At 36.4% G+C, this 72,089-nt stretch overlaps 1 protein-coding gene across 2 annotated transcripts; it reads right to left on the bottom strand.

Annotated features, from left to right (window-relative positions):
* Positions 1–16,121: 16,121 nt before the first annotated feature.
* On the bottom strand, positions 16,122–60,417 carry LOC131146082 (AP-1 complex subunit mu-2-like). 2 transcript variants are annotated; one of them, XM_058095376.1, is made up of 11 exons: positions 60,058–60,417; positions 59,649–59,795; positions 59,502–59,564; positions 59,158–59,334; positions 58,964–59,067; positions 53,301–53,408; positions 53,043–53,139; positions 52,740–52,837; positions 34,500–34,641; positions 34,249–34,371; positions 16,122–16,672 (listed from the first exon to the last, which is right to left on the bottom strand). In XM_058095376.1, the coding sequence occupies exons 1-11, from the start codon at positions 60,184–60,186 to the stop codon at positions 16,574–16,576; spliced, it is 1,287 nt and encodes a 428-aa protein (XP_057951359.1). In that variant the 5' UTR covers positions 60,187–60,417; the 3' UTR covers positions 16,122–16,573. The 2 variants fall into 2 exon arrangements, with proteins under 2 accessions (XP_057951359.1, XP_057951358.1); XM_058095375.1 differs by lacking the exon at positions 16,122–16,672 and having other exon boundaries at positions 34,107–34,371.
* Between the last annotated feature and the right edge of the window lie 11,672 nt (positions 60,418–72,089).

Genomic DNA, 72,089 nt, shown 5'->3' with positions numbered 1-72,089 from the left:
TCAACCCACTGAGCATTTAAAAAAATCACATGTGACCCAACAACATCGCATCCACTTGGAAAATCATATAATCTAAGCCATGTCAAATTATTTAATAAAGCACATACTTTTCTAACTAAGACATTTGTTGTAAAAATGACGCCTTTTCAAACAATGCACAGCGGAATAAAAATTGTAAAGGACCAAACAATATCATATGCAACAATATCAATGGTGAAATACAAAATTATTCCACAATCATAGCAATGTAAAGAGAGTAAAGATAAGAGTAACGACACCAAGAATTATGTGGTTCGGCAAAGCCTACATCCACAGGAGTAATCGGTAAGAGATTTCACTATGAAAATCAAAGATACACACTCAATGATCTTCTCTCCTTCTCTTACCCCTCTCTTACTCTCTTCCTTGTCAAAATATGCCCAGAAGAACATATATAACAAGCCCTCGGAGGCTTCCCTTCGAATCCCCAATCGTCACAATGTTTACATTCAAAATTCAAATATTTTCTCGCAACCCAGAAGCACTCATCAACAAGATAGAGAAGTCCACTCATCGACTAGTCTATACACTCGTCAATGAGTCTTTAAACTCTGAGATTTTCTGGCTGTTGGTATCTCCTTGTCAACTAGAACTTTGTGCTCGTCAACGAGTCTTAATTTCTTGTTGCCCTACACCAAGAACACGTCCATATGTTTTTCTCCTTTTGTTTATAAACTCCCAAAGTATAAGAGCCACACCATAAACAACAATTTCCACCTTGGCAATTATACGCCCCTTAGGAGAACCCAAAAAACATATATGCCTGCTCCACCTTGAACTTAAAATGTTCGGTTGGGACCGTCTCCTTTCAAGCACTTGGATACAAACACCAAGTCCAAGCAACGCTGCTTGAACTTGCCATTGGCAGTTTCAGCTTCTACCATCAACCCTGATATAGTTGTAGATCCAACACCCGAAGACTTCAGCCTAGGCTTCCAACAAGACCTTCGCACAATAGTAAACACAAAAAATGCTGCAAGTCTTCTATCGCCAAAGCCCCCTGTATAGTCTTCAACAAAATTATCAACTAACGGTTCACTCTGTTGCCTGCTGAAACACCCCATTTCACAATCATGGAGGACCTTTGACATATCCCGGATATCACAACCCGTCCTTAGGTACCGAGTGGTAGACATTCCATAATGATTCTCCATAGAACCCCCTAAGACGGCAAAACAAAGTCTCCCTACGGCTCCGTCCATAAAGCCACCTTGAGATAATACAAATCTCCCTGTAGCCCTATCCACAAAACCACCCTGAGATAACACTAATCTCCCTATAGTTTTGTCCATGCGAATCAGCAAACCAAGACCTATCTTGGTCGTACCCAACACATTCTTGCCAAAAACCTTTCAACGGAGTTCCCAACTAATTAGCCACAGTCAAAGCCTTTCCATCCAATAACATGTTATTCACACACAACAGATACATCACTTCACTGCATCCTATCACCCTCTTCCACACTAAAAGTCTCACCAACTCACACATCTGGTACATATGCAATACCTCCATTTTCTCCACCACAAGTCTTATCCTTCTATTTTTCCCGTTGCTATACATTGCAACTTGAAAAATAGTAGAAACCTTGCTACTGGTACTAATGGATACACGAAACACCATAATGCCAAAAATTAAACTTGGGTGGTGATCTGATAGTGCACATAGGCCCACCGTGCTTCTACTGGTCTCTCGAGCTGACACTCCCTACAATATGAACTATGTCATCTCTGCCCTAAGTATGTTGCTCCACCTATATCACATGTCCATTCATACCGTGATACTGTTGACTCGAGATAGAAGTCCCCGCATTTCTGCCATGAGTCCCTAACTCCACCTGAATAACATGATTACTGCTACTGCAGTTTTTTGGCATTTGTTTCTCTTCCTTTACCTGAGTACGCTGCCCCCATGACTTTATCACCAAAATTTATATCCTCGATCACCCCTTTGTTTTACATAAGATCACCCAGCTTACACCCACCTTTCTTATACCCCAAAAAAGTGTACTATTCGAACATAATACCAAGCCTAGATCCTCCATCACTAGAATAGTGCATCAGTGGACATCCACTCGCAACCGAGTAGTCTACTGTAAAACCTACCCACAATTCACCTACAACTTTCCATCTAGTGATACCTTTGGTGATCGATCACACGAGAAACGCGTCATACTCACTGACTTCACCAAGAAGTACCCTGCAAGCCATGCATATAACCTGCCCTGCACACAAAACTTCTTGAATGAAATCATCATACTCAGCCCCAATGTTTGACTTGAGAATCTCTCTCCCGGTCTGGTTCTCCACCTCAGCTACTGCATGAAGTACACCAAGACCCTTCGTGATAAACACACGAAATGCATATGTCTATCCTCTGATGCTATCATCATTGGTTCCCAAACATCTAAAAACATGTAGTCACCCATATTCTTTAATCGCATATGCAACAGGATACCTGACTTAGATTCAACTGTTGCAACTCCACCTACAACCATAACTCCCTGCAGTGTGTAAATATTTCTCGCTACTTTTTCCCTTTTCATCACTATCAAGTTACCTTCACACACTTTCATTTCTCTACATTCAGACTCGTAACAATATCCATTACAGTCTAAAGTTCCTAATAAAATATCATTCTTCCTTAGACCCAATTCATATTTTACATCACATATGGTTCTTACAACACCATTATACATTTTGATTTTGACATTTCCAATAACAAACATGAAATTGGAATAGCTTTCCCAAGAGGGGGGTGAATTGGGATTTAAAAATTTGATTCCCCTTTTTTAATATTTTTGTGTTATAACAATAATCACACCTCAAACACAATCACAAAATTTATTCAGATTAATCACAACCAAAACAAAATAACCAACCACTTGATTCTTGTAACAATAGCCATGTATCAATATGTAAAGCTTGCTGAATATGTATAAGCCCTGTGTCAAATTCCACAAACACACTTCTTCCCAATGTTCAGCTTTTAAATAAACTTTCAGTTTAATAAGTTAAGGATGATCAACCAACGTAGTCCCTTTCGGTTTCCGCAATCAATGTTGATCAAAGCAAAACAAATTATCTTCCAATCTATTTAACAACCAAACACTTAGAATTCAAAGTTTTATAAAGCATCCACGCAATTTATAAACTTTGCTGAAAAGTAAAGAGTAGGGAAGAAAGAGAGAAGAACACAAGGTTTTACGAGGTTCGGCTTCAACACAGCCTACGTCCTCGCCCTTGGCAAACCACCAAGGGACTCACTATTGCAGTACCTTTACCAGGCGGAACAACACTGATTACAACACTCCTTGGTTAAGGCAAGAGCCTGCCTTCTCCAAACAATATTCCCTTGTTTGGTCCAACGATTTAACACTCGAACCGTCTATCAATCTGCTACAAAGATTTGAAATACGATGTACAAGAGTTGCTCCTCAAAGAGCTGATTAGTACAAATCAAAAACTATATACTTCAATAAAATTCACAATACGAAATTTAGATTGAAACTCTAAAAATTTTTCACCATATGATTCTTTCAATGGATGAAAGAATTAGCAATTATGGCTCAATATCAATGAGAAAACCAGCAAGACTTTAGTGAACTTCATGGAAGTTGTAAGCAACAAAGAGCTTTGTTTCAGAATGCTTGAGAGAGAGTTTGATTGCTGAAATTGAATTCTTAGTAATCAAATCAATGTAACTTGAGGGTATTTATAGATGTAGAAAAGTATTTAACTTGTTCACCAAGTTTACTTGGAGTAGGGTCCAAGTTTTATATTAGTTTAAGCATCAAGTAATTGAAATTTTAAAAATATGTCCATTGAGTATTTTGAAAATTGTCGCATGACAGATGACTGTGAGAACCCTAGCAGTTAGCTGTTAGTGTTTTCCACGTTAAAAATGCATAACCAGTAAGGTGGCAGTAGCCTATCACCAAACAGTCAGGCATCTGTCACTAAACAACTTATTTTTTAAAAAACCATACAAAAGAGTGACAGACGGCTGGCAAAACACACGCAGTCGTCTCATTTTACCCTGACAATCATTGGTCAAGCTACTGCCTTCTTATTAAAGATCTTTTAACATGGCAGTTGACTGCCCATGTGCAGTCAGTCGCCTGGCAAACACTTATTTCTCATTTGAAGACATTTTTTATTTCTCGCTTCTTTGTTTATTTAGACTTGGAATCTCAATTTGTTTTTCTTTAAAAAATTAGTTCCAAGACTTAAAACTAAGGTCTCTAAGTCTTGTTTGCCTAATGAGCTTCAAAATAAAAAATCATATTTTGAACCATTCTTGAAGTACTTACTAAGACTTGTCCTAAGAACTGAAGTGACTCCTCTTTGCATTGAGTTCACTTTGTCACAAAACTTCTTTGAGCTTTCATTATGGATCACTTTCTTTTATGTAAGGCCTTCCATGTTCCTTGATCCTTGTGAGCTTTCAAGATATGTCATTTGAAGTCTAAATTGAATGAGCTTTCAGAATTTCCCTTTTTTCATCTGAAATCATCGTTGCCTTCAATAACTAAACTAGCATCACTTGGAAGCAAATTAGATAGCCTTAATTTGTTATCATCAAAATCAAGAGTTGTAAGCCTAGCTAGGCCAACAATCTCCCCCTTTTTGATGATGACAAATAAGGAGCAAAGATGCAAAAATACTCCCCCTTTCAATAAGCATAATTTCATAAAGTATTATTACATTAAAGCTCAATTTCAAATTTAACATAGAAGCATAGAAAGTATTATTACATTAAAGCTCAATTTCAGATTTAACATAGAAGCATAGAAATACATATAAACATAGTTCAACAAACTAGAAACATAAACTTTGCGTACACACATACTCCCCCTTTTGACATCAACAAAAAGGCACAATACAACCATAAACGGAGCATATGTAATATTCAAAACAGCAAAAAGTTTAAACATCAAAAAAAAAACTTCAATCAAGCATCAGAAGTTGTATCACTATCCGCAACAACTGTTTTCCCTTTAAATTTCTGTGATCCTTCTTCTTCTTCTTCTCTTTCTTCTTCTTCTTCAGCTTCAACAGAGTCCTCCTATGATTTGGCCTGAGAACCTTCATCTGATGATTTTTGTGAGCCATTATCATTTTCATCACTCTCTTTATCGGAATCAAAATTATTTAGTGCTAAACTAGTGACACGTTGTGCAATTTTGTCGAGACGTTTATCTAGTAAAGAGTACTTATCATCAATATTTTAGATCTTGTCTTAAAGAGAAGCAAAACCAACCCTCATGTTAGAACTAAAACTAGAATAGTGCTGATAGAAGGGAAGAAACCATGCAGGCATATCAGCTTCTTTTGGAACTAGATTAGGTTCTTTTGGTGCCGGTCGTGCAGGCCTATTTCCCCTAAACATCCATCCCTCAGTATACTTCTTGTAACCCATTATTTTTAGAGTAGTAGAGGAGAATATATTATAATGGATTCGCTTCACTATTTTGGAGGATGGAGTGAGAACTTGGAAGTGAGCAAAAACCAAAGATAGTACGCCACCATATGGAAGTCCAATTCTAGGAGATTCTACCTTCATGGCCATCTATTTAAGTATAAGGCTTGCTAAGGCTTGCTAAATCCCATTTATTTCCTTTTAGTATGCACCACATGATGAAGCAATCAAAGAAAGAGATATGATCAAAGGATCCTGCTCTAGGAATTATATTATAAGCAATAATTTTGTGAAGAATTTAAGCTTGTAGATTAAGCTACTTATATTGTGGAGGATTTCCAAAATAGACAGGTTGATCATTCATCACAAGAGGCAGAAATTCTTGAGGAGTAAAACCCTACTCCATTGTCCATTGTTTTTCAATGGGATTGCACTCAAAATCACCATGCTTTATACGAAGTATTTTCCTTAGCAAATGTGAAGTAAGGGTAACCTTTTGGCCTAATACTTTGGTGGAAAAACCAACATCTTTCTTTACTAAGTTAGAGTAAAAAAGTTTGATCTGATCAGGGTAATATTCTTTAACTTGGTGTAGAATAAACTTGTCCCATCCTATGTTTTTGAATAGCTCAAGAATCTCAGGAAAATTCTCTTCAAAGAAAGCAACATTTAGTACCTTACCAAATATTGGATCGATAGTGGAGATGTGATTTTGGTACAAAGCTTTTGCATGAGATGAGACTAACCATTTTTCAATTTCTTCGTTGCAACTGGCTTTGAAGAAGAAGATGCTTTGTCCTTTTTTCCAACTATTTTGGTTCTTGGCATGTTGCTGAATCAGAAATTCAAAGAACCCTAGGTAAGAAGAATTTAGGGTTTGATTGGAGTGAAGTGGGAAGAGGTTTGGAGAAGAGAATCTTAGTGAAGAATTAGAGAGAAAGTATTTTTTTTTAAGGTTAGATGAATGGACAGACATCTGGGACTTTAAAACGAGTATTTCTCTCGTGTAAGTTTGTTGAACTGCCGTGAGACAGTCGTTTGTCATCAAGTTGGCAGTCGGCTGTTGATTGTCTTTCCAGATAGACAGTAGCCTATTAGGTGCCTACCTGGTATCTGACAGTCGTCTACCCTGTAGGAAAATTATTTTCTCTCTTAGTTGACTTCTCGTAAATGTAACATTCCCAATTCCCGTCGGATAAATACAAATTGATCTTCTGCTAGTGATTTTGTAAATATATCAGCTAATTGATCGTGTGTGTTAACAAATTCAAGAACTTTTTCTTTCTTATCTACAATATCTCTTAAGAAGTGATGACGTATATCAATATGTTTTGTTCTTGAGTGTGATACTAGATTGTTTGAAATATTTATAGCACTTGTGTTGTCACAGTTTATAGGAATTGTTTGTTATTGAATTTTGAAGTCCCTTAATTGTTGTTTCATATATAACGTTTGAGCACAACAGCTCCCAACTGCTATGTATTCTACTTCGGCTATAGATAATGCTATGAAATTTTGTTTCTTTGAAAACCAAGAAACTAATGAGTGTCCTAGAAAGTGACAAGTCCCACTAGTGCTCTTTCTATCTACTTTGCATCCTACATAATCCGCATCTGAATAACTCATCTTCTCTCCTTCTCTCACCCCTCTCTTACACTATTCCTTATCAAAATATGCCTATAAGAACATATATAACAAGCCCTCGAAGGTTTCCCTCCGAATCCCCAAACGTCACAATGTTTACATTCAAAATTCAAATATTTTTCTCACAACCTAGAAGCACTCGTCGACGAGACAGAGAAGGTCATCCGTCGACTAGTCTATACACTCGTCGACGAGTCTTTAAACTCTGAGATTTTCTAACTCTCGGTATCTCCTCATCGATGAGCACTTTGTGCTCGTCGACGAGTCTTTGTTGTTGCCCTGCACCAAGATCACATCCATATATTTTTCTCCCTTTGTTTATAAACTCTCAAAGTACAAGAGCCACACCATAAACAACATTAGAATATTTTCTCTTGCGAACTCAACAAGTTTAAATTTGATCACAAAATCCCATTTTCACAAATGGAGAGTTTCACAGGCAATAAAAAATCAAATTTTCTTTAAAGCTCACTTATTTTTTTGTGTTTTCACTCTTCAAATCCAAATTAACACACAACCAAAGGTTCAAAACATATCAAAGGCCCCAAATTTTTACTAGAAACTAACCAGGAAAATCTTGATATTTTATAAGAATTTTATATATTTTCGTAGATTTTTACAAATCTATAGGGACCAAAAATGAAAGAAAAATCAAGAAAATGCTATTAATCAACTAATCAAAATACAAAATCTTAAATAAAATCATAAGCGCTAAGGACAATACTTTTGAAAAAACGGCTACAAGAAACCAAATCACAACTTGTGAAAAAGCCTTTTTTTTTAAAAAAAAAAAATTAAGGGGAATAAAATCAAAGAAAATACAAAATAAAAGTGATAAATAAAATAAATGAATAAATTGGCCCTAAAATAAAAAGAATATTTTATGACCTTCCCCTTTTTTTTAGATTTTTTGGTAAAGGAAAGTATTTTTTATCTATTTTTAAACTTTAAAATATATTTAAATAATTAAAAAATTAATAAAATAATAAATAATAATAATAATGGACTGGTCAACTAGTTCACATGGACAGGTCAATCGGTCCCTTTGGAGCATGTTAAATTGTGCACATGCGTGGGCTTGTGATTAATGGGGCTGAAGTCTAGTCGTCTTCTTTGGTGATTCACTAGACACTATAATCCTGTCTTCAAAATATAATGATTTTGACCATTTTTTATGCTAAAAAATTGTTTTCTATTAACTATTCAACTCTACTTCCAACTGTGACCTCCACGGAATTAAAAAAAAAAAAATCAATTTAAAACACCCATTTTTGGCCTCCCAAGTGTTGCGCCAACCATCACTGTTAATAATGGTGACGGTGCAGGTTTGGGGCTTTCTGATGCCTTTTTGACTAGGTTTTCTGCCTAATTCAAAAGAACTTACTCTTTTTTAACCCTTTTAGGCTCCCAAGAGGATACTTGGGAAGGAGATTCACAGGGACAAAGCTGCCAAAATATTGTGGTTATCTAAAGGTGGCTATGTGGAGAAGGTGATGGAAAGGTTTAGCATGGTTAATGCTAAACCTGTGAGTCATTTTAGGCTGTCTACCGTCTAGTGCCCAAATACAGACGATGAGGTTTGTGACATGTCGAAGGTCCCCTATGCCAGTGCAATGGGGTGTCTAATATATGTCATGGTATGTACAAGGTCGGACCTGACACAAGCTATCAGCATGGTGAGAAAGCTCTTTTCGAATCCGAGTCGACGACATTGGGATGCAGTCAAATGGATTCTCAGGTACTTGAGGGGTACAATCGGATATGGTATTATGTTCAGCAAACAACATAGTGATCCATCAGTGGTAGGGTATGTAGATGTTGATTACGCAGGAGACTTGGATGACAGGAGATCTACCATAGGGTACATATTCACCCTTGTGTGAGGACCTATTTTTTGGAGGTCTATGGTGCAGTCACTCGTTGCTTTATCTACTACTAAATCACAGTACATGGTAGTGGCTGAGGCTGCCAAGGAAGCGTTTTGGCTTACAGGATTGGTCAAGGAGATGGGTATCCAACAAGGTGGAGTTCAGTTAGAGTGTGATAGTTAGAGTGTCATCTATTTGGCGAAGAATTAGGTGTATCATGTGAGGACAAAGTACATTGATTTGTGATTTAACAAGATCAGGGAACTGATTGCTTCAGGTGAACTTCTTCTTGAGAAGGTTCACACATCTGAGAATGCAGCTAATATGTTGACAAAGACTATCACAACAGATAAGTTCAAGCATTGCTTGGACTAGATTAACATCTCTAGGTGCTAGATGAGAAGTTGTCCCAATCTACTGCCCCAGGTGAAGCAGTGAGTTACGCTTTCATATTTCTCCTAAGTGGCGAATATTCACCAAGGTGGAGATTTATGGATATGTGGCTCATATTTAATGGAACGCATGCACCAGGAAAGCATGGTGAAGCAAAGAATAAAGAAGCTCAGCTGCAGGAAGAAACCGTCGACTGTTTGGTCGACGGTATAATCGAAGGTTTTGGTCTTGGGAGATAACCATCGACAGTTTCAATCTATAAGGGAACAGCTCTTGGTATTAAACCATCAACGGTTCATTGAAACTGTCAACGATTTTATTTGGCACAAATCATGAATTTTTTGAATTGAGAGGTCAATAGATTGGGAGATTTGGAGGAGTTTCCTCCAGGATTTGCTATAAAAGTTTTTTAGATGCATTTTGAGTCTTTTGCACGCATAGGGTTGATATATAAACAATATTTTTAACCCTAAATGTAAGCTTTGATGATTTGATAGTGAAAATTAACCGCTTGCTCCCATGGACGTAGGCACATTGTCTAAGCACGTAACTTCTTGTGTCATGTGTTCTTATTGCTATTTTTTTATTCTCTTTGTGATTGATTATTTCCGTATATTCATCGTGGGCTGCTTGCATTGCTTATTCCAATTTGATGTGTTGGTTTTCGCTTTGCATTGGCATTCAGGCCACTCTGCACAACAAATGGGTTACCTTCTCTATTCACAAAGGTATTCGAAACCTAAACGTTTTGAAAAAAAAATTTCCGTTTTCAAAATAAAAAATGTGAGTTAGAGAAATAATGGTTCAATTTTCTATTTTTAACTTGTTTTTCAAAATGATCACCAAACATATTAGCAATAAATGGGCTACCATAGTCCGATGTTGACATTTTAGTGACTCTACTGGAGACTTGTGAGAGTTGGACCACTTCTTGTGTGTTTGTTAGTGTACTTATATGATGAATGTTCCATACGTATGTGTTCTTCACATTTGTATATGTATTATATAGATACATATGTATGTATGTGAGACTATGCTATGCCATGTGTTTATGTTTTTCTAGTTCATGCATTTGCATATCATATTGCTCATGTTCATACATGTTTCACTACACAGATGAGTCTTATACCCAAACTCTCACCTTTTAGGACATAGGAAAAGGAAGAAGTAATGAAACCTTCATGCGAATTTGTCCTCTGTATAGGTCTCATGAAAATTTCGTCGTTTGATTTGTTCTCTTCAAATACAATTCAAGAACCTTAGAATTAAGTCATTAGAATATTACCCTACAAATCAAATTAACATATAAAGTATGCTCATGAGAACTTCTCCAAAATCCATGATCTAAGAAATGAGAATCAATGCTTGTATACCACACTCTTAAGGCTTGCTTCAATCCATATAAAGTTCTATTAAGCCTATAAACTTTATCCCCTTCACCTTTTCACATAAATTGCAAGTTGCTCAACATATAAACCTTTTCAAGAACAACATTCAAAAATGCAAATTTTACATTCATTTGAATTTTTTTCCAAGAATCTAGAAATCTTTATACAGCCTTTAAAGACATCGTTGGGCACCAATGTGACCCAAAATCTTAAGCTATTAAGTCTTGGGCTCATCCATGTATATAAGTCCTCCGTCCTCCACTTAATTTTCTGATATGAGACAACTCTCACAAGTGTATTTCCATCATACTTTCACTCATTCATGAGTCTCTGTAACTCTCTTTTGAGCATGAATTGTTTTCCTTTTAGACGTGGTACAATTCGCCAACAATTACTCAAGTGGGTCTTACCATCACACTTTACATATATTGAATTGCATTTCACGTGCCTACAAATCAATCCTTCTACCCAACTAATATCATCCATATTAGTTTCAGTCACACACTTGGTCCTCCAAGTGTTAGCATGTCAAGAGAATTTTTATTTTATACCTTGATTTTTCTTTTTATTTTTTTCACTCAAAGTTATGAATCATCGACTCTGATACCACTTGTTAAAATCAAAAAGTCTTTGTGTGGGCTTAAGATACATAAGTGAGCACCAATTTAACTCAAAAGGTTAATTTATTAGGTTTTGAATGTATCAATGTATACAAGTCATCCATCCTTTTAATTTTTCAATGTGAGACAACACTCACAAGTAAATTTCCAACATTGGATCACCTCTCCTCTACTATGTATAATTATAAAAATAAAAAATAAAAATTAGTGCTATAGTTAGGCAATTAAGGGAGAGGAGGATAGGAACCTAGCTTAAATTTCTAGTTTTACAAGGAGAAGACCTTGGTTTTTAACTGTGCATGTTGACCTTATAGGTCACGCCCAGTTTTGATAATGATAAATACGATTGTGTTTAATGAATATCCAGTTCATGTGTAGGCCTATATTTGCAAACACATTAATAGCATGTGAAAGCTTAAAGCTAGAAGACCAGTTCGCATTATTCAGTTGTAATATATATTTAGTGGTCAAATTGGTTTGTAATAGTAATTAGGATATTTGGTTTGTAATAAGCACACACAGCACATGCATGGTTTATTTTGTAAGCTCAAACCAAAATGTAACCGTAGAATGACCTTAGGACTTTCCCTTCGGTCGACCGACACCGGACATTTTCGGTGTCTTAATTTTGGACATAAATGACCCTAGGACACACACATTTGCACATATGTTTGTTAGGCACTTGAATAGGATTTGTATGTTTCAAAATGGGACAAAAATGCACACTTGGTGCACTTTCGGTCGACCGAACCAGGCAGTTCATTCTGTCTTGGTCGACCGAACCAAATAGTTCAAAAAGCCATAGTCGACTGAAACCCCCTAGGGTCAAAATTTTGACCATCTGGTCGACCGAGACAAAAATGAACTCCAACTACCTAGTCGATCAAGGCTTCTCGGGAAAAATCCCAACGGTCTGGTCGACCGAACCAGCTAGTTCAAATTGGCTCGGTCGACCGAACCTCGGAGATTTGAAAAATCGCCTTCTCCTAGTCGACCGAACCTTTAGTTCAAAATACCATTGGTCGACCGAACCATATGAGTCCTGGTCGACCGAGCTTGTTCTGGTCGACCGGACCTCTCGGGTTACACCTAATTTTTTACCGCAGTTAAAATTTTTAAACAGGGTTAAAATGTTTTAAATGTCATCAAACTTTTCTAACAATCCCTAATAGGTCCCCAACGGTCAAAAATTCTAGTATGTCTATATATACCCTTTCATTTGGGAGAATTAAGTATCAATTAGTAAAAACAAAAAATCATATTTCTCTCTCAAGCTGAATACTTCCTACCACTTATACTATTTCAAAATCCATTCAAACTTACCTTCTTTTAATCATTTGTAAGTGTATTGAGTGTGTTCATTTAGAGGTTTGCTCTCTCATTTCGTGAGTGCTTGAATCGATTTTCACGAGAGCAAAACCTAAGCATTCTTAGGAGGCTTTTCTAATAAGCTTACCCTAAGAAGGCTTGTGGTGAACTTCCGAGTGTTGCAATCTCATTGCAATACCTTTGGAAGTTTGTATTTGTTTTTGGTTTGCAAAAACATTTTCAAACTTACTCAAATATCTTGTGGAACCTTTATTGAACTATTTGTGAAAAGATATTTGTGTTTGTTACATTAATCTTTGTGGCAATATTTATTCAAGTATATATATATCATTTGCTAAATACAAAGATTATCTATTTTGCAAACCAAGCATATACATATTCAGGTGATTGAGATATTCTACTGATTGATATTCTTGAGGCTTGCTTGATATTCTGTGTGAACACATTTGATTGAAACATTTTGAAATACACAGATTGTTATTGATACTCTCACGTACTCACTATACTGATAGAAAATATCTTTGAGAGTTGAACTATCTAGACCATACTGAGCTTACATTTAAATCATCTGTGGTGTTTGTGATTGTGCGCATTTTGGTACAAATCTGTTTTACGTGAAAGCACCCTTATATTGTACCATTTGATTGTATATCTGAGTGATTCCAGGCGTGACCTGAGGGGGCGGTAATCCAGCCCGATAAGGATTGGTGTAAAGGTTGAGGTCAGCCCTATGCTAATTGACCTGGTTTGTATAGATGCCGCTCCACCCGTTTAAGTGAGCAAGTTATTGTGATAATCCTTGTGTTGGTTAGCCAAGGTGGGAATGTAGGCAGTTAGCCAAACCTCGATAACATATCTATGTGTCACCCTTCTTTTTACTGCTTTTGGGTGCTTGTGTAATTGATTAAACGGCTTTATTTAATTTCTGATATTACTCGTACTAGATTGACCATAGGATTGTGAACATACTACTGTTAGGAGGAATACCTAGGGGATAAACTTTAAAAATATCAATTCACCCCCCCCCCCCCCCTTTTCTTGGGATTACAGTAAAGCTAACAGTGCACCATTGACTTTTACAAGTGTATTTGAACCCTAATTAGACTATATCAATATTGTATTAAAATTTTTAGCAATTATTATTGTTTTTATGGTACCAAAGCCTAACATTTCAAAATTAGAACCTTAATTTTTATTAAATGTGTTACAAAATGTTGAAGCCTAACAATAGAACATTTGAAGGCATTTCAAGTCCCAAGTGATTTTTCCAACAAACTGCCATTAATTATTTTTGCTATTGGTGATAGAGTGGTTTGTTCCCATCTCAAGGATGAATACAATATTTGGGCATTTGCTCAATTCTTATTCAAACCATTTTGAAAATTAAAGATTGAAAATCAAGGTATAAAATTTGTTGATTTTAAATCAATGGATATCTTTATCAAACTTCAAAATTTTGATCAGAGAATCTTTTAAAGTGAAGGACAACTTTGTTTTCTTCTTCTTCTTTTTTACCATTTTTTTTACTTATTTTCTGGTCAAATATTTTCATGATCCTAGTCGAATACTTGTGAGAAAATTATCCCATATATTAATTTTTCTCGAAATGGCCTAATCACGATGATTAAAATCTTGTGGGATGTGGGGAAGATGAAGATGATCGGCCTTCCCCACTCCCTATAACAAACATGTCTGTCAAGTACATGTAATATTAGAGATTTTGTGGCTAATAATGTAGAGTTTGAATCTTGCCACTAAAAAGTAAAAATTAAGGTGCATTAAACTTTTTTATTTTTATCTACTCTTCAAGCTCAAGCCCAATGGGCTTTCAACTGTAATAATTTGTTAGAGAGATATTAAAATCATTTTTGAAAGTCTTGCCTAACAAGCTTAAGCTTTCATGCCAATCAATTCTTTCGGTGTCCCAAAGTACTTGAGGCATAAGCTCATCCATTTCTTGTGAAAATTTGACCATTTTCCCTCTTCAACCTAATTTAATTCATAGCATGTTAAATTATTCTATGCCACTATCATATTTTTTTAGAAAATTAAACTCTTAAAGAAAGATATGTTGGTTGTACTCTTTGAATTCTTCATGTCATCTTCCATGTCATTAACTTGGTCAAAGGAAATATACACATTAGAATATGGCATCTTAATATTGACAAATTTTAGGAGAAAAAGTATTCTATCTCTCCTAAGGAAATATACACATTAGATTATGGCATCTTATTATTGACAAATTTTAGGAAAAAAAGTATCCTATCTCTCCTAAGTTTCAAGAAAAAGATGCTCGAACCTCTCTCAAGTTTTAAAAATTACTTGAATATTCCCCCAACGTTTGCAAAAATACACAAACCTCTCTCGGAGTCTCAAAATTTTCAAAACACCCCCATTCTGGACATTTGATTTTTATGACACACTTATATACCTTCCTAAACTTGTCTTTAGACCAAATACAAAGGGAGGTCCTATCTGGAAAATCTCAAACGAGACTTGTAAAATATTTTAGACCTAAGGAAAAGCTTATCTTTTCATCAAAATTCAAGAGATATTTGTGAAATTTTTTTTTTTTTTTTTTTTAAATCTTTCATTAAATCTCAAAGGAATCTTTTTCCTACCTAAACTATATATTAGAATTTGCTCACAGCTACATGGATGTGTGATTTCAATAATTATAATCCTATTCAGCTTTTTGCTCTTTTTTTTAAACCTCCATTCTATAGTTAAATAAAAATTTCAAATTTTTGACTCAGAAACTTTATTTAATTTTTTAAAAATGAGATTTATGTTTCAAAATTCTAAATATAAGTCTATAAGCCCCATTTGGATAAAGGGTTTTATTGGAAAAAGCAAAAATAATAAAAATACATTTTCTACTGTACTTTCTCCATATATCAAATTATATTAAAATTAAAATTTTATTCTAATATAATTAGCAATTTTTAAAATTCAAAAATTAATCATGTACAAAAATAAAATATTATTTTCTATTTTACTTTACTCAATAACTAAAAAATAAATTTTTTCCCTATTTTTCTTTTCTTTTCCAAGTTCCCAACAGCAAGGATATAGAATGTGGCGGCTAATCATTTTTCTTTCAAAACAACAGTTTCCACAGTTGATTTTCTTCTAGTCCTAAAAGAAGGATAATCACAGTGCCTCTTCATATTGCTATTTTATGGAACTACAATATGTCAAATCATGTTTCCGAACCGAACGGTGTTCACAAGAGGCAATTTCTACCACCGGTAATATATATTTGTACCAGAGCCTTTTTATTTTTATTTTTATTTTTTTCCCTAAGCACCGGGAAGAAGTCTCAACTCCAAGATAAGAAAGAGCATCCAATGAGACTACTGTAATAACAAAAGGGTATATGAACATTACTGAGAAATTGGAGAAATCAGAGAATGTGTGGATTTCTAGCAATAGTATTTTCAGATTGATATAAACTAGTTCAAACCATGTCAGACCAGCATACAACCCCTTGCTCAGCCGCCTACAAATTTCTATGGAAAAAATATCAGTGGCAACACAGATTTTTCTGAAATTCAAAATTACCAGCATATGGTTTAGCTGCAGCGAAAATGGGATGAATAAAACTACCTAGGCATCCACCGCACTCTCAGAAACAAATGCTAAATATAAACAATGATAAGAATAGACCACAAAAAGAAAAAGACGAGAGAGAGAGAGAGAGAGAGAGAGAGAGAGAGAGGAGGAGAGAGAGAGAGAGAGAGAGAGAGAGAGAGAGAGAGGGCTTGAAAAATCATGAGAAGGAATGACCTCCCAAGATGCTCCCTGAAATTTCTCGCATCTGAACTGAGGCAATATGTACAAGGTTGGAAGCAGTCATGAGTGGAATTGGCTTTTAGATTAGTCTCAGTTCATACTCGCCAGCCATTGTTATATATCTGACCCATGGAAGTGCTTGGTATCCACTTTTTTCAATAATTTTTAGGTAACGAACCTGCAAAATGCCCAATGTTTCCATTACTGCACCTTAAAAAAAATGATATTGATTTTAATTGCCCTACTGAATCTACCCTGATCACCACAGCAACTAAAATACAAAAATTTGGACAGCTTAAAAACCAGCAAATACATTTAGATGCACCTTATTTTTTTAAACCCTTGAAGAATATTATTTTGAAAATTAGGAAATGATACTTGTGCGTGCTTCCACACAAATGTGTACATGATTCGAATACCAGAAACCATGACCCATGGGCAGATTAAAGGAGAGATCATGGCAAACATGCATTCTTTTCGAAACCATGGGGTTGATGAGAAAATTGGTGCAAGAATTTTATAAGCTTTTAAGATTTACGTGTTATATGAATATAATATGACAACAGGCCACCAAGCAGCATTATGCACTCCATGCTTAGAGCAAAACAATGTAATGTCCCTTATCACTGCAATATCCAAGGATTGCCCTATGAACCATTTAAATTTGAAAGACTTTCAAGGAGACTGCCCGTTCCAATACATAATTCCATTGAAGGTACATGCAGCATGGAAAGACTATCTGAGACAGGAAGAGAATAATTTCCCTGCAATGCAAAATAATTTGATGGAGCAGTTAAAGGATAGGGAGAGTGCGATTACTTTGGCTCCATGAGAAACTACTGAAAAATTATTTTAGGATGTGCCAGAATGCAGGACCACAAAATCAAGGAGGTAGGAGGTGCAAACGAACATAGGAGAGACGAAATTGCAGAGACAGGAGTACACAGCTGCGAAGTATTTCTATAAGCTCACCAATTCTTAACCATGCCTAATCACCAAGAAAATTCAATACTGTGTAATTTCCAGATATTCAGAATTTGTCTAATTCAGAATTTGTCTAACATCTTCCTGGATAATCATTCTGCTCAAGGCCATTCTTTTAAATCATAAGCTCTCATGTCTTCTTTGCCTTTACCCCATTTTTGCAACACTTTCAACCTGAACTGTAGCATCGATTATATTGAAATTCAAAACAACTTGCAAATCAAACATCCTGTTTTCAAGAATTTATGATTCCTAGTTAAATTACGCATTTTAACAACATCCTATTCTCAAGAACAAATTCACTCATTCTGATTTCAAACTGCTCACCCTTGGCATTTTCAATTCATGCACCTGTCTTTTTTCCACCCATTTTCGAAAACAGATAAATATGCATATGTTGCTTTTATAATACACTGCTAAGGATTATTTACTAATTTTTATCAATGAACAATTGTTAGATACATACACTCTGCCTGCATAGCATTAAAAACCATTGTTATCGCTACACACAGCCAGTTCCAAGCCTCGATAAAGGAGTAGGGTTGCGTTCGGTAGCTGACAACCAGCATAAACTTGTCAGATTTGTATGGTATGAATCCTTACCACTTATTCACTATGGTGCCCCCCACAAGTGACGCGTTGCACTTATATCACTTGGGTGTAACAAAAAAATGGACGAGGGTGGGCAAGGCCAGGACATTCTAGATGGAAGTGGGTTAATAAGTCAGTATATAGGAAACTAAAATTAGATTAGCAACTTGGAATATAGATACACTTACGAACAAAAGCATGGAGATAGTGGACACAGTGATTAGAAGAAAAATTAACGTTATGTGTCTTCAATAAACTAAGTGTGTAGGGAAGAAAGCTAGAGAAATTGAAAAATCAAGATTAAAACTTTGGTAGTGAAAAGGAAACACATAAAAATGGCGTGGGAATCATTGTAGATAAAGCCAAAAGGCTAAAAGATAATGTGGTAGATGTTAAAAGAAAAGGAGATACAACAACAAACAACAAAACCAAGCCTTAGTCTCACTAGGTGGGGTCGACTATATGAATCCTTTTCTGCCAATTTATGTGATCATGAACCAATTCTTTTGATAGATTCAAGGATATTAAATTCATGTTATCTCCTCCCAAGTTATTTTAGGTCTACCCCTACCCCTACCCCTACCCCTACTACTGCCCCCCACAGTAATTAAGTCACTCTTCCTCACAGGTGCGCTATGTGGCCTACATTGCCAGTGTCCATACCATCTGAATCGCCCCCCCCCCCCCTCCTATCTTATCTTCTACAGGAGCTACACCTAACTTACCACGAATATGTTAATTCCTTAATTTATCTTTCAATGTTATACCACTCATCCATCTAAGCATTCTCATTTCAGCAACTTTTACTTTTAGGATATTATGTTTCTTCGTCACCCAACATCCGATCCGTATAGCATAGCTGGTCTTATAACTTTCCTATAAAACTTCCTTTTTAATTTTAAGGGTATTCTACGATCACAGAACACACTTGAAGTACTTCTCCATTTTACCCAACCTGCTTTAACTCTATGAATTACATTATCTTTATTTTCTCCTTCAGCTTGCATAATAGATCCAAGATATCGAATCTACAAGTGCTATTTATGTTTTCATCATCAAGTTTAACTTTATCTCCAATATTCCTCCTATCATTACTAAAATTACATTTCATATATTCTGTCTTATTTCTACTTATCCTAAAGCCCCTAGATTCCAAAACTTCTCTCCATAATTCTAACTCAGTCTTTACTCTATCTCTAGTTTCGTCAATTAATACAATATCATCTGCAAACAACATACACCATGGAACCTCCTTTTGGATACTCTTAGTCAATTGGTTCATCACTAAAGCAAAAAGATAAGGACTCAAAGCAGATCCTTGATGTACACCTATGGTGCTTGGAAATTTTCTAGTTTCTCCATCTATAGTCCTTACACTAGTCATTACTCCATCGTACATATCCTTAATGACATCGATATACCTACTACATACACCTTTTTTTCCCTAAAATCCACCATAGAACTTCCCTAGGTATCCTATCATATGCTTTCTCAAGATCAATAAATATGATATGCAAGTCTCTCTTCTTTTCCCTAAACTTTTCCATTAATTTTCTTAAAAGATAAATAGCTTCTGTGGTAGATCTCCCTGGGCATAAAACCAAATTGATTTTCTGAGACCTTCGTTTATAACCTTAATCTTTGTTCAACTACCATTTCCCATAGTTTCATCATATGACTCATAAGTTTAATTCCACGATAGTTACTACAATTTTGAATATCTCCTTTATTTTTGTATATAGGTATTAAAGTACTTTTCCTCCATTCATCTGGCATTTTCTTAATTTTTAAAATTGTATTTGTTGATCTTACAAGGCTTAAAATATTGTTTTGATGATAACAAACAAGAGAAACTTAACATATTTGGTTAAGTGATGATATTTCAGGACTCAAGCATGTGAATACAAGATCAAAAGCTCACAAAGATCATTAAAAGCTTATACTTCAAAGAAAGATGATCAAATGAAGCTTAAAAAGCATGGATTCAAAGATGATCTATTAAAGCTTGAAGATCATGAGACATGAATGAGAACTTGTTAAAGTATATTAAAGCTTAAAGACAAGATGGAGCCAAAGAAAGAACAAGCATAAAGACTTAAGTGCTTAGAATGTCAAAAGTCCTAAGAAATCTTTATGTAAGTACTTCGTATTTAAATATCTTATGGAAATATGTTGAAAGCTCTTCTTGGGTTATTCATCGACTTAAAGCCTTATTTCAAACCCCAAAAAATGTTTTATAAGAAATCAAAGTAAGAGAGCAAAAAGGATTTTTGAAAACTAAAATAAAAAATCTGAATTTAGTCTGCCCAAACGACTGAAGTGCACCTTAGAAGCCTGAAGATGTACTTCAGAAGACTGAAAAATTAGTTCAGTCTACTGAAGATTTTTCTGAAGGTATACAAAAGAGGCAGTACACCCTCGGAAGATTGAACCCTTAGTTCAGTCGTCTGATATGGGACTTCAGAAGACTGAACCCTCAGTTCAGTCATCTGACCCTGTGTCCAATTCAAATTTTTCAGTATGTTAAGGAACATCAGAAGACTAAACCTGATACTTCAGTCATCTGAACACTATTAATGGTTAGAAATTTTAAATGTTTTTAAATCCAAATAATGGTTTATTGTGCCCCAAATTTTCTAAAAACTTCGAAGACACTCCAAGTAATCTTGGGCAACACGAAATTACTTTTAGAAGCCTATAAATACATGATTTTGCAAATCAAATCATACCAAGAATTGAAAAATCTGCTGAAAGCCATCTTGCTATCAAAGCTCTCTCTTGCTCAAATCTTTGCTCAACTGATGTGTTGAATTTCCGAAGTACTAATCATCATACTACTGAGTTCTGAGTTGCTATTTCTCATCTAGAAGGAACTTGGTAATAAATTCTCTTGAACTTCAATCTTATTTTAGTTTGATATTTAAATTTTGAAGTATCTAGTGTTTCAAATTGTGCTAATCTGCTCTCTGTGAGAGTGTTATTGTACGCAGAGATTGTATATTGTTTTCTTGTAGTTCTTTGACGATTCTAGGTTCTTGGATTGTTGGACCGAACGTGGGGTATCACTTGGAGAGGCACTGCTCTAGCCTAATGAAGGAGTGATCGAGTGTGGGGTGTCACTTGAAGAGGCGTTACTCTAACCTAGTGCAGGAGTGGCTAAGTGTGGGATATCACTTGTAACGTTTTGCTCCGCCCGAAAAGGAGTGCAATAGTGGAATCCTTTGGTGGTATTGGCCAAAGGCAAGGAAGTAGGTTAGGGATAAGTTGAACTCGTAAAAATTTTAGTGTCTCTCTTTCCCTACTCTTTATTTTCAGCATCTATATACTTTGTTGTGTGTGAATTCAAAGTGCAGGTAGCTAAAGTTAAGAACTAAGATCAACAAGAAGACTCTTAATAAAAGAAAGTATGTTTTGATTAAACGTTTGCGGAAACCTAAAAAGGGAGTACGTTGTTTAACCGTGTGCGAAAATCTTTATTAAGAGAAGTGCAAACAATTTCATTTAATACAGGGCTTGAAACATACTCATACATTCACAGGATTGCAAAAGCTGAAAGTGCTAAAGAGCTACATACTTAATCTTAATTTGGTATCTTTGGTTGTTTACTTTAAAGTTGTTGAGTGGTTGTTGGTTGATTGTTTGAGTTTTGATTTACTTGTGTTGAGTATTGGTTTGTGGATTGATTGAGTGATGTGTTTGTTAAACAAGTGGTTTAAGAATTTGTTAAAAGAATTAAAAGAAAACTTTACAAGCCATTTCACCCCTCCTCTTGGGACTACACTTCAACTTTCAATATAAATAAATTAGTTAACCATATAATTCTATTATCACCTAAGCATTTCCAAACTTCAATTGGGATGTTATCTGATCCCATAGTTTTCCCATTTTTCATCTTTTTTAGTGCAAACTTAACTTCGTTAACTCTAATTTTGTGAATAAATCTCATATTTTTAGTCTTTTCCTCATTTGACAATTCTAAGTTTAAGTCTTCTATTTGGTTTTCATTAAACAACTTACTAAAGTAATTTCGCCATTTTTCTTTAATGTCTTCGTCCTTAACCAAGACAATATCATCCTCACTTTTTATACATTTAACATCTCCTAAGTCCTTACTCTTCCTATCTCTAGCTTTAGCAAGTTTAAATATATCTCAAAAGAAAAGGGGATAGGATTATAAAAATAAAGATGGTTCTAGGCTAAGAAATACAATTTTGGAAGGATATGTATAGTATTCAAGGGATATTAGAGTCGGAAAAAACATTCATAGGAGCTGATTTCAATGGACACATTGAAAAGGATAAAAAGGCTATGAGAGGATACATCGAGGTCATGGCTATGGAGATTAAAATGAGTCTAGTGACACGATTTAATATTTTGTCATGTCTTACATTTTGGTTATATTGAATACCTGCTTAAGAGAAGAACGCTTAATAACCTTTAATTGTGGACAAAATATAAGTCAAATAGATTTTTTCTTATAGCTAAGAGTGGGGATCATTTATCATGTAATGACTACAAAGTCATCCCTAGTAAAAGTCTGACTGTACAATGTAGAATCCTAGCATTAGATATATGTACTAGAAAATGGAATAGAAAGAACAAAATAAATCAATGCCCAAGGACTAGTTAGATATATGTGCTAGAAAATGGAATAGAAAGAACATAATAAATCAATGCACGAGGACTAGGTGGTGGAGCTTGAAGAGAGAAACTATAGAAAAATTTAAAGATAAAATGATCAAAGAAGGGGATTGGACAATAGGGGATAAGTAAGAAGTGAACATTTTGTGGAATAGGATGGCTAGCTCTATTAAAAAGATAACAAGAGATTTTAGGTGAATCTAGAAGAAGACTCTTGGGCTTTAGAGAAGGTGGCAGGATCAAGACATCCAAAAATCCATAAAGACAAAAAGAATTTGATACAGAACATGGAAAAAATGTAAATAAAAAAAACCTTGAAAAAGTCTAGAGGCAAGAAAAATGAAAAAAAAAAAAATCATTAGTGAAGCTAAATATAGAGCTTATAATAATTTATATTTAGGCTAGGTATAAAAGAAGGAGAAAGAGACATATATAAACTTGCTAGAGCTAGAGAAAGAAAGTGTAAAGATTTATGTAAAGTACTAAAATGTGTAAAATATGAGAATGATAATGTCTTGGTTAAAGAAGAAGACATAAAAAAGAGGTGGCAAAGATACTATGATAAACTATTTAATCAAAACCAAATTGAAAATTTGATTTAGAAGTGGCAAATGAGGAAAAAACTAAAAATATGAGATTTATCTGCAAAATTAGAGTCAGTGAAGTAAAGATGGAGTTAAAAAAGATGAAAAGTGAGAAATCTATAGGATCAAGTAACATCTCAATTGAAGTTTGAAAATGTTTAGAATATATTGGAAGTATATGATTAGCAAATCTATTCAACACTATTATAAAAATCAAGAAAAAGCCAAAATATTGGAGGAAAAGCACGTTAATACATATATACAAAAACAAAAACAATATTCAAAATTGTAGTAACTATTGTGGAATCAAGCTTATGAATCATACAATGAAATTGTGGTAAAAGGGTAACTAAACAAAGAATAAGATTAAAAACGAAGGTCTTAGAGAATCAATTCGGTTTCCTACCCAGAAGGTCAACAATACTATCTTCTTTGAAGAAGGTTAATGTTAACGGAAAAGTTAAGTAAAATAAAAGGGATTTGCATATGGTTTTTATTGACCTAGAGAAAACCTATGATGAGTACCTAGGAAAGTCCTTCGCTGGGTTTTGGAAAAGAAGGGAGTACCTAGGGAAGTCCTTTGGTAGGTTTTGGAAAAGAAGGGAGTATGCAATAGATATACTAATGTCATTAAGGATATGTATAATAGAGTAACAACTAGCGTTAAGACTATAGGAGAGTCTAGAGAATTTCCAATCACAATAGGGGTACATCAAGGTTCTACTTTTGAATCCTTATCTTTCACTTTAGTGATCGATGAACTCACTAGGAATATTGAAAACAAGATTCCATGGTGCATGTGTTTGCAAATGATATTGTTCTTATTGATGAAAGTAGGAGTGGAGCAGACTATAAGTTAGAACTATAGAGAACAACTTTAGTGTCTAGAGGCTTTAGGATAAGCAAGAATAAGACGGAATATATGAAATGTAACTTCAACCATGTAAGGGGAGAATACTGGAAATAAGAATAAACTTGATAATAAAGAAATTAATACCACTAGTGGATTTCGATACCATGGATATATCACACAAGCAGAAGGAGAGCTTGAAGAGGCTGTAATAGAAAGAGTTAAAGGAGGTTGGGCAAAATGGAGTTCTTCAAGCATATTGTGTGATGGTAGAATACCCATAAAATTAAAAGAAAAATTTTATAAGACGGCTATAATACCAGTTATGCTATATGGATCAAAATTTTGGGCAACTAAGAAACAACATATTCAAGAAGTAAAAGTTGTCAAAATGCAATGCAAAGGTGGATGAGTAGTATAACACTAAAGGATAAATTAATGAACATTTTCGCAATAAGTTATGCATAGCATAGGTAAAAGATAAAATAAAAGAGGAGCAGCTTAGATGGTTCAAGTATTTGAAGCGCAGGCCAAGTAGTGTACCAATAAGGTGTGAGTTATTGTTATTGGTAATAGAAGGGATAGAGGTAGACCTAAAATAATTTGTAATGATATAGTGAGAAAGGATTCAATAGCTCTTAATCTAGTCAAGGAAAATGCCCTTGATCATGTGAATAAGCAGAAAAGGGTTCTTATAGCCAACCCCACTTAGTGGGACTTAAGGCTTCTTATTGTTGTTGTTTCAGCCTGAACTGGTACTATAGTAAATGGTCTTTTCCGTATATGGCCAAAATATCTCACCCTTTTTAAGTAGTGTATCGCTATGCTCTTGAAGCTGGTTATTTTCATCCATCACAAGTCTTACTTTAACCATGCTCATTGAGTTGTACAATTTTTTCCTTCTATGCCTCCATTGCAGAAACTCCAATGGGCATGCAATTTATCCTCGAATAATTCTATGGGCAACCCACCGTCTCCATCCCCCACCCCCCCCCCCCCCCACACACACACACACACACAACCATAACAATTTCTGCCCCCCCAATGAATCACTGGACCCAGATGGCAAAAGCCTTCACCCTACGGAGTGCAGACTGCGTCTCTGCTCCCTAGCAGAACTAATATCAACAGGTGACTGTCTTTGTTGACAACCTGCCAGAAGGTTTTATTTAGAAAGACTAAGAAACATCTTCAAGTGGCATGGAAATGTCATAGATTTTTGTGTACCAAGGAACAGGAGATCCAAGTGCAATTTCACATTTGGATTTGTAGGATTTGTGAGATTGGAAGAAGCAAACAGAGCAGTTCCAAACTACAGTGGAGTTTGTCTGTTGGGGTACATCCTCTCAGTGCAACTGCCTGAGTATAGTTTGGATAAGAGAGGGGGGGGGGGGGAATAACAACCAAACCAACCAAAACAACAATAAAATTTAAAAAAAAAAATTAAATAATTAAGATAGGATGCTTCCAAACAAAGTGATGAACACAACAATCATGCGGCAAACTGAGTTAAGAGATGGAAAATCCTACAGTAATGCAACTACAGCGGTGAGAAAAGGGGTGATAAAGCTACCCACTGTGACTCTGAATGATGAAAGGTTGGAATAACTCCAACAATCTGTAATTGGGGTGATACGTTTCCCACAAAACATCTGTAACTTACAGGTGTACATCATGAGAGCCATGGGTTTTGGACTTCCAGGTGCAGTTCTAGGATGGAGACAAAGGTTTAAATTTGAAGATACAACTGCAATGAGAGAGATGCTAGAGAATGGCAAAGATTTGTCTGATTGTTTCATTGAAATTACACCATGGGAGATAAAAACTTCTATTCTAGCCAGGTTCTGCTAGTTAAATTGCATTGGAATCCCATAATATGCATGGAACTATACCAGTTTTAGAGAATAAGTAACAATCGCCGCAAGTTCATTATATTTGATAATGATAAATGGAAGAAACAAAGGTTTGACATGGCAAGGATTCTCAAATCCACAGACTGAATTTCACCGGAGAAACTAAAGAACTAATGGTAAATGGTGTGGTTACCGAGTAATAGTGCGGGAGGAAACCAGGGCAGCCAAAAATTTTGGCTATATACAATGCCATGCCAGGTCAAAGAGCTCAGGTGAAGAACCATTGAGCGATTTAGCAGTGCCTCATTCAGAATATGCCTGATGATTGGAAAAGCACAAATCCGGAAGAGGATCTATCTCAGGCAAAAGTGGCAGTCAAAATTCATAATGTGACAGTGAACATTGGAACTTCAGTATGCAGCTGGTGCATCAGAAAAGATGAATATAAAAAGTTTGAATATGGAGTACGGGTCGGATTAAGGTAAGTAGGAATTTGAGTTTAAAAGCCATCTTGGTTGAAGACCTCATGTAATGCAGCTGGGCCTCCAATGACATCTGAAGCGCACATAGCAGCAAGAAAAGGGTGAACACCCACTACAAGTGTGGATGCCAAAGCCCAATATTATGATGCAGGGCAGCATCAAGGATCTGCAGCTATGGATGAGAGAAGAAGAAATTGCGGAGGAAGGGAAGACAGGAGAGAGGAGACGCAAGGCAGGAAACTCACGTTTCGCTGCAAGTTCAAATTCATCAACCTAACTTTGACATGGCTTTCCCACACTGTTTAGAAGAAAGCCTCCAATACATAAATTACATATATACACAAACATACCCTCATAATAGACAAATATTACAAACAAGCCCCCAATACCCATAATAATAAACTAATTAAACTAAACACATAGTAAACTGTTGACTAAACCCAACAATCCTTGAACCGATCCTTTTGAATGAGTCTCCAGCAAGGGTCTTCCCAAGGTCTTGGTTCTTGTCCTAAGTCAAGTCTCCTCTAGTATTCGACCTCGAATTTTGAAATGTTGGAGGATCATAAATAGAGAAAAGCAAACTTCGGACTCTTTGAAAGCCAACGCTTGAGTCATACAAGAAACCACGATCCTTTGGCAGCATCATAGACCTGAATTGAGAGTTGGCATCGATGAACTCATTGGGAATGACAAACTCTACAATAGGAATATTTGAAAGACTTTTGATATCTTCAAACACATTTATTTCCTTACTTGTAGTGTCTTCAAGTTGGGCAACTCTTAACAGATTCTGTCATGTTTGATTGGTAGTGCAGGCTTCAAGATAATCTGCTTACCATTAGAGTGGAAGACATGTGTTCTCATGTCCTTGAGTCACACCCAAATCATCCAACCAAGGAGAACCAAAGAGTACATGACCAAGATTCATGGCCATGATATCACACCAAACATTATCGAAATAAAACCCATTTGGATAGGAACCAAACACCTTTCATAAACATGTAAGTTAGTGTTATCAATCTAAGGTATCTCAAAAGGCTCTGGATGAGGTACCAGATGAAGTTGCATGCAAGTGACCACATTTGTAGAAACCATATTCATAGGGCATCTTCCATCAATGATGATTTTGCAAACATTTCCTCCACACCTGAGAAAGGTGTGAAAAAGCTTGAAATTGTGTCCAAGGTATGACAAATGGCATTCCTTTTTCCAATAATTTGTCACCATATTGTTGGATTTATACATATACACACTGCAACTATATCACCAAAAGCCCTTAACAAAAATTTGACCACAATTCTCAATCCATTCAAGTAAAACCCCAAGTCTGAATCTCAATTTCTCAAGAATAATCTCCAAGTAAAACAAACCCTCATAAACTCACAAATGGCAGCAATTTTATCTGATTCTTGATGTTTCCACACAAATTTCTAGCCTTTTGCAGCCAATTGTCATGCTCACGCACAAAATATCATGTATGGAAGCAACAAATGATGCTGCAAATCAAAATCTCAGGAGAAAACACCAATTTCTCGTGGCTGGAACCAATTTCTCACAATCTGTGAATTGCAGGGGATTCCAGCAAGTTTCTCATGTCTGTTGCCAGTGTGTGAGTCACTGGTGCGAGTCTCCAACAGTTGAAACTCCAGGCAAAGGTAGATCAGGTGTTGATGAAAGCAATGGTGGTAGTGGTGTGACAAGAAAATCACAGGAAGTTACGGATTCAAAAGGGCCAACAGATGGAAATTTTGGCCGGGCATAGGCCTTCACTAGTGGCTGCAAGGTGATGAAATTTTAGGGTCTAAGGTTTCAAGAGGTTCTGTTTTTTATGGTATGGGTGGTGTTATAAAATCTTGAGTGGAAATTAAGGCTTCAAAAAATGAGGACACTACTGGAATTTTTGAAATTACTCAGAACTGTTTGTCGTTTTAAAAAAGAAAAACTAAAATTTCAGGGCAGAGAAGATGGTTGAAGGGGATCAAATCTTGGAATGGGATTTAGAGTAACAGAGAGAGAGAGAGAGAGAGAGAGAGAATTGAGGAAGGTAAAAAGAGAGAAGAAAAGGGAAGAAGAAGAAGCAGCAGAAGAGAGGGAGAGAGAAGTTACAGAACAGAGGGCGGAGAGGGGGTTGGAAGAAGAGTGAAAGGGAAAGATAGGGGAATTGAAATGGGATCATGGTTGAGCTCTAACACCAAATGACGCAGGGGCTGCATTAAGGATCTGCAGCCATGGCAGAAATAAGAAGGAATTGGAGAGAAGAAGGGGAAGAGAGAAGAAAAGGAGGTAGGAAGGGGGAAAACTCACATTTCACTTCAAATTCAAATTCATCAACCTAAAAACACACGTTTCACTTCAAACTCAAATTCATCAACCTAACTTCTACATGGCTCTCATGCACTATTTATAAGAAGGCCTCTAACACATGAATTACACATATACCCCTAAAAAAACATGAAATTACAACATTACACTTATAATACACAAATATTGCAAAGAAGCCCCCAAATACAACATACTAATATACTAATTAAACTAAACACATAATAAACTATTAACAAAACCCAACAATCCTTGACCTAATCCTTTTGAATGAGCCTCCAACAAGGGTCTTCCCAAGGCCTTGTTTCTTATCTTGCATAATATAGGTAGTTTAAATGACAAAGAGTGGGAAACCCAGACGGATATAAGAAGAGCAGTAGGAGAGATGGAAGATGAAGCAGAACTAAGGCAAACAGATGGGAAAATGTTTAATATGATGTGTGCTGCAATCAAAATTAAGAACGGCATTAAGAAAAATAATGAAAGGTAAACTAGGAGGTGGTCCCAAGAAACTTGTAATACAACTCAAAAAGAGGGAACAAAACCTAAAATAAAAATTTTTTAAATAATAAAAATAAAAAATAAAAAATAAAATAAAAAGGATACACAAAATTATGGGTGATGAGAAGTAACCCAAAAGAGAAGTTGGCGAGCAAAAATAAAAACTGTAGAAAAAAACAAGGCAAAATTGATGAAACAACAGCATTGGATGATAAAATTCAAAAGAGATAGGATTATAAGAAAAGTAGAGGCAAGGAGATGCAGAGGAGGAAGTAAAGGCATTTATCAAGATGGGATGGAAGGAACAAAAGATGCAGCAGAAATATGGAGATCAGGCCTAATTGAAAGTCTGATTCCATCCTAAAAACAGAGGATAAAAGATGGGCTATGAATTGTCTCACTGGGAACAATAAGCGATTGGATAAAAGAGACCCATCTTTTTTCATATAGGAACATTTTTCATTAAAAAAAAAGACAGAAATACAAACTGCAGAGAACAAGACATCCTCCAGCACTTGGCTAAAAGTAATTATGAAGTGCATCTCTCCAGACCCTTTGGAGGTCAGACAATGTGATCTCCAAAAAGTATCCAAAGAATGTACACAAAAAAGAGCAAGGAAAACAACATCATTTGATAGAGTAGTTGTTTTGGCATTGAGAACCTCAAATTTCTATCAAGCTACCAAGTCAAAACAATAGCTTGCACCAGACAATTCCAAAAAGCTCCCCCTTTTTTACTTTTCCCAAAACCCGAAAACCTGACCAGCATGAAGTCATCCATGTTTTGTGATACTATCATGCTTCACCAAAAATAAAGCAAAGGATCATCCAAGGCCATCCCACCAACAGACTATGTTGAAAGAGATTTGAATTAGTCCCTCTCACTAGACTCTTGCTCATCAAAAGGGCAGGGAACCTTCCTTGTACAAAAGTTTCCTAAGATTTTGCACTATGGCGAGGCAAAAATGCACTAATAAAAAAAAAAATAAAAAAAAAATGGGGCATTGGCAAAAGGATGACTGCGCTTGTAAGTTCAATCATAGAGGAAACCTTTGTTCAATTAGGAAAAGCAGGTTCAAATTAACCGACTGTCACAGATCAGATCAGACTGTATGAAAGTGAAAATGATCATTTGAAAAAGATAATTTCATATGAAGCACAACCTATACATGCCATCTTCACTAAAAAATCCTTTGCAACCAGTTGGAGAAAGAGAATTGATGGTATGCTACCAATAAAAATTCCCATATTTTTTTGGAGGTCACATTACCCTCATTAATGCTAGTTCTTTCAAATATACCTACTTATTTTCTTTCTCTTTTCAAAATTCCAGGTGGGGTGGCGAGACCTTGGAGAGGATTATGAGGAATTTTTTATGGTCAGGAGTTGGGGAAGGGAAGAGAGATCATCTAGTTAGTTGGGATAGGATTAGAAGACCTAAGTCTGAAGGGGGGTTGGGGCTCAAGAATATGGAGTATAAAAACATTTCGCTCATTGGAAAATGGCTTTGGAGGTTTCCCTTGGAGGTTGACTCCCTTTGTCACATGTTAATTAGAAGTAAATATTGTCTTCATCAGAATGGGTGGGATGCCAAAAGTGGTTCTGCTTCTCATGCAAGTCCTTGGAAATTCATTTCTCAGATAGACATTTATTCTACCCTCTTACTCGTTTCCAATTTGGTAATGAAATAGCATTTGTTTTTGGGAAGATATCTTGGTGGAAGTGGTTTCGTTGGAGTCCTTAGTCGCCCCCCCCCCCCCCCCCGGGGCATTTATTTAGATTGTCCAGGTTACACAACTCTCCGATCATTGATTTCTACAATTTGGAAGGGGCATCTCTCTCTCTTGAGATTTTCACTTTTATAGGAATCTCAATGAGTGAGAGGTTGATGATTTAACTATTTTATAGAGTGCTGGAATTTTTTTTGCCCATGGTGAGAGATGACGCAAGGATTTGGGTAGGGGATTCCTTTGGTTCTTTTTCCACTAAATACTTTTTCTCTCATTTTATGAAATCCTCGAATCCATGTACTTTCCCTTTGAATAATTTTATCTAGAAGGCAAAGGTTCCTTTCAAAACTAAAGCTTACACATGGACTTTGATACTTTATCGGCTTAATACCAATGATTTGTTGCAGAAAAGGAGGCCTCACAAAACTATAAGCCCTGATCTATGTATCATGTTCCATGAGTCAAGTGAAAGTACCATTTGTTCCTGCATTGCAGGACAGCTAAGCTGCTGTTTATGCTGTTTTCAATCTTTGTTGAGGCAGTGGTTTCCCCAGAGACAGTCTAAGCTTTCCTAAATGTGAATTAACAAAGGTTTTGGGAGAAGGAAGGGAATATCCTTTGGAGATGTGCTATCTTTGCTCTCCATTGGACTCTTTGGATGGAAAGGAATGCAAGGATTTTTAGTGGCAAATCAAATCCTCATTGCCTCCTTTGGGATAGAGTGGTTTTCCTAAAGTCTTTTTGGACTCATTCTTTTGGTTCTTTTTTCAATGTTTACTTTTGTCAGATCTTTAGAGGAACTGGAGGGGAGCAATATAGTAATTCCATTTGGATATTTATTTCTTTAGGAGAATCCTTATCCTCCATCTTGATGTATATTCTTCTCTTTCTTCTTATGAATTTATTTTCCTATCAAAAAAAAAACCGTCATATTTAGAAGGAGCAACACCCAAAATTGAGATATTTGTTGGCTAGCAGTGCATAACAATATAATCTCAAGAGGGGGCCTGGATATACACAAAACTCCAAATACCTGTTCAGGCTGCTGAGGAAAGAGACAAATCATTACCAAGTTTCTAGGCTTCTAGCCCTATCTTCGGCCTATCAACTCACATGTCTGTCCAGACCTCCAATCTTAAAGAGAGTTGAGCCCCTAGCTGGCCATTTCCAAGTTTCCTGGTCAAAGAACTTGGAGGGGATTCAGGAATAGTGGAACTGTCCTGAGAATTCGGACATCACAATTAGAACCCAACAGATTTTGGCAAAGTCCTTATAGGATCCAGACTTCACATGTAGCCTGGTCTCTCTGTGCACGGTTAATAGAACACTCGTCAAATAGCGGAGCCTCTAAGCTCAACCCTTCATCATCCTCACCTGTCAGGACTGCCTCCTTGACATCAGAATTCCCATCATCCAATTGTGCCCCTTCACTGTTACTTGCTACTCCCCTTTCCTAAGCGTTCCATCAATAAATCATCCTCCTCAAAGTCATAAGAAGATAGTTAATTGTCCTCCTCATTTTCATACCCTTTGATAGCTTCTCAAACCCATTTGACAATAACACCTCTTTGCATTTGTTCTTTGTTGCTGGCCCCCCAGCAGCCACCTTCAGATTCCCCTAATTGTATGCCTCCATTAGCCTTCCCAAGGCGTGCTACAAGTGGCCTGAGACCATTGTTCCCCTCCAAGTTGTCGCTGCGTGGTACCTCGACCTTCAAAGTCTTGCATTTAATAGCTGCCTAACATAGCTACAGCAGAACCTTCCAGTGCTGTGATTTTCCTGGATGCGTGGCTACTCCCTCATAGCTTGTCTGGTTCAGGATTTTGAGGGCTGCCATGCATACATTGGCCCTATACTCCTATGTTTATATGTTCTTTTTCTTCATAAAAAAAACTCTCCTAACAAAAAAAAAAAAAAAAAAACCATGCTCCTTCTGTGAATAGAAGGTTGAATCAACTGATCATTACCTATTGCATTCAAAGTGGTCTCAGGGACAGGGTATATGGTCTGACTGCCTAAAATGATGGGCCATCAAAGCAGCGCTACCTTCCTCGGTGCTGGACTGATTTAACAGCAGGACTGGGATTGAACAACCAACAGTTCCAAACAGGAACGAGAGTGTGTCCAATAGTAAATATATGTCAAAGAAAGAGGTTTCGGTAAGACTATATTGGCAGATAAAAGCAAAGTGGAAGAAATAAAAATTGTCCTTGAAGCAGTATGCACAGTTTGAAGCTTAACATGCAGTCCATCAAAAAAGAAAGTTCAAAGACAACTCTCCATGAGGGAAGCACCTTTGAATAAACTCCTAAAATTTAATGAGGATGGCTCATGCATAGGCAAGCATTGTCCGATGAGAACTGGAGGTGTCCTTACAGGAAAGAGTGGTGCAGTAATTCACTTATTCTCTGGATCAATAGGGATAAATGAGTCTAACCTAGAAGAAATTATGGCAATAAAAAGAGGCTTGGAGCCATTCACAAAGTCTGAATGACAGGGGGAATGATTATGTAAAGTGACTCAAAAAAGTTGCAATATCATGGATGCAAAACAAGGAAGCTAGGTTCAGTGGGGAAGTTGATATCAGCGTTCAACATTATAATGAACTGTACTGAAGAACTTGCTGCAATCCAATTGGGGCGCACTTACAAGGAAGCAAACTAGATCACAATCAAGTTGGCAAAACAGGGTGTCCTCAAAGATGTCCCATTGATGTCTTGGATCTAAAATGTTCTCACAGAGATGTCCTCCCATCTTTCTTATTCTTACGTTACTGGTTGTTTTGGAGTTATCTCAAAGGTGTCACAAGCAATTTTGCAGTTTTAATATGGACCCATAGGGAAAGTTCTTACTCTGAGAGGAGACAGATTGTTATTGTATCTATAGGGATATTTTCAACCTTTTCACAAATAATAATACATGTAGGATACTTCTGAAAAAATAGTTAAAACAAATATATGCCTCATATATTTTGTCTCGGTTTTGCGTATCTTTGGACCTTCTGGTTCTGAGGCATCACATAAAGATTCTGACTTTAAAGGATTAACTTCTACTCTATTTTTATCAATTATAAGCAAGCCAGCAGCAAATAATGCATACTAAGAGAACTCTTCTGAAACGCATCCATTTACAATAAAAAAGAAAGCATGAAAGTAAGGCAGATAAATAATATCCATGGTCTTTCTAAGCAGGCAGCTAATTTCATAAACACATACCTGAATTCCTGAGACAGTAAAATATGGTATCTCAAACTTCACATGTATTGGAGCTTTTCTATCTGGAGTTGCATCTTCAGCAGTTATACTAGGAAGGCTGAATTCTGCCCTCATCATGTACTCCTAAACAATTTTGTTTATAAGCCGGGGAAAAAGTGTATGTAAGGAAGTCGTTTTACAATCAATTGTGTACACATTCAAATATTAATGTCAAGTAAATGGAATGCAGAACCCTCAAAGCTAAGTCATACCTTATTTCCAGGAAAAGATTTGATTTTCCAGAGCAATGCATCATTCTCAGGAGCATATGCAGCAGATCCCATTGATGTCCGAATATTAGGATTCGCAGCATCATATGGCACAGGCAACTCAATTTCCACATTTGTTGCAGTGCTGTACCAAAAAGTAACTAGAATTTATATCAAAAAAATTAAATATAACCCTTTCAAATCAAATTTTAGGCCAGCATTACCGCATTAGAAGACCCATGAGATTGTGTTTAACACTGCTTTTGTCGCATTTGGAACATAAAATTGGAAACTTGACAATTTTTTGTTTGTTTAAGGCTTGAATACATTGTTGCCCACAACCTAACAGCTTAAGCTTTTAGGTAAAGTGGTAATCTAACAGGGTATTAGAGCCATGGTTGCTAGCAGATCCTGGGTTCTAGTCTTGTTGCCCACGTTTAATGTAAGATCATTAAAAAATTATCACGATCCCAATATTATTCACTGTTTGTTAATCTATAGATGTGCAATTGGGTTGCACATGTGGGGAAGTGTTAAGGCTTGATATACATAGTTGGTGCACAACCTAATAGCTTAAGCTTTTAGGTAAAGTGGTAGTCTAACAATTTAAAAGGAGTACATATCAAAATGATGGCACAAAAAGAGCTCAAGATCCTAGAAGTGATGCATAATACAGTATACAATTTACTGTAAGAAAAGTGGATTCATGTCAAATGTTACAACAAACAGAACCTTCAATTGCCATAAAAATTCAGCAGGTCGATTTTATAACCACAGTTGAACAAAATCCAATTATCCAATTAAAAATTGATGGTTTCACGCTCTTGCTCTCTCCTCTTGGATTCCTTGTTAGCTTTGATGGATCTGTTCATAAGCACGATCTTAAATTTCCATGAAATTGAAATTTCCACTTTTCACCACCCTCGAAGTCAAATGGCATTTAATTTCCATTTTACAAATTTTCGGTCAAAATTTCCACAGCTCACTCAAAATTTATTAAAATCTCAAAATTTCAGCAAAATTTGTCAAAATTTTAACTGAAATTTCCTTTAAATTCAAATTTGAGATTCAAAGGCCAACAGAACTTTCTCCTTTAATTTATCTTCTCTTTTTTATTCATTCTAAAGATTATTACAAGAAGGATATGAAAGGCTTTCAAACTTTTGAAAATACAACAAAATTAAACTTAGATATTAGCTACAACATTTTATTTGACCATTTATGTCTAACTGTTTGTATAATAGATAATATTCAATAGATTTATCAATTTCATTCATATTAACTGAATATGCTTAATATGATTACTATATTGCAGTTATTGCACCTTTCACACCACATATATGTTCTTGATGTATTTTACTTATAATATTTTAATTATGAATCTTGCCTTGTTATGTCTATTAATAGTTTCTAAAGTTTCATCAAAAGAATTCCATGCTTTACTCCTAATTTCCATCATTTTTTTAAAATCAAAATCAAAATTGAGATCAACATGGAAATTTCCAACCATACTTTTGAAGCCTTGAAATTTTAGTCGAATGTGAAATTTAAGATCTTGTTTGTAACTAGGTTTGGAGGAGAAACCCCTAAAACCGTTGTAGATTGAAAGGGAAGCTGATCTAGGACAAGAAGCAAGACCTTGGGAAGATCCTTGTTCGAGAATAATTAAGAAGAATTGGGTCAAGTGATTGTTGGGTTTAGTTTAATTAGAACAGTATTACGTGCATTAGGGGGCTTGTTTGTAATATTTGCATATTCTAGGGGCATGTTTGTAATGTAATATAGTTTTAGGGTATATTTGTAATTTCATGTGAAGAAGCTTTCTTATAAATAGTGTGTGAAAGCCATGTTGTAGGCAGCTGCTGAATTTGAATTTGAGTTGAACGTGTGAGACCCCCTTGTATCTCCTGTCTCCTCCCTTCCCCTTCCTCTCTTCAATTTCTTCTCTCTCTCCAATGGCTGCAGATCCTTGATGCTGCCCCAGCATCAAAAGTTTTTTATTTGTGCCTGGAAACAGTAGGGGAAGGGAGTTTCATACATTCGAAGAGAAATCTTGAAATAGGAACCAGTTGATTAAGATTGCTTTATCAGCTGCACTATGGCTGTGGCCTGTAAGATTGTTTGGGTTTCGTTTTCCTGAGATTGGAGAAGTTCATTCGCTATAAGAAGTTCAGCAGGATACAATATTGAGTGATGATTAAATCAAATCATAAGGGTAAGCTTTTGAAGTTAAGATTACATTCAAATGGTAAGAGATATTTAATTTTTATCCCTGGAGGTTTGTATGGAGTTGGCAAACGTATGAGCAAGTGTTGCAATCAGGGTGTTTTCGGAGAATATGAGTAGATCTCAAGAAAAGTTCATGACTCCAATCTTTAGGGAATCCTGTTTGCCGGAGCTGCAGGATACTATGACCAGAAGTGCAGAGGCAGCAAGGGTGAGTGGCTGAGTGGCAATGTGGCAACCGTAGACATTCAAAACTGGCGCATGTTGGTGTGCCAGTGGCTGGAGGTTCAGAAGATTTCAAGTCATCGAGAATTTGTGAGAGGAAGGGGGTGATTGCATGTGATGCCAAGTGCTGTGGGTCTGGAATGAGTTGGGCTGGAGGTTTGTTGTATTACAGGGCACTTGGGCCAGAATTTCGCAAATAAAATGGTCAGCCCACCATTCCTACTATTCAGGCCTATGCTTCAAAATATGCACTTGAGCCCAACCTTGTCTCAAGGTTATGGGATGGTATGTCCTGGAATCAAGGGGTTTGGCTGTGACAGGTGATGGACTGCTTCTTCTTTGCAGGTGTCAAGGAGATCAGCTACTTCTTCACAAGCTGAACAGGTAATAGACTGCAACGAGGCATCAGCTGCTTATCCAGTGAATTGCAGCTGTGCAGCAAAGGGAAAGTGGGTTCAGAATCTAGGGTCTGGTGCTGACAATGGAGAATTGCAGGGTAGAGTTCCAATATGAAAAATCAGGTTCTGAGGATTCTCCCTCTCAGACAAAAAGCAGTTATTCAAATGGTAATCATAAGGCTCCTTCAGGTGGTCAAGATGAGTGGGAAAGAGAAGTTTGTCTGTTGATGGGGTGTCCAGAGAGCTTCCTTTGGAGGCTGTTGGTTGTGAAAGCTTATGTATGGCGCAAGAGCCTCAATGTTCAGGGGATCAATTGGTTGTCTGATATTGTAAGGGATTGCATGTAGAGGTGGAGCAAAGGTCGGGTACTGATAATGTGGGATGGTAAAGTACGCAATAAGGGTGAATGTATCAAGGTGTATAATCGCCAGACAATGAGGCAGTATGGTTGGTTAAGAGGAACCCTTTTATTGATAATTGAACGACTTCTGCCATGTGGGTAAGTAGGATTTTACTGATAATAGCCTTTTTATTGATGAAATTCTCAATGATTCTATGATAAGTCTCAGCTAAGGTAAGAAGTAAGTGTAGATCATCATCTTATCTTTTTCACCATTTAAACTACATTATGGTCCTATTGAAGCTGCCAAAAAGTTAGTCCACTTTGGGGAGGATGTCCCCCCTACAGGAACTCCCCTAGCAGGCAGCAGCAACCAAGAGTAGGCTATTCTGGTGCAGGAACCCCCTAGTTACCCAAATGATACAGGAAGACTAGCCCTTGTCCCAGCCCGTAGCACTAGCTATGACACTTTATGTGTCAATCCCAACTTTGAGGATTTGATTGATAGACCCAATTTTGATGCAGTGAATGACCTGGACTCAGACAGCGCTCACTTCAAGAAACAGACATCTGTTTGGATTCTTCGGAAGTTTAATCGGTAAGCAAAACCATAGGCGTGTCCTTCGAAGGGTTTGAGGACAAAGCCTTACAATTGTCTGATGATATTGAAAGAAAGAGGAGAGGAACTAGGAAGTAGTCACAAAAAATCTTTGGGCAGTATCAAAAAGTTGAATACCAATAGGGAAAGTAAAGCACTTGGAATGCACAGTGAACTATGGATAAACAGGAGGATGCTCAGAAATTGTGGAGACATGCAGCATCTGGAGCCCTTGTGTTAAATCATGTTAAGAAAAATCATTTCCTAGAACGTGAGGGGTCTTAACGGCAAATCCAAGAGGAGTGTAATCTAGTACTTTCTTAAGGATTGGAGGGGAGATGTCGTGTGCTTGCAAGAAAATAAGGTAGTGACCATGGTTCGAAATCGCGGTCACGAGTAACGTCGCGTAACGGTCGCAGGTGTCGCGGGACGCAGGAGACGCGGGTGTTACGTAACGGGAAGCGGGCGTAAGGGTCGTGAATTTTTTTCACGCATGCACAACCATGCCAAAATCAAAAAATAAGCATGAAATCCATTAATACATGATTTTTAATGAATTTTAAAGGTCTTCATTCAACGTACAAATGTTTTTTAATAGGCATTATGATTTTTATATTAATTTTAGTGCGCTGCTTACAAAAAAAATATATATATTTTTTAATAATTTACATTACTTTAAAATTTACAATTTAACAAAATAAATATGAAATTGTAAATCTTACAATTTAATTATTTAAATGGTAATAGACTTGAACTTGAGTCACTTAAGAGTTGAGGCTTGACTAATTGTGTACAAATTAGAATTTATTATAAATTGTAGATCTAATATTAAATTATTAATTGTCAAGGACCTCAAGGTATTAAAAAAAATAAATATGTAGAATATTAGTTAATAATTTTTTACTAAATCTGTACTCTAAGTTTCTGAGTTCTAAGTTCTAGGTTCTAACTTTCTAAGAGTCTAAGTAAACTCTATAAATTTTATATTTTAAAAACTTTATACTATTTTTTTATTTTAATTAAAAAATTCTACTTATACAATCATTAATAATTTGCAATTGTTAATTTGTATTCTAATTAACTAATAAATAAACTAAATTTATATACTAATTATATTTATAAACTGAAATTATAACACAAAATTTACAACTTATATACTAATTAGTAATTAAATAAACTGAAATTTATAATTTATATAAACTATAAATTGAAATTATAAAATAAACTAAATTTAAAACTGAAATTTACAATTTATATTCTAATTAAATGAACTGAAATTTACAATTTATATAAAGCAATAAAGCATAAATTGAAATAATAAAATAGAATAAATTATTAAGCAATAAAGCATAAATTGAAATAATAAAACAACAAACATACTACATACAAACTGGTCACCACCCACTTCCCACTTACCACTTACCCACTCCTGACTCCCACTCCCACGGAAGCTGCGACCCTGCGATTGCGAGAGAGCTGATTTTGGAGGAATCGAAGGTTTGCTGATTTTTGGGTTCTTGGACGAAGGAGACGAATGACGGACTAAGGGAGACGAAGCTGTACGAAGCAGATTTTGGGGGTTTTAGGGATTTCGAAGCTTCAGATCAGTAGATCGAAGCTGTACGTATGAAGGAGACGAAAAATCGAAGAGTGATTCAAGTGAAGAGGGAACTGAACTCAACTTGCAGATGACAGATGTAAGGGTTCAAAGGCTCGAAGCTGCGTAACGGACGTTACGTTCCGTAACGTTAGTGTAACGGCTGTTACGGGCCGTTACGTTTCCGTAACGGCCGTTACCCATGTGAATTTTTAGCTCCCCGCTAATGCGGCCTGAAACGGTATCGGAGACCTGTTTTTCCGTTACGTAACGGCCGTTATTTAATACCATGGTAGAGACGATGAAGCAGCTCTTCATCAATGACCTCTAGGGCCAAGGTGCCTGTGATTGGATATCTCTTGGAGCGGTAGGCAGCTCAAGGGGCATACTTATGAAATCCTAGTGCTACAAAATTGTTGGACCACTTCATCAACTCCTTCTCAGTCTCTTCTTTGTTCAGAAGCATGAATGATAACTCCCAATGAATTTTCATAGGGGATTTACGGCCCAAGAAAAGGATCCCCCCCCACCCCCAGGTTTCTTTTTTGGAATGAGCTCTTCAATATTAATAGTAGATGGGATGCTCCTTTTATTATTGGAGGCGATTTCAATATGATTGTGTATCCACATGAAAGAAATGGGGGTAGTCTTGAGACCAATAGCATGAGAGAATTCCTTGACTTTATCAAAGTGAATGCCCTTATTGATCTACCTCTCATTGGTGGCAACTTCACCTAGTCCAACTCTAGGGGGCCACCTTCCTTTTCAAGGATCGATAGGCTCCTATTTCGGTTGTGTTGGAACTTCATTTTCCTCACATGATTCAGAGTCCACTTCGTAGGCCCATCTCAGAACATTTCCCCGTCTCCCTTGACACAAGGGGTGTTAAATGGAGGGAGACCAACCCCCTTTCGCTTAAAGAATATGTGGTTAAAACATGATGGTTTCAAGGAGTTAGTGAAAGCTTGATGGTCATATATTCTAGTCACGGGGAAGGCTAATTTGTTGCTTGTCTCAAAGTTGAAAGGAAAAGAAAAACTAAAGATGTGGAATAGAAACACCTTTGGGAATGTCCAAGTGAAGAAGATTGTTATCCTTAATGGCATCAAAGAGACTAGTGAGCAAAAAATGATCCAAGGTCTCGATGATAAATAGAGAGCCAAAAAAGCTATGTGTTAGGGACTTAGGGGGTAACAATGTAATGGGGATTTAATGGAGGAGAGAGATGGCTTTACATGTATTCTCCAAGGATTTGTAAATGAATATCAAATTACTTGTGTCATGGCTTGTATTGTGTTCTCTTACTTGAATAAAATAAGTAGTCTTTATTTCATCATTGAGCATGAATGTCTCTTGCCTTCCTAATCCATCGGGGTTTATATTGATATTTCATGATTATGAGTGGTTGCCGAGACTTATGTGATGCTCATGTTTGCAGGTTTGAACGGGAGATTATTAGCTGACTCTGTTAAGGGAGAGCCTCGACGAGTGCCGCACGACGCCTTAGTTGAGTCTAAATTGGGGGTCCATGACAGTTGGTATCAAAGCACAGTGTGTGCGAGCACCATAAACAGCAAGATGAAATTTGCGAAGTCAGCAAAGATAGAGCGCATTGAGGCGATGGAGGCAAGAGTGACAAACCTTGAAACCTTTGAGACGCAGTTCTTCGAACTCCAAGCATTGTGATAGAATTGTCAAAAGAGAGAGGCGTGCCAATAGAGCTTGAGGCTACCCGAGAGAACACTAGAGGAAACCCCTATAGTGTATCCGAGCTTGAGATGAGAATTGTGGAACTTGAGAAATTCATTCCACGTATAAAATCCCTAGAGAAAAGACCAATAGAGCTTAAGGTCTTCCAGAGGAACATTGAGCAATTGGAAGCCTTCGAGAATAGGCTGAAACACATTAAGGGCATAATGCCATTCGTGACATCCCAAGGGGGAGAGCCAATAGAGCTTGAGAGCCTACAGGAATTAACTGATGATTTTTATGTGCTTGCAAATAATGTCAAAGAATTTATTAGCACCATGAAAGAGGATTTGAAGGAGATGGGTAAGCTTCGGAACCTAACGGATCAATTTTAGAATGACTTACAAGAGGTGAGTAATAAGCTAAATGCAGTGGCCCAGATGTCTTGAAGGCCAATAACCGATACTTGTGGGGGAACTCGGATTAAGGTGCCAAAACCTAAATGTTTTGGGGGCGCTCGAGATGCAAAGGAGTTAGACAACTTCGTTTTGATCTAGAACACTACTTTAAGTGCTCCAGGATTGACCTAGAGGAGGACCAAGTTAACATTGCAACAGTGTATCTTACTGAGGATGCTAAGTTATGGTGGAAAACCAAATGTGAAGACATGCAAAACAACCAGTATACCATCAATACTGAGGAAAAGTTGAAACAGGCCTTGAAAGACAAATTTTACCAAGGAAATACAGCGTACATGGTGCATTGCAAGGTATATGAATTACAACAAACAGGCTCAATACGAAGTTATGTATGGGAGTTCCAAGTCCTAATGCTCGACATTAAGGATATGGCAGATTCTGACAGACTCTTCCATTTCCTTCGAGGACTCAAAACATGGCCGAAGAATGAGCTGCGAAGGCAAGGGATTCATAACCTTCCCTCGACTCTTGCAGCAACTGAACGATTGGAGGATTTCTCAAGCCGGATTCTAGCAACAGGTGGTGACTACTCAAATGGTTCTCAGAAAAGGAAATACCCAACATCTGACAATCATGAACAAAGATCTTCCCAGGTGTATAGATCTTCAGACAGGGGGAGTAACAAGGGATCTAATAGCTTCTTGAGTGATAAGGGACCCCGAACAACGAGAGAATGGAATGACAACAATGCAAGGAATGGGGTGCATTGACCGCCACTTGCTTTTTTTATGTGCATAAGGCCCCATCCCGAAGCAAAATGCCCTGAGTGGAAGGCCTTGAATGCCTTGAAAACAATCCAAGAGGGCATAGAAGTCTTGAACACTTATTTGGGAGAAAAAAGTGTACGGTGGGCGCCCTAAGGCTTTTGGGGAGCCCTCAAAAGCCCAAGTAGCGAGTGGAATGGGGGAAAAATACTAGCAGCTTTTTTTGAAATTATGTTTCCTATTAGATGTATAGCTTTTGCAGTAATTTTTGTGAAATATGTTGCAACTAATCATGTCTTGTTGAGATGGTGACAAATAAACAGTCAAATTTGTGAGGATGGAAATTTGCTTGAAAGCCTACATGACCATGACAGTTTGAAGCTGGAGACCTGGTTCTTGGAAAGCCCCATGTCAACGAAAAAGATAAATACAGATAGAAGTGCAAGAGCCCAACCCTTCTATAAATGAAGATAGTAGCTAGAGACGTAGTGAAGATCCTTGCAGATAGAATCGAAAATGATGAAGGTCGTCAACAACAACACTTGGTTAGGAGAAGAACGATGGTGACAAAATAGAAGACTTCCAACATCTCACATAGAAAATCCAAGAATTTACAAACTTCAAGACAACAATAGCAAATCCTAAAGATTGGAGACTCTTTACAACAACTCGACGAGGTTGTCGATAGAATGAGTGGGGGAGAATGTTAGTGGGTAACAATGTAATGGGGATTTAATGGGCGAGAGAGATGGCTTTTACATGCATTCTCCGGGGATTTGTAAATGAATATCAAATTACTTGTGTCATGGCTTGTATAGTGTTCTCTTACTTGAATAAAATAAGTAGTCTTTATTTTATCATTGAGCATGTATGTCTCTTACCTTCCTGATCCATCGGAGTCTATATTGATATTTCATGATTATGAGTGGCTGTCAAGACTTATGTGATGCTCACTTTTGCAGGTTTGAACGGGTGATTATTGGCTGACTCTGTTAAGGGAGAGCCGTAACGAGTGTCGCACGGCCCCTTAGCTGAGTCTAAATTGGGGGTCCATGACACTATGGTTAAAAAGGAATTGAACAAGGTTATCAATCTTGAAGAGATATCTTGGAGACAGAAATCCAAAGTTTTATGGCTCAAAGAGGGGACCGTAATACAAAATTCTTTCATCGGACAGCAAATGCTCATTATAGAAGTAACAACTTATCCAACAATGAAATTGGGGAAATCACCTTAACTAGGGAAGAGGGTTACAGAAAAGGTATTTTTGATTTTTATAAAGACTCTACACTGAACCCAAGACTTGGAAACCTATAGTGAATGGCATCAATTTGAGATCTCTCAGTTCTTTTACTGCAGGGTGGCTTGAGAGACCCTTTGAAGAAGCAGAAGTCATCCAAGCTATTAAAAATTGCAATGGGAATAAATCGTCTGGATGGGATGGTTTCTCCTTGGCTTTCTTTCAAGCTAACTAGAGCCTCCTCAAGCACGACAGGTTAAATGTGTTTGAGGAGTTTCATAGATCAGGAAAATTCTGCAATTGTATAAATACCACTTTTGTCACTCTTGTTCCAAAGAGAGTTGGGGCTGCTAAACACCAAGGATTTTCGCCCCATTAGCTTGGTGCGAAGCATTTATAAAGTCATTGCCAAAGTACTAGCTAAGAGGTTCAAAAAACCAATACCAGCAATCATTGGTCAGTATCAGCATGCTTTTGTGGATGGAAGACAGATTATAGATACTGCCCTTATTGCTAATGAGGTAGTGGATGCTTATCTGAAGGAGGGAAAAAAGGGGACAGTGTGCAAACTAGATGTGGAGAAAGCATTTGATCATGTCAACTGGAACTTCCTTCTTTTATCTCCTTAGGAAAATGGGCTTTGGGGAGCTGTGGTGTAGTTGTATTGCTCAATGCATCAAAACCCCAAGCTTCTTGGTGCTCATAAATGGCTGCTTTTCTCATTTCTTTCGCTCCTCGAGAGGCTTGAGACAAGGAGATCCCTTGTCCCCCTTTCTGTTTATTTTGGTTATGAAGGTGCCATGGTTTTAAATAATGGCCGTTACGCTATGTAATGGCCGTTACGTAACGGAAATTGAAGGCTCCGAAACCGATACAGGCTGATATTGCAGAGCGGAAAAAATTCAAAATCGTAACGGCCATACGTCGCCGTAACAGTCCGTAACGGTTGTTACCCAACGTTACAATTCGTAACGATACTGGCCAACAGCTTGCCAATATTCCTGAATCCCTCCACGCTTTTCGTTGCTTTCCCCCTCTCCCAACCACCCGCCATTCAATCTAACATTCAAAGAGGAAAAATCGCACCTTGACTCCTTGAACTTTTGTTGGACAAAGCTGAATAAGAAGGTTTCACTTCTTCGAAGCCTGAGAGTGAGATCGAATCAGCAAATCTACTCATCTATGCCCTCAAGCCGTCGCATTCGCAGCTTTGCAGGAGTTGCAGACTTGCAGTAGCTTCGCGAGTCACCAGCGACAGCCCTGCAACATCTCCGCCACCTCTGCAAGTCGTTGATAGCCCTTCAGCAGCTCCCTCCGCCAATCGTCGCCACTCACCACCAGCCAGCCCTTCAATTTCGACTTCGGAGCTTGGAGTCATCGGCCTTCGTGCTTCGATTCCTTCGAGGCTCCTCTCTCGGCCTCAGACTCTTTGCGCACTCCACTCTCAACTCTCAAGACTCAACTTCTCCCCTCTCTAGCGTATGAGAAAAGTTTTAATTAAGAGTCAATCAGTCAACACCCACCCACGGCCGCTTAAACTTTTCATTATATTTTTCTTAAAAAAATTATATTTTTTTTATAATTGTAACTTGTATCATGTATGTTAAATTGAATTAAAAAAAAAAAAAGTAATTTAATAGAGTAAAAAATTAGAAATCAATATTAATTATATGTAAAATAATTTTTTCTTAATTTATGAATATTTTAATTGTCTTATTTTTTTGAAAAGTAATTATGAAAATCTAGTTCCATCACATATTTCTTTTTTCTTAATATTTTTTAAGTTTTAAAACATCATTTTGACCTTAAATTTGAAATTAGGTAAAAAAAATCTTTACATGATCTATTTTTTGTTTAGTTATCAAATAAAGTAAAAATTGATAACTTAATAAACAAAAATTTAACTTAATAGTTAATAAATTAATAATTTTGATTTTTACTACTAAAATTTCTACAAAAAAAATTTATTTTAATTCATATACTGAGAAAATGCTTAAAAAATTAAATAGTCCATTTGTATTGTATGGATTTCTATTAGTGATGTATATGAAAGTAGAGCAAAAGTCTTTTTCACCTTTAAAATTACAATGTCAATTTCTTATAGTTATAAATGAAAATAAAATCAAGTTATAAAAAATAATGAAAATATCTTTTTAAAGAAAAAGGAATATATTTTTTTGTAATTATTTACACACTTTGAAAATATGTATTTATTGAAATCCTTTCAACAAGAGAACACATCCCTTAAATATATGCATAAACACTCTTATTTTACTAATAAATAAAATATCTAATATTTTATAATTTTTTTATTTAAATATTTTAAATAAACATTACTTATTATTTTTAATCAAATATTATATTTTATTTTTACATAATAAGTATTTAAAATTAGAAGGACTATTTAGTACTTACTATTTAATATTTACTAAATTACTAATTATATTATACCTGTCATTTTTTTATAAACGTTGTAAATTTGTATTTTCTCTATGTTTTGTGTAGAGATCATCAAATCAAGTCTATCAAGATGCCACGTGGGAGAGGAAATGAGAACTTTCCTAGTGAGGATATTGGATGGCATTTTGGTACTGCAGTGGACAGTAATAGACATGTTATTATGTGCAAATTATGCAGGAAGATAATTAAAGGAGGCATTACACGCTTGAAACAACACTTGGCACATAAAAAGGGTCAAGTAGCTAGATGCTCAAATGTGACCACAGAAGTAAGAGAACAAATGATGAAACATCTACAACAGTATGCAAAGAAGAAAAGAGATCAACAAAAAAGGCAAGATGAAACAGAAGCCCAAATTAGAGGAGATTTTGAGAATTTGAGCGATAAAGAAGACTCGGAAGAAGAAAGTGTGAGATTTGCTCAACAAGAAAGCATACGATCACAGCAACAATGGGAAAAGAGACAAATTTCAAGCAAGAACAACTGGAGGGGGTAATATTTTTGAAGAGGAAGGTGGCTCTGGCAGTGGTGCTGCCAGTGGTTTCAATAGAGCAGGAGTTCGATCTTGTAGTGGTCGAGAAACTGGAGGTAGTAGACGACAATGGATAAATCCCAATGCCCCTGAAGCTAGACTAAAGGCAATGGATCCTATTTTAAAAAAAAAAGTAAGAGTGCAAAACAACCAAAAATCGACACTAAATTACTGAAATGTTTAAGAAGTAAATTAGGAAAAGCAATTGGAAAATTCCTAATTTATAATCAGATTCCAACAAATGTAGCTGACTCTCCATTTATGCAGCCTATGCTTGATATTGCTGCAGAAGTTCAAAAGGGGGTGAAGGGTCCATCACCCTATGAGGTATCTAAAATTTATTTGGAGCAAGAATATCAAGAAATGAAAAACTATATAGCTTCTTTTGCTCAAATTTGTAAGGAGAGCTGTGTAACCCTTATGTGTGATAGTTGGTCAGGACCGACTAGAAAACACATTATAAACTTTTTAGTTTATTGCGATAGAGGCACCGTATTTCATAAATCAGTTGATGTCTTTGATGTGCCAAGCAGAACAGTTGAATATTATTTCAAGTAATTTTCTAATTTTAATTGTATATGCAAATAGTATTATGAATTTGTATGTTTTAATTAAATAGTACTAATTATAGAATCTATAATTTCATTTCAGATTAATGGACGAGGTGATTGAAGAAATTGGAGAGGAGAATGTTGTCCAAGTAATGACTGATAATAAAGTTGCAATGAAGGCAGGAGGAAAATTATTAATACAGAAGAGACTCAATCTCTATCGGACAGCATGTGCAACTCATTGCATAGACCTTATTCTTGAAGATATTGGTAAGAAAAGTAATGTGAAGAAGGTCTTAGAAGATGCAAGAACAATAACCTCCTTTATTTACAACCACACATAAACAGTGAGTTTCATGAAGAAATTCACAAATAATAGAGAGTTACTTCGCCCTGCCATCACTCGATTTGCCACCAATTTCGTTGCTTTGGAGACTATTGTCCGGCATAAACAAGCATTAAGGGAAATGTTTACATCTGATGCTTGGAAAAACTCAAGGTTTGGGATGGCAAAATCAGGCCCAGCATATGATTCGAAAAAGATTATCTTCGGCAAAGAGTTTTGGCAAAAGGCCTCCGAAATAATTAAAGTGCATGAACCCTTAGTGAAAGTTCTTAAATTGGTTGATGGTAATGAAAAACCAACCATGAGTTTCATATACGAGGCAATTGATAAGGCGAAATTGGCCATTCAAAAAGATTGTCGGTTCTACAAAGACTATTGGAAAATTATTGACAACTGGTGGAGTTTTCAATTGCACTAATATTTGCACGCTGCTGGTAAGTGTAAATCAAATACAATTTGATATTATTTAACTTTTAAATTATGCATAGTTGCATTAAAAAAATATTGATTAATATGTTTATAAATTTAATTGTAAGATTTTTTGAACCCATAATTTCTTTATGGTGCCCCACTCTCTAATGAAGTTGATCGAGAAGTCATGGATGGGGTTAAAAAAGTGATAACCAAGTTGGTACTCGATATAGATACTCAAATTCAGGCTATTAATCAAGTAAGTGGTTCTATTAAATTGAATAATGAATTATTCCAGTATTCTGTGATACTTTCTAGAATAATTATTAATACATCTAATTAATTAATTATATTTCACAATCATCCTTTTTTAGTTGTTGCTATATCGAGATAGGCAGGAGACGTTTGGAACTCCGTTGGCTCAAAGGGCAGTGAAACAAACAAATCCTCGTAAATATAGGCTATGTAGCTAAATAATGGATGAATGGCTCTATTTTCTCTCTTTATGTTCAAATTTGACTTTTGAAAAATACATTATACTAACATAAAACTCTCTTTAATTATTCATACAGCCGAATGGTGGATTCATTATGGCTTGTGTGCTCCTAAGCTCCAAAGAATAGCAATCAGAGTTCTTAACCAGACCACATCAACTTCGAACTGTGAGTGTAATTGAAGCACCTTTAGCCTCATCCATACGGAAACAAGAAATAGATTAAAGTACATGAGACTACAAAAACTTGTTTTCGTACATTACAATATGAAATTAAGTTAAGACATACAATGAGAAGAAGCCAATGGGAAATTGAAAATGGTTTCAATCCTATCAATTTGGACTACATTTTCGAAGAAGATGATCATTTGAGTCAATGGTTAGAAAAGAGAGAGACGCCACTTCTCGACGGTCAGGACAATTCAAATTGGTTAAATGAAGAAGTTGGTAGTACTGCAGAAGGAGGTGATCAACCACCAATAAACGTGCATGATGATTCAAGTTCAAGCCCTAAACATACACAAAGTGATGACAATCTTGGTTTGAGCCCACCAAGTGATGATGATGGTAATAATGGTGCTAGAGCTAGGGTTGGAGGGGTGGTAGTGGTGGTGGTGGTGGTAGCAATGTAGAATATGATTATGGATATGACACAGGGACATCATTTGTAAGGGATATATATCCTTCTAATCGTTATGGACTACATGATATACCTGAAAATTATGACTTGGGTATTCCTTCAGGGAACCAATCTTCACAACCCAGGAAGAGTGCTCGTGGTGACCCTAGTGATTCTGTTAAAGATTCATATGGTGTGGTTCGTAGTTTTGGCAACTTCGGTTCATCATCACAATCATATGGATCTAATCCAACATATCCACATTATGCATCTCGTGACTCACGTTTTTATCCTAGTGGATCAGGGATCTCAGGATCTAGTGAGTCTTCTTCTACACACTACCCAGAGCCAGCCCCAGCCCCAGTCCCAGCCCCAACTTATGAACATTATTCAGGATATGGTCAAAGAAGAGATTATGCACCTCCTATATCAGTTGGATTTTCACCACCAGTACATCTTCAAGAGCAACAACGAAATGACGCAAACTTGGGTTTATTCAGCTATGTATTTCCACAAGGATGGGGAGATAATTTTCAATCCCAATCTCGAGATACAGATGCAAATTATAAAGACTCTCCACATCATTCCTTTTGGTGGTGACATGTGTTATGTTATAAATTTGTAATATTGTATTCATGTATTTTCAACTATTTATTGATATTTGATATCAACCACTTTTTAAATTCATGTATGTGTACATTGAGTATTGAGTCTATTGACTCATTTTTGGTAACTTTATGTCTTTAATTAATTGATTCTTCATTTTATTTACATTTCTACATCTTTTTACTCATTAAAGTAATGTAAACTAAAAAAAAAATATGCTTTTTTTAGTAAACAGCGCACTAAAATTAATATAAAAATCTTAATGCCGATTAAAAAAAATTTGTGGGTTGAATGAAAGCCTTCAAAATTCATTAAAAATCATGTATTAATGGATTTCATGCTTATTTTTCGATTTTGGCATGGTTGTGCATGTGTGAAAAAAAATCACAACCGTTACACCCGCTTCTCGTAACGTAACACCCGCGTCCCGCAACTGTTACGCGACGTTACCCGCAACCGCGATTTCGAACCATGGGAGGTGCTTAGCCTCATGCTAACGAATGCTCTACTAAAGGAGGGATCTTTAGACGTTTCAAGGTGGGCAAAAATAAAAGGCTTACAGAAGTTTCTCATCTTCTTTTAGCCGATGATACTATAATTTTTTGTGAAGATGAACCCCTTCATATCACCTCCAACACAGTATGTTAGGGTCAGAGGCCATCTCAGGCCTCAAAGTGAACCTTGGTAAAAGTGAGCTTATTCCAATGGGGAGAGCATTGAGGGGACCCTCCTTGCTGGTATTTTGGGTTGCAAGACGGGAACCTTCCCATTAATTACCTCGGTCTCCCCCTTGGAGCCAAATTCAAAGATAAATGAGTCTAGGATCCTAATATTGAAAAGTTATTGGTAGAACGAAAACGAAATTTCTTATCAAAAAGAAGCAGACTCACCCTTATCAAGAGCACTTTGACGAATCTTCCAATTTACTTCATGTCCCTCCTTCCCTTACCAACCTCAATCGCTAGGAAATTGGAGAGAATTCAAAGAAGATTTATTTGAGGAAGCTTAGGGGAGAAGTTTAAATATCACCTTGTTAGATGGGGAGTGGTCAAACAACCTATTTGTTTAGGGTTTGGGGTTGAAATTCCTCCTCACTTTAAATAAAGCCCTCCTTTCAAAGTGATTATGGTGGTTCACAAAAGAGAAAGACCACTTCTAGAGGGATATTACTATTTCTAAATAAGGGCAAGAGGTCCCTATGGAGTGGGAGTATGGAAATTCATTAGGAAAGGATGGGATGATTTTTTTTTTACAATTTGTGACATTCCAAGTGGGGAATGGAGCCAATGTTTAGCCCTTATCATCATCTCCAAATCACTAATCAGGGAATTTTCTAGGACATTCATTTTACAAGGAACGTGGTAGATTGGGAACTTCACGCACTTTCTGACTTTTACAGATTTCTCTACAATTCCGTCACCAAGACATTCCCAAAGGACCAAAATGGGCTTTAGACAAAAATGGTGTTTTCACCGTTAAATCTTTCTACAAGAAGTTCTCATCGTTGGGAACAAATTGCAAGAAGTCCCCTTGGATTCACATTTGGAGGATGGCAGCCCCTTCAAAGGTTGCTTTTTTTGGCTTAGGAGTCCGTTCATGGAAATATTCTAACCCTCGACAATCTGCAAAAAAAGAGGGCCTACAGTCACAAATAGGTGTTTTCTTTGTATGGCTGATACAGAATCAATCAACCACATTTTTCTCCACTGCCCCTGGACAAGGAACCTAGTGGAATTTGGCCTTTTCCTTGGCTCGGCAGCATTTGGTTACAGAAAATTCAACTGGAAAGGAGATTTGGGCTTTGGAAAGGCATCAGAGCCACCAAGGAGAAGCGAAAGGCTTTGGACCTCATCCCGCTCACCATATTTTGGGAAGCTTGAAAAGAAAGAAATACGAGGGCCTCCAAAGATTCAAATAGTTCGCTTTAGACTTGCAAAGACCAATGGACTGCTGCTGTCTCCAACTGGCTCAGTGGGAAAATTGTTAATGATCATTATGTAATCCCTGATGTTTGCGACACTCTACAGAGTGGTTGATGTTTTGTACCACAGGTTGGCATCCCCTGGATGCCTTGCTAATATTATTTCCTCTTTGATGATTAAAAGAAAAAAGGGGTGATGCTTCAGAGAATGAGAACAAGTTTGATAGCAATTTTTCATGTGATGGTGGCTCTTTGGATGAGCTTTGCCAACTATTTGGGTATGTTTCTGATTCATCTGATTTAGTTGGTGACATCTCTCAAGTGCTAACTTCTCCGCTTAAAGGTTTGGAGGTTGTTCCTGTTTTTGAGGAAGATGGATTGGATAAAGAGGAGAGAAGTCAGTGTATGGATGAGATTTTGCATACCCCTATGACGACGATCCATGGGAAGGATATACAAGCTCAACTAGTGGACAAGATGCGCTTGTTGTTGTCTGATCCCAGAGGAAAAGAAGCTCGATTGGATGATGGAGAAAGAAAGGTGAAGAAACGTCAGCATCTATGAGAAACTTGCATCCATTATGATGGGAAGGGTTTGGAAAGGGGTTTTCTTATTTAGTTTTTGTAAGATTTTTCTTCTTTTGTTCTTTGTTAGGTTTTTCTCTTCTTTTAGGTTTGAATATTTCCAAATACATTTTCTTTTATCACCTAAAAAATTTTCTTTTAAATATCTAAATGTTTATTTTTTTCAAACTTTTTAAATACAGCATTAATTCAAATGTTCAAAGAATAAAAGTTCTAAATTTTACCTACGCTCCTTAAACTGGCTCCGGGCTTTTACAGTCATCTCAACGCGACTTCTTGAATGTCTTTCCACTTGAGCTTCCACCCAAATGAGAGGTTTCACCTGAAAGCTTAAAATATTGAGCTTAGATGAGTTTAACTTAATCAAATGAAAGAATTGACAGTGACTGAGGTAGCAACTCAGTAAGATGCCTAACTGCAATGCATTACAAATTTGAATTTCTTTTTCCAACCAAGGAAAAACAATATATGCAACATGGAAAGAAACTACACTAATCTATAAATGGCAAAGAGAAAATGAAGCGAACCTGCGTACTGAGTCTATATGTCATTAAGTCAAATGACCCATCAGGAGGTATGAAGGATATTGTCCGGTCATTTTCAAATCGAGCCAAACGTACACACCTAAGCATGAATAAGGAAAGAAGGGGCAAACATTAATCCAAACATGAAGCTATTGTCACTCCACCAGAACATGCAAAACTTGGGATGTGTGAAATATCTGCAGTCAATAGTAAAGGACTGGCTAAAGTTAACAAGGAAAAAATCTAGCGAAGGACATATACTGATGAAACTTGATATCTTCCAGATCAATTGTTTTTCCTTTAGTTGATCGACCTTGAGCCTCCAGCAGTATTCTATCATTTAGGCCAAGCTTACACTCGGGCATTCCACTGCAAAGGATGAAAGCACAATTATTTTTATCCTTGAAAAGGTAAACACATGACCGACTTAATCTGCAACAAAAGGGCTATGAAACAAGCTTCTGTGTGCAGTGACGGCCACTCATCTAGGAATATCCCATATCACAAGGACGAAAATAAGCTAATGTTTGAAGAATAGAGGGAGAGAACTCAAAGTGATACAAGTTTACCTTTTCTATGCCCACTTTATCTAGCCCTTACCCCCCCCCTGGTGCACCCACACAAATAAAAAGTAAATAAATAAATAACGTAAAACAATATAACTGAAATTTTGGAAAGCTTCCAATTAAGAACAACAAAGGGCTTTAGGTTTTCATTGTTCTTTAAAGACCAAATTAATCAGACTATCACAATCATTCATAAAGTAAACATAATTCAGAGCTGGTGCACTTCCTGTAGTGAAATGTCTAATCAAATGATTAACAAGTTTTCACCATATTATATATAGAGTAAATTACAGTATTGAATAGCTAACGATTTTCTATGCGGAGTCGTCATTTGACTACAGCTGAAACAAAAATAAAAAAAACAAGACATGTTTGCTACAAAATTTGTGAAGGAATCAAATTTTTTGCAATATCTCCTCTCAGCCATAAGTGCAAGGTAAAAACCAAAACAGATTTGATATTTTCCAGAGATTTTCCTTTTCTTTTATGCACTCATCCTTCCATATCAACCAAAAGAAAGCAAGGGAGACAGTGTCCCAAATATCCTTATCCTTTCTTCCACAAACCAAACCTCTTCAAGCTTTTAATTCTTTACCAAAACCTTCAGCAACAACCCAGCTATTTCATAGCATTGCGTATACAAGGTAGAGACACATTTTATTCATTCAAGTGAAGTAAAAGATGATTTGTTGTTTCTTCATCTTATTTGTAAAGGAAAGACTTGTTGACCACAAAAAGACCTCTCTGCTTTAGGTTACTCAGGGTAAGAAATCTATCTCATACTTCTTTCCAAGCCAAAAAAAAAAAAAAAAACTTTTGAAAGGGCATTAGATTTCCAAATGCCTTTCCAAGACAGCCAAGTTTTCCATCTACTCTCTCTCGCTTTTGTGGAGCAAATAGTCGTATGATTTAATTGTAATTTTCCTTCTACCCTCCCACTTAAGAACAAGGAGATCTGTTTTTCCCATAATATAAGGTGCCATAGGCTTCAATGTTTGGAACTTCATAGTTCAACAACGGTTTTGATCCAAACTCCAAAGACCTCAAATAATTCACTACATCTTGAAAAAAACTCAACAATAAAGTTTATTTTTAGCATTTGATTCGATAACAGAGAAATAGCAATCCAAACTCAACCTATGGAATATATATTGCATCATAGAAGTACCAATCCAAACTCAACCAATATATTGTAGGTTGGAAAACCAAATTTTTTACAATAAATTAACAAGTAAAGGAACATTTCAAAATACTTCACATACTATCACTAATATGAATATTTTCCAGAGACAAAAGACTTTGATAAAGACTAGCACAAGCACAACAAATGGATAAATCACTTAAAACTCACATTTTAGATCGCCTTATATGGACTAATCAATTATAAACCCACATTTGTTGTCCTTAGGTTCTGGTTGGTAAAACCATACAAGTAATATATTACTAATATTAGCAAAACCATACATTTTAAATGCACAAAATTAATCAACTAATCTTACTAAGTCCTTCTATGTTAGATAGTTGTCCTTGGACTCTAGTTAGTAAAACCATACAGTTTTATATTTTAGAATATTGATACATTTTCATCAATCAGGCAAAAGTTATATTCTGATTTCTGAACAAAATTTCTGCTATTTTTGTATTATTACCAAATTCCTTAGTTGTCCTTGGCCTCTAGTAAGTAAAACCATACATTTTTATATTTTAGAATATTAATAAATTTTCATCAATTAGGCAAAAGTTATATTATGAACAAAATTTCTGCTATTTTTCCATTATTATCAAATTCCTTACAAAATTCAAAAGGGGTAACTGCCAACAATATACATCAGTGCTCATGTGGGGAGTATGTGTGCCTTTATCTAGAGGTTATGGCTACAATAGGGTTAATATTTCTAAACATTTTATAGGCCTAAAATGCATTCACTTGCTCTATGCCATAGTAATGTTTACACAATATGCATGCTTAAATCTTAATAAAAACAAAACAGGAAAACCTTGAATCTACAACTTCATCATGGGAAAATTCATCATCTATTGACTCAACCACGTCCTTAGGAAGGACTCTAGGTATAGTAACCTTGAAGGAGAACCAACTGAAGGCTCCATTTGTTCAACATGATGGTTCCTAAAATTCCCTGGCATGGGATCAAACATGTGATGCATCTATGTTAGGAACCGAAGCGCAGAATAGACTACACCAAAAGGTCTTACAACCTGTATAGAATGAGATGGGTAATAAATATGGGAGAAGCGGGGCTTTCAAGAACCAGTGAAAAGGAACTTCCTTTCCAAAGATAGTAATCAGTTTGGGCTCGCATTAAAGATTTGATTGAATGAACACCAAGGGTTGGGCCAAGCATCACCAGCCGGTAACAGCCAAAGGCAAAAAAGAAATTGGGATGACTAAAAGCATGGGTATCTTGGGGATCTACCTGAATCTCTTCTCTAGGTCATTGTCCTATCTGCTTTTCACACAAGGAAATTGATGTTCAATGACCTATGAGAGTTGGCATCACAGTGCAGGAGATAGCCTCTCTTTTGTGAAATTCAATGATGGTCTGATGGAGTTGGTTAACTGAATCGCAAAGCAGAGCAACAGTTTCTTGAAGAAGGATTTGGTTATTCTTAACAGTCTCTATTTTATTTTTCATGGAAAAATGGGCATCTTTCAAGTTTCTCATGGTCATGATGGAAGAAAATAAAGGCAAGACGACAAGGTTTGTGGATACCTGACTCATGACAGCTCAAGTATTGATAAGGTTCCCCATCACTGATGCTCACAATAAGGACGAAACAAGGTCCCAATTTTCAAGTGGGTGCAGCTGGGTTAGGAAATTTTCTAATAGCTACCATGGTTTTAAATAATGGCCGCGACCGTTACATAACGCCATTACATAATGGTTTTTTGGGTTCCCAATACCGTTATACACAGCAAAATTGGTGGGAGAAAATTCACAGCTGTAGCGGCCGTTATGGACCGCTACTATCACGTAAAGGCCGCTATATCCGTTAAATAACCGCTGCAGGACTATTATGCCAAAAAATTTAATTTATTTTTTGTTTTTTCTTCTCACTTTTGTCCCCCCCCCCCCCCCCTTCTTCCATAAATCGTTCTCAATATACTATGCGGCAAGAGGGGGAAAAGATTATAATAAAGATAATAATGATACAAAATTTACTATTTTTTTAAAATACTCACAAGAGATGCATTATTTAACAATTTGAAAATAATAACTTGTTGGGAAAATATTTTATTTTGACAATATTAGCAATTTGATATTTATGTTCTATATTTTTCAACATCAACCTTCTTTCTTTTCTCGTTATTGTATATTTGCATTATTCATATGTCTTATTTCTTAAATAGATTAATGGAGTGTATAATGTATTTTGTTTTATTAATTAAGTTAGCACATATAAGAATTTATCACACATAAGAACAATGAGAAGTATAAACGCGCGCACACACAATTTTTCTGTCAATGGTGGTTTAAAACAAACGTAAACTTCTTTCCCTTACCAAACGACTTAGTTAAACTAAAAGATTCAAAATATACTAAAACTCTTTCTAAAAAAGGTTAGAAGTTTAAAACATGAAAATACACTAATATGCACAAGGTTGTGCATGCTTGAAAAATTCACGACTTTTACACCCATTTCCCGTTATGTAACATCCGCTACTCCCACTTCCTGTTACACTTGTTACTATTACGTTACACTACCCGTTACCGCAATTTAAAAGCATAATAGCTACAGGAATGCAGGATTTTTTATTTTTTTTTTAAATTGCTAAGAAACAAATGCAAAGAAAAGCAGAAAGCCACATCATAGAATCAAGATTGAACTACGGAGAAAATAGCACAACTCACAATTCCCAAAGTTTGAAACCATGCCTTTCCCAAAGTTTCAAAGTCTACGGAATGAATCTATTTAATGCCAGAAGTGAGTCAATGAATAAACTGCACCACTCCAATGATCAACTTTGAAGTCACTGATGAAAGGAACAATGCAATATGAAAACACAAATTTCCAAATGAAGAAAGCTCAACTCTCTCTCTCTCTCTCTCTCTCTCTCTCTCTCTCTCTCTCTCTGCATATTCGTATATGATATAGGCATAGGCATAGGAGTAATTCAAGCTTTTATTGGTTAGATTTTATCATGTAATTTTTGGCTTTTAGGAATTTTATATTGCTTCATATACTTGTTTTTTTTTTATTTTGATTTTAGAAGAGAAGCCTACATGAAGACTTCACATGTAACTTTTGGAATAGCTTGCGCTCGCTCGCTCTCTCTCTCTCTCTCTCTCTCTCTCTCTCTCTCTCTCTCTCTCTCTCTCTCTCTCTGTATTCATTTATGACATAGGCATAGGCCTAATTCAGCCTTTTATTGGTCAGATTTGATCATGTAATTTTTGGTTTTTAGGAATTTTATTGCTTCTTGTACTTGTTTTTCATTTGGATCTCTCTCTCACTCTCTTTCTCTCTCTCTCTCTCTCTCTCTCTCCATGTATTCATACATGACATAGGCATAGGCGTAATTCAGCCTTTTATTGGTCAGACTTTATCATGTAATTTTTGGTTTTTAGGAATTTTATATTGCTTCCTATACTTGTTTTAGCAATATACTTGTTTTTTTATATGGATTTTTAGAAGAGAAGCCTACATGAAGGCTCCCTCATGTAACCTTTGGAATAGCTTGCCTTATTGGAATTGAGAACCTTAACTTTGTTTTTGCCTAGTTTCCCTTTCCCTTAATTTTCCTTTGTTTTCCAATTAATTACTCTTTTTTTCTTTTTTTCATTTAATTTCAACTATTTTTTCTCTAGAAAATCAGTATTGCATCGGTAATATGCAGAAAAAGGGAATTATGACAGTTAATGGATGTTTCTATGCAAATAAGGGGTTGAGAAAGTGCAGAATCATCTTATTTGCTGTGAGTGGTCAAGAGGATGATTTGGAACAATGCGTCATCTACAATGGGGATTCTCAGGGGGGGCAATAGGCCTTGTTATGGGAGTATTGTAGGGTTGGCGGTGTATAATATAGATAAAGCTATGAAGAAAACTCTGGATACGATTCTCTAACTTTACATTACGGATGAAGGAAAACCAACTACTTGCTAAAATTCCAGAAAAATTGTTCCAAATGGCCCACAAGAAAAACTACAGTACAAGAACAAATAAGTGTAATTTAAACAAGTGTTTGTTGTGCATTTAATCAGCATTTTTGAAGCACTATTCTCTTTCTTTTTTTTTCGGAAGCCAAAACTGGATCAATTATTAAACTCTTTATAGCAACAGATCACCAACTGATTACGAAGTAGAAGTTTCCAAATAGAAAGGATACACAACATACCTTAAATATGTTCTCATCTTCAATGCCCCAACAACATCAGAACGGACTATTTGCCCATTGCTGTTAACAAGCATATTGACACTTTCCACCACATCCAAGAACACCTAATAAAGCATCAAAAGCACTTCCATAAGCCATCCACTGTGGCTTAATCTATAAAAAATAACAAGTACTAGTCTAGCATATAAACTTACTTCATTTTTCCTGTACTGTATTCCTTCACTACGCCAAGATACTGCATTTGTCACAGCCATGGGAGGACGCTGCGTGACTTCCATCCTGTAAGCATCAGTTTTGATAAACTCACTAAGAATCTGCGCTTCTGTATATTGTGGGTAACCAAAGTCCATCATTTCATCAAGTAACTCATACTGCAAATGCACCACACATCAGTTTGATGTCATCCAAAGAACAAAACTACATCTTGTTTTCATGACATATGAATGCTTGTATATAAGTTTCCATTCACCTATAAATGGATTATATATCAAATCAAAGGATTCTATGATAAAAAGCATACACCGAGTACTCCTCTTACCACTACCACAAAATTATCCCTTAATGATTCCTCTTCCAACTCCTCAAAGTAATGCTTGAAAACCTACCAAAAAAAAAAAAAAGTAAATTAGATAAAAGCATTTGAAGTAATTAATTACCTGAATATCTTATTTTTCAAATTTCTCACGTCTACTACACGATGTAGGAAAAGAAGAAGGCTGGCAGCATTGCAGTTCTGCCTGGATGCTATCATCAGGTAGACATTGTTGTGTTGTATAAACATGTAGCTCACGCCCTTGTCGTAAACCACTGGATCTTGAGACTCTGTATCACCCTGAACCAGAGATTATAAATAACCATTGATGAGCATCCATGACTCAATGGACTCTAGAGTTAAAATTATACAAAAGTAAGGTTAAATTGTACAAACGTCAGGTTTGCAAACCAACAAAAATGAGTTGTACAAGCTGCGAAATAAAACAACATTTCACTTCTAAATAACAAAATCGCATGTTCAAATATCAAAAAATGTGTAATTTTCCAACAAAATTCAATCTATATACAAGCTTAAAGAACGGAGAGAGAGAAACAGGAACCTCTTTCTCGATGAACTTGGTGAAGAAGCGCTCGGCCTGAAGTGGTGATACATCGCCGCGGTAATCGCGACAAATCAGAACACGGCCTTTGATGTCGAGAAGGAAGAGCGCCGAGGCGGCGCCGGCCATGGAAGGAGTCTCGGAGGGATCGAGTCTCAGATCAGAGATGCATCAATGAATCCGATTTCTTGTGTACGAACACAACAAATGAGTACGAGAAATCAAAAATTATAGACCCCTGGATCCTCTCGCTTTCGCAATTGAAATCCATTTTTCCCTTTGTATTTCATTTTTGGTTAAATTCAGAGAAAACGTAAGGCTTGAATCGGGATTTGAATTAATTTGAATAAAAAAATTTTAAAACTTCAATAACTTATGAAATTTATCCCACTAAAACTATAATTTTTATTAATAAATAACAAATTAACTAAAATATATGTTGTTGTAATGGCCTGGAAAAATTATGAAATTGTTGTAAAATGAATGACTCTACAATTTTTGATATGCTCACATAATTGTTCATTATATGATTAATCTTTTGGATGTTAATGTATTTGTCTATATAAGGACATATTTTACAACAAAATGAGATAATAAGACGATTAAGAACATTTAGTTCCTGAAAAATTAGACTGTGAAATTTTTATAATTCCAAAATTTTTTTTTTTTGTATTCCTCTTTTAATTTACAATACGTTATCAGCACGATTAAGTCTCTAATAGTATAGGAAGTTTTGTTAGTATTATTTTAAGGTAAGAATCTTGTTCCCTTTAACATTTGTTATCTATATAATTTTAGTTTTTCGTCAAACTATATTTATATGTTAATTATATCTCTTATCTTGAGTACGTGTCCTTAAATATTTTTATGTTGGGGTATATGTGAGAATAATATTTCCATTTAATATTTACCTAACTTTGAATTTTTATTTATTTTTAAAGTAACTTTATGATATCAAACCTCGCAAAACTCGAATTTGTTGCCCTTGATATTTCTAGAAGAAATTATCTGTCATAGGTACTTGATGCTGAGATTTACCTTAATGCTATGTGTAACGCCCCGAACCCGAAAATCTGATTTGATGCGTTAAACCTGAATAGACCATGCCTCGTGGCCCCCCGAACCCGCTTTGTGGGACCCGGATGCCACATAATTCACTTCTTGTACCTGATATTCCATTAATAAATACGCAGAGGAAAACATAATTATAATCTTCCAACAAATATAATACTAGAGTTTTCTAAATCTATCTACACAATATAATAAATCATGCATCCACCTATATTCACATATATACATATCTTCAAACATAACCTACACTTCCAGTATTCACAACCATCAATTTCTCAGAAGACTTAAAACATAAAACATAAAACATAAAATTTTTACATCTCAAAGTATTATCAAAATTATACCATTTTTCTTCTTATAATCCAAAAATGTTATATCTAATTCGAGCTCTCTAAGCTCGATCTCGTGGAGGTCCTGAAAAAGATAAGTTCATATTCGGGTGAAACACGTCTCAATAAGGGAATAAACAATATATTAAAATAGTGTGTGGCCAACATGAGGTGTATATATAACATATTATTCATCATTTGCAAATTATTAACATAATTTCTAAAATCATTTTCTGATCCTATTCAAACACAAATAAGGTATTTTACCCACGAAATTACCTAAGGATAGGGATGATTACCCGCTCATACAAGTAGCACCCCTCTGCTATGATACATTAGGCAACCCAAAGATCACAATTGAAATATATCAGGGCACTCACCTTACTTAGTAAGCCCTCAAGTGATAGATTAATTTCGTACTCACACAGTTCATGCAAAAGTTTACCAGCGAAGGCTCCTAAGAATGGAGAAATCTACCTACACATACAAGTAGTTTTCCTCTATCCTAACACGTTGTGCAACATACTGCTACACCTAATACAACCAGGGCACTCGTCTTTCTCAGCAAGCCCTCGGGCGAAGAGTTTGCCTCACTCAAACGTAACATGTTCTACTAACATAAATACAGATAATACCGTAGTACATTACATTATTCTACATTTCTTAACTGTTTATGTTTTTATCTTTTACATTTCATTTCATTTCACTTTACGTGGCTCTTTCCCATTTTATATTGTTCACATCTCATATTTCATTTCTGTTTCATTCATTTCCATTTTCATTTCATTTCATAACATACCCACCATCTTTTAGCTGTTTTACCCAACATTTTTCAACTGTTTTACCCAACATCTTTGAGTTGTTTTACCCAACATCTTTTAACTATTTTATCCAATATTTTTGAACTATTTTACCCAACATCTTTCAACTATTTTACATGATTGCGTTAACACTCACATGCAGCATATTTCATATAACATTTTCATACTAAGTTCATTTCATGTATATCATGCATCTCATACATATAACATATTTCCATACAGCATTCCTATTTACTCATGTCACACTATTTAGCAGTAAAATTCATATATATTCCCTATAAAATAAGTCAACCCACATTTAATATTTATATGCTGAAAATATATCTTTCATTTCTTACATAATTATTGTAATGACCTGCTTAATTTATATATATATATATATATATATTTTCCATAATATAATAAAAATCACAATAACAAATTCAACAGATCATAGTCCACCTGAACCCGTGGGTACCAAGGATATATCAGAAACATAGTACGGAAGCCTAAGCAGTAGGAAACATAAAATCATAATTTCATAACCCAATACCATTCATCACCATACCAGAATTACTACATCCATTAAATTTACATATATAAACTACCCAAAAGAGTCCTAGGGTCACTTTTCTACAAAAATCCATCTGACCCTATCACAAAATACATACCCTTCAGAAAGGGCAGACCAGTCATATCTATCTCAGCGGAGCTTTATCCGCTCTTCTATCCAGGGCTCCTGAAATGTTTATGAAATTTTGGGGTGAGACACTTCTTAGTAAGGGAAATAAACTAATACTAGTGTGTAGTAACATGAGCATTTATGTGTTATACATATAATCATATACATAAGCATAACTAGTAAAACTGTATGTTTCATTTTGGGGAAAATATGTATAATCATACCATAGCAGAACATACATGATTTCTTTAAGCATAATCCATTTCATAAATAATAATAAGAAAACAACCCCAGTAGGTTAGCTGACTGTTGTCATGTATTACCCCCACATAACTAAGTTGTGTGGCCCGAAGGCGGGACCTAACAATGGTTGATCGACCACTACCAAGTCAATAGTACAATCTGTAAGTCCAATGGGTTTGCCAGACCTGGTCCGTACACTAGAGGCGCTCACACTTCTTAAAATCACATCGACTATCCGTCCTCACGCTACTTCGTACAGCAACGTTAACACAATATCATGATGATCATGAACACAAAGCAACGGAACCGTACAAGTGCTAGTTTAGACCAAGTCAACCAGGTTCTGATAACACATAACATATAATCAAACTGTGATACATGGATATTTTATGCTATTAATTGTCAAATCTATATCATCACATCATTTTGCATATTTATATACATCATAAAAATCATCGGCCCGTATGCCGGCGAATCATATCCATAGCTCGGCCCGTATGCCGGCAAAACATATCCATAGTTCGGCCCGTACGCCGGCAAAACATATCTATAGCTCGGCTCATATGCCGGCAAAATATATAAAACTCTCGGTCCGTGCGCTGGTTTTCCATTATAAAAATCCATAATATTATCATGTTCCCAGAAAACGGTAATTCATTATAAATCTACTCACAAAATGGGTATTATATATATATCCGGAACATATCATCATTTTCAGCAGTATTCCCAACATAATACTCACATATATATATATATATATATATATATATTTATTTATTTATGTACATATATTTTCATGAAATCAAATGTCATACCATTTTACTTATAATTTTCATAAATCAACTAGTTTAGTTTATTCCCTTACCTGATTCCTGAAAAAGCCCCTAAAACAATCAATCCAACACCCTGCACCCGCAGGATTCCCCGTTCAATACCCTGAAAATGATATTTCTCATAACTAAACTTCAGTATTTCTATGCGTACTACACTTTCTACAACTGTCAAGAAGTCAAATATTGAGTAGAAAGTCTTATCCTAAATTTGGGATGGATTTATCTTAATGTAATGCCCCAACCCGGGTCTTCCAGGGAGCACTGCATTTCTTCTCTTCCACCTATACCAGACGACAAGGGAGCGGGCCTTATCGGACTAATGATTGGCCCCACAAACCAACACGTGTCCTTTTCAGTGTGTTTTGTCCTCATTCACACACTTCTTGAGAAAAATTTCCAAGAGGTCACCCATCCCAAGATTGCTCCAAGTCAAGCACGCTTAACCATGGAAGTCTTAAGGGAAGGATCCCGAAAAGAAAGGTGCACCTTGTTGATATGAATTGTAATATCTAATCCTTTTAAGTCTTTCTTCCACGAGATATCACATTCTCCCCCACTTATATAACGCAACGTCCTCATTGTAAACCCACATTTCCAAACTCAGGCAATGTGAATCTCATCACACTTCCGACTGAGTAAATGCTCTGATACCATTTTGTAACTTCCCGATTTGGGTTTGTTAGGGTGCATTGCGTCTCTTTTCCTCCACCTGGACTAGACCATAGGGGGCGGGCCTTATCAGACTAATGACTGGCCCCATAGACCAACACGTGTCCTTTTCAGTGTGTTTTTTCCTTACTCACATTTAATGAGAAAACTTCCCAGAAGGTCACCCATCCCAAGATTGCTTCAAGCCAAGCACACTTAACCATGAAGTTCTCAAGAGAAGACTCTCGAAAAGAAAGGTGCACCTTGTTGATATGGGTAGTAACATCTAATCCTTTTAAACTTTTCTTCCATGGGGTATCACACTTAATCTGCCTAATATGTGACAGAAGTCATGCTTTAGTGACAAGATTACGACAAGTCTCATCCATTTGTACTCATCCAAATATGTGGATACTTATGGTTCTAACTTAGTAGTCAAGTCTTATGGAATAAATACTGTTTTTCAATTAATTTTGTTATCAAAAAACCATAACTTAAGTAATAAGGATGTTGACTACACATTCCACAAGTAAGAGTTACTCTTATCCTCCACAACACAATGCTCGTGTAAAATGAACTTGTCATTAACCACTCATAAGTGAAATCAAAGAAATTGAGAAAGTTACAAAATAAATTTTTGAGAGATAAACACACAAAAGATCTACATTACTCAATAGTATTATAGCGCCCCGAACCCGGTGGGGTTCGAAGTGCTATTCTCCAAACATAATCTATGATACCATAACTATACCGACTTGTACCCAAAGTAGGGTACCAGGACACTTGCCCATAACTCATATTAAACAACATAACGGAAGCATGCATATATACCCCAAATACAATGCCAGATTTCTAATGTCACCATAATTACATACATAAATCCCCAAAATCCATGATACATCCCATGATACACAAAACATATCCATGTCTCACCATTACTTACTCTGAACTACAATATCTAAGCCCTACCCTAGAGCTCTCTAGGCTTATTTCCTGAAATATTAAAGTTATTGGGGTGAGACACCTCTCAGTAAGACAGAATAGATTATCGTCAATGTGTGACAATATAACTTTTAGTGTGTCATAAACATATCCCGTAAATAATTAATTTTAAATGATAAATCATGTAAATCTGTACTCATATATATATGTTTGGAAAATACATACTTTTCAACATAAGCATATTATATCGTAATAAGTTTCTCTATGCATGTAAATCATCTATTATATCTATACATAAAAGAATTTTCTGCTGAATGGACAATCATATAACATCATGTAATAACCCCACATGATCGGATTGTGCGGCTCGTAAGAGGGACTTAGCAATAACTAGCCTACCACGCTAAGCCAAACATAGCACGTTTGTAAGTACGATTGGCTACCCAACTCGTTCTGGACTGCCATGGGGGTACTCTACTCTTCTCTGGTTCAATCGAATGTCCATACACGACCACTTCTTGAAAAGTGTGGTGGCACTGACTATGTCATATTAACTATGGTATCGTGCTCTGAACATAATTGGTCCACCAGAGTTCTTATATTATATAATACTGTTCATATATAATAAAACTGTAACTTGATCTTATTTTCATAAAACCTGTCACATTCATAATCTGTCTAAATACTATCATATCATAAATATGTCTGAGTACTGTCATATCTTAAATCTAGTTGAATATTGTCATATCATAAATCTAGTTGAATACTGTCATATCATAAATCTAGCTAAATACTGTCATATCATAATTTCATAATATTCATAACATTTCCAGAAATCATTATAAAATCATACTTGTTTTGTATCAACATAAAATATTCTAACAGGTTTGTTTATGCAGTAACCTATTCATTACTCACATCACACAATTTGAGTGATAATTCATAATATAGTAATCTGCCTAGGAAAAATATATTTTGCTGAGAAATAAACGTATAATCATCTCTAGGATTTACTTAAACCCAAAATACCTGGTTTTCCAAAATCATACATATAATAATAATTCAAAATTTCCATTTTCATATGCCTGAATATTCAGAAAAATATATATATTATTCCTGTAATCACATACTACAATTTAATCGGTCAAATTTTTCCAAAACTAACTGAAATAATCTATTCCCCTTACCTTATCCCTAGAGTGGTGCCTAGGATCCCCAAACGACGAATCTACTCCAATTAAATCGTTAAGGATCGAAGTTAGGATCCTGTAATGGTGTCTGATCGTCAATTTGGTTGAAATTTGGGGAGAAAATGGAGAGAGAGAGAGAGAGAGAGAGAGAGAGAGAGTGTGTGTGTGTGTGTGTGTTTGCAGCCTAGAGAGTGAGTGAGAGAGAGTTATAATTTTTCCTAAAAAAATGAACTAGGGTCTATTTTTAGGCTACTGTCCCCGAACAAAATCGTTGACGATTTTCTTGAAACTGTCGATAGTTTTCCTGAAACCATCGACGATTTGGTCCTTAACCAAACTGTTTTTCATCGTTTTACTTTTCCTAACCCTCGGTAACTCAAAATCATTGACGGTTTTGGTTGGTCTGCACCAAACCAAAATTTTCCTTTTTATTTATTTATTATTATTATTATTATTATTATTATTATTATTATTATTATTCCGGGTCTCTATATCTTCCCTCCTTATATAAATTTCATCCTCAAAATTTGTTAAGTAGCACTCATACCACCTCTAAAATTCCATTAGATGGTAACCCCACACCACAGAAGAGCCGGCAGCTATCCACATAACGGCCCCATCCCAATTTTATTAATTACCCTCACTTATGGCGGAGGAATACCATGGTTACATATACGGGCTCTGGGAGATTACAAACAGTCAAATGAAAGTTCTCCCAAAACCATTCAAAACTTAAATACCATATACAGATAGATTTAAATTAAACAACTTATCATAAACAAGTCTTAATCATTCAACCAAAATACTTACCTACTTCACGTTGGGCCTAGCTAAATAGATATGAGTATCTCTGATGCATTTCCTCCTCTAGTTCCCATGAAACTTTCTCAACTGCGTGATTATGTTAGAGCACTTTCACTAATGGGATCTTTTTGGTACGTAGTTCCTGCTCTTTCTAGTCTAGGATCTGAACTGGCACTTCATTATAGGATAAAGTATCTTTGATTTCTAAAGATTCATAAATTATCACGTGTGAAGGATATGGGATGTACTTTTTCAACATCAACACGTGAAACACATCATAGATCCTAGATAGTGCTGGGGGTAACGCTAACCTGTAGGCAACTGGATCAATTATTTCCAATATCTCAAACAGCCCAATATACCTAGGGCTCAGTTTACCCTTCTTCCCAAATCTCATAACTCCTTTCATTGGTGCAATTCTTAACAATACATTATCTCCTACACCGAACTCTAGCTTCTGTCAGCGGGTATTTGCATAACTTTTCTGTCGACTCTAAAATATTTTAATTCTTTCTTGGATAAGTTTGATTTTCTCATAAGTATGTTGTATGATCTCACCAAAATTTTTCTTTCACCAGCTTCATCCCAATATAGTGGAGTTCGGTACCTCTGACCATATAACGCTTTATACGGTGCCATCTTGATACTGGCATGGTAGCTATTATTGTAAGCAAACTCCACTAGTAGCAAATACTGAATCCAACTCCTTCCAACATCCAGCACACAAGCTCGCAACATACATTCCATTATCTGAATTGTTTTCTCTAACTCTCCATCAGTTTGGGGGTGAAATGCTATGCTAAATGTTAGCTGAGATCCCAAGGCTCTTTGTAAACTCTTCCAAAACTAGGACATGAATTGTGGGTCCCGATCTAATATGATGGACACTGGCACGTCATGAACTCTAACTATCTCCTAAATATACAACTCTACCAACCTATTTATGGAGTAGTTAACTCTAATTGGAAGAAAATAAGGAATCTTCATCAGATGGCCAACCACTACCCAAATGGCGTTTTGCCCATGCAATGCTGGTGGCAATCATGTTATGAAATCCATGGAGATATGCTCCCACTTCCATTCAGGAATGTGAAGTGGTTGCGACAGTCCTGCCGGTCTCTGATGCTCAGCCTTCACCTGCTGGCATGTCAAGCACTACTCTGCGTATCGAGCAATTTCTCTATTCATATTATTTCACCAGAAAGATTCCTGTAGATCCCTATACATCTAAGTGCTTCCTAGATGCACTGTATAAAGGGTACGATGAGCCTATTCTAAAATAGTTCTTTTAATCTCAACATCCTCAGGTACACATAGTTTGGCATGAAACCTCAAAACTCCATCATCTAAAATATTAAAATCTGTTTCTAGTCCACTCCGCACTTTATCCATAATCTTTAATAATTCTGTATCTTTCATCTAAGCAATCTTAATCCTCTCTAGTAAAGTTGGTTGAATTACCAAACTAACAATGAGTGCTTGATGATTTCCCTCTACCAATTCCACACCAAGTCTTTCTAGATCTATTCTGATGTGATGTTGAGTTACCATTGCTGATACTAATGCACTCCTTAGCTTCCGACTCAGCGCATCGGCTACCACATTTGTTTTCCCTGAGTGGTAACTGATGGTACAGTTATAATCCTTTATCAATTTTAGCCATCTCCTCCATCTCATATTTTGTTCCTTCTGTGTGAAGAAGTATTTAAGGCTTTTTTGGTCCATAAAGATCTCGCACCTACCACCATACAAGTAGTGCCTCCAAATTTTCAACACATATACCACTGCCGCCAATTCCAAATCATGCATCGAATAATTCCTCTCGTACTCCTTGAGTTGTTGAGAAGCACAAGCCACAACTTTTCCTTACTGCATCAGAGCACACCCAAACTCTTTCTAAGATGCATCACTATAAATCACAAAACCATTATTTCCTAATGGAATAGTCAAAACTGGAGCAGTGATGAGTCTTTGTTTCAATTCTTGAAAACCCTGCTCACAATCATTGGTCCACTCAAACTTTACATTTTTCCTCGTCAACCGTGTTAGAGGATCCGATAGTTTAGAAAATCCCTCCACGAATGGCCAGTAGTACCCTGTCAGACCTAAGAAACTCCTAACCTCCTAAACATTCTTCGGTCTTGCCCAATCCACTACCGCTTCTATCTTACTCGGGTCTATAGAAATTCCATCCCCGAATATCACATGTCCAAGGAATGTAATTTTCTCCAGCCAAAATTCACATTTCCTGAATTTAGCATGAAACTTCTAATCCCGTAGCACCTGAAGTACCAACCTCAAATTTATTTTTGTGCTCCTCAAGATTCTTTAAGAAGACCAGAATATCATCAATAAATACCACCACAAAATGATTTAGATATTCATGGAAAACCTTGTTCATCAGGTCTATAAATGCCGCAGGAGCATAAGTCAGTTTGAAAGGCATAACCAAGAACTCATAGTGACCATACCTAGTTCGGAAAGTTGTCTTTGGAACATCCTTTGGCTTGATTTTCACCTGATGATACCTTGATCGAAGATCAATCTTAGAATATACCTACATTCCATGAATTTGGTCAAAGAGATAATCTATACGAGGAAGTGGATACTTGTTTTTAATTATCACTTTGTTTATCTCCCGATAATCGATACACATCCTCATCGACCCATCTTTCTTTTTTACAAGAAAGCATTGGTGCTCCCCTGGGTGACATGTTGGGTTTGATAAATCCCTTGTCCAGTAATTCCTGTAACTACTCATTTAATTCCTTCAATTTAGCTGGAGCCATTCTGTAAGGAGCTTTAGAAATTCGTGTTGTCCCTAGGAGTAAGTCAATGGAAAACTCCACCTCATGATAGAGAGCTAGCCCAGGTAAATCTTTTGGGAATACATCAAAGATTTCCCTCATTGTTAGGATATCTTCAAACTTTAATTCTCCCTCGGGTGCATCCTTCACACAAGTTATGTACCCTTGACATCCTTCCAGTAGTAGCCTTTTTTCCTGAATAGATGACAATATTTATGGCGAGGAACGCACGCACGACCCAACAAACCTGTACTCCTGCTCCCCAAGAGGTTTGAACACTACTTTTTTCTTGTAACAATCAATACTGGCATAGTTGGCGGCTAGCCAGTCTATTTCCAAAATTACATCAAACTCATGCATGTCAAACACTACTAGATCGGCTGGTAGTATTCTTCCCTGAATATACACTGGATAGTTTTTAAGAACCTTCCTACATACCACTACTGTTCCTGTCGGTGTGGTCACAGATAGATTGGCATTCAATAGCTGAGCTTCTACTCCACATAATTTGATAAACTCCCCAGATATGAATGAATGCGTCACCCTTGAATTAAACAATACAATAGCTTTATGTGACAATATAAAAATAGTACATGTCACCACGTCTCCTTTATTTTCTGCATCCCCTGGAGTAAGTGTATAAACCCACGCCTGAGCAGTGTTCCTCTGCTGGTTGCCTCAAGGTGCCTGGTTGTTTCCTCAGAGTTGTTTAGGAGCAAGCGCATTATTCGTTAGTGCATGACAATCTCGTGCCATGTGACCAGGTTTGTCACACTGATAACAAACATTCATTCCAGCTCGACATTCCCCCTCGTGCCTTTTGTTACATCTAGAACAAGTAGGGTAGGTCTGATTACCCTGATACACTCGCCTCCCTATCTCCTGCCTTTGGCCCTCACTGTTACCGTTCCTCCTCCATGGACCTTGACTTGTACCTGCTGGAAAACCAAGAGGCGTAGGCCTTTTCCTCTGACTTTGTACTCCTACATTTCTCTAAAGACTTGTCTCTATCACCGTAGCTGTATCCACCAATTCTGAAAAATTCTGAACCTGGAAAGCCACTACCTGCTCATAGTATCCCAGTCTTAGACTTGACTTAGCACCATCAGAGTTCCCTGCGTCAGGCTCGAGAACTCATTGGCCTTTGCATCTCGAGTGGAGACTGGAAAGTATCTCTCAAAAAATACCTCCTTAAAGCAGCCCCACGTCATACCAGATGGACCAGCTCTCTGCCTCTCAAGCAGACTCACTGCCTTTCACCAACGTTTTGCCTCCCCAGTCAGCTGGAAGGTAGCATACAAGACCTTCTGCTTCTCAGTGCAGTGGAGGACTTTCAAAATCCTCTCGGTCTTCTCGACCCATTCCTCTGCCACTATCGGATCGGGTCCTCCCGTAAATGTCGGAGGATGCATGCGTGTGAACCTCTTGATGGTACACCCCGCATAAGTAGGAGAGCTCTCGCGTCTCCTAACACTCCACCCAATCTCTTGAATCACCTGTATCGCCAAACCATGAGACACAGAAGGAGACTCATCGCTTGCCGTCTCCTCGGAGCCACTCTCCAAGTTATTATCCTTGGGCTCCATTCTGAAAACAGAATAGGAATCAGTTAGAATTCCTATATCGTACACAGTTAACACAATCATAGACCTAATCATGTCAACTACTACTCTCACGGGTCTA

The sequence above is a fragment of the Malania oleifera genome, chromosome 13, assembly GCF_029873635.1.
Source record: "Malania oleifera isolate guangnan ecotype guangnan chromosome 13, ASM2987363v1, whole genome shotgun sequence".
Classification (NCBI taxonomy): Eukaryota; Viridiplantae; Streptophyta; class Magnoliopsida; order Santalales; family Ximeniaceae; genus Malania; species Malania oleifera.
The sequence above is the reverse complement of the archived record's forward strand: the minus strand, read 5'-3'. Positions and strand labels throughout refer to the sequence as shown.

Coding starts and splice junctions, on each gene's coding strand:
- LOC131146082 (XM_058095375.1), bottom strand. CDS start 60,186: ATGGCCGGCGCCGCCTCGGCGCTCTTCCTTCTCGACATCAAAGGCCGT. Junction 59,796..60,057: donor CCAAGTTCATCGAGAAAGAG/GTTCCTGTTTCT, acceptor TCTCTGGTTCAG/GGTGATACAGAGTCTCAAGA. Junction 59,335..59,501: donor GGGATAATTTTGTGGTAGTG/GTAAGAGGAGTA, acceptor GTGCATTTGCAG/TATGAGTTACTTGATGAAAT.